The sequence below is a fragment of the Filicampus tigris genome, chromosome 12 (assembly GCF_054856515.1).
Source record: "Filicampus tigris isolate MCC_2025a chromosome 12, RoL_Ftig_1.0, whole genome shotgun sequence".
Lineage (NCBI taxonomy): Eukaryota > Metazoa > Chordata > Actinopteri > Syngnathiformes > Syngnathidae > Filicampus > Filicampus tigris.
The window spans coordinates 1352925-1425013 of NC_141228.1; the positions used below are offsets into that span (position 1 = coordinate 1352925).

The 72089-nt window shown below is 43.6% G+C and overlaps 1 protein-coding gene and 1 long non-coding RNA gene across 8 annotated transcripts in view; one reads left to right on the top strand and one right to left on the bottom strand.

Moving 5' to 3' along the window:
- Positions 1-26161: 26161 nt before the first annotated feature.
- On the bottom strand, positions 26162-44017 carry LOC147138022 (uncharacterized). 2 transcript variants are annotated; one of them, XR_015089019.1, is made up of 5 exons: positions 43901-44017; positions 35036-35164; positions 33508-33576; positions 32508-32632; positions 26162-28858 (listed from the first exon to the last, which is right to left on the bottom strand). It is a non-coding gene; the product is annotated as an uncharacterized LOC147138022 (long non-coding RNA). The 2 variants fall into 2 exon arrangements; XR_015089020.1 differs by having other exon boundaries at positions 32508-32650.
- A 24217-nt stretch (positions 44018-68234) lies between these two features.
- LOC147138023 (tetraspanin-1-like) overlaps positions 68235-72089 on the top strand; it is a 75628-nt gene continuing 71773 nt past the window's right edge. For 4 of the 6 annotated variants that reach the window (XR_015088997.1, XM_086047512.1, XM_086047509.1 and 1 more), the window contains exons 1-2: positions 68235-68484; positions 70475-70638. Coding sequence is in view for 1 of the 6 variants with exons in the window: in XM_086047513.1 (XP_085903639.1) it covers positions 71019-71039 (21 nt within the window). In the remaining 5 variants the exon portion in view is untranslated. Of the gene's footprint in view, positions 68485-70474; positions 70639-70679; positions 71040-72089 lie in introns of those variants that run through there. The other 2 variants (XR_015088998.1, XM_086047513.1) reach the window with 2 other exon arrangements.

A 72089-nucleotide genomic window follows, 5' to 3' on the forward strand; every position in this document is an offset into this window, starting at 1 on the left:
TCAGCAACTTGTTTGATTGAACCCACCCATTTTTTCATTTTAGCAAAAGTATTGGAACGCTGACAGGTTTTTACTATTATACTATTTTTTTTTTTACTATTATCCCGCTCCAGATCCAGCTCCTGCTCTTGGAACTGTGTCACGTGGTCAGGGGTCACGTCAGAGCTTGGACGTGGATGGTAACGATTGCACTTCTGCACTTTCTTCTTTGAGTCTACCTCACCTGCGCGTTGCGTTTTTCCTTTTTTTTTATTTTTGGAGACTATTTTTATCTTATTTTTAATTTTTTTTTTTTTTTTTTAAATTTTTGTGAATCTCTGGGTCGCTTGATCTCGCGGACTAGCATACAGCTAGCTTGCGACGGAAACAGGCTAGCTTGGGGCTGGCTTGGTGCTAGTGTATTAAAATGCCTTCAGACGACAGCGACGAACACAATGGCCTGCTGGAGAAGGCAAATAAAACAATCTCTGACCTAAGAAGGGATATTCGTCATCTCTCAGAGGAGCTCCATGAGAAGGAATCGGTCATCTCTTGCTTTGCGACCTGTTTCCCCTAACTCTCCGCGGTGGTCATGAGGAGGCACGCTCGTGAAATCCTGTCGGCGACAATGACGGCTGAGGCGGCTGGCCTCTCGGACACGGCGAGGTGGGATCCGATTGCCTGCCCGGGGCCATCCTGCTCGACACCGCTGCAGAGTGACACCTGGGTCGAGGTGGTGTCCCGTGGCCGGGGCCGGGGAGCCACCCCACCACCCCCAACTGGTCCTGGGGAATCGGTTCGCCACCCTGGCGAGTGAGTCTCCTGTTCCCATCACTGCACTAAAGCAGTCGGAGACACCGACTGCTGCGTCCGACGCTGGGACTGTGCTCCCAGGGGCTCCCTCGGATTCCCCGGCACCCACGGCGACGACCTCGGCCGGGAACCCCATGTTGGGCGGGTCCACCGGTGACCCGGCCGTCCACTCACGCGTCGGGCTGCTCCGGGACGCGGTGTCCCGGTACACGAGTGGTCGACATCACCAGCATCATCGGCGACACTCACCGGTGTCATCCTCCGTCATCACTCGGCCTCGGCGGAGCCATCCTGGACAGTGGGGTCGTGAATCTCCCGCCGGCGGTGAGTCCCTTGGCGTTCCCTCCTCACGTCACCCACCGACCACCGTTATAATCACGTCACTATCCCGGCTCCGTCACCCGCTGTTTTCATGGAGCAAAAGTCATGGACATAGTTAACATCCTGCCGGGTGTTCTTGACTCTCTGCCATCATCCATAACCCGGCTCATCGTTCACGTAGGGACAAACGAGACAATACGCCGACAGTCTGAGCAGACGAAGAGAGACTTTCACGCCCTCTTTGCCTTGTTAAGAACCTGCGGTCTGTCGGTCTGGGTGAGTGGCATTTTGCCGGCATTGTCTTGCGGAGGTCCGCTGATAGTGTAGTGGTACACACGCCTGAGTTGTGTGCGGGCAGCGTGGGATCGATTCCCCCTCAGTGACAGTGTCTATGTGTGCCCTGCGACTGGCTGGCGACCAGTTCGGGGTGTAGTCTGCCTTCGCCCATTGACGGCTGGGATAGGCTCCAGCAACTCCCCGCGACCCTATATAGGATAAGCGGTTGGGAAGATGACATGACATGACTTGTCTTGCGGAGTCGAGCGCTTCAGCCGCCTTTTAAGCTTGAACACGTGGCTCCTACGCACTTGTGGCCACCTTGACTTTGCTTTTATTGACAATTTTAACCTATTCTGGAATCGCCCGTCTTTTTACCAGCCGGATGGTGTTCATCCGAACTCTCTTGGTAGCAAGATTTTAGCCGCTAACATCCACCATGTCGTAACCAATTCCACTCCCAGCTGACTCTTGTTTACCAATCATATTTCTTCTTCTACTCATAAACGCTGCAATGACAATGTCACTACCATCACCTACAGGCCAATACCAGCTGCTCACAGTACCACCACCCTCACTAGCTCCCCCTGCAGGCCCTCATTATCATTACCACTATCGGACAACTTTCCCATTGAAACCATCCCCGGTAGACGCTTCCCTTGCACACACAAACAACGTGGTTTTAACAGTGGCAATCTAGTATATGTTAATACTGCTCATTCATACCACCATGAGCGCACGTCCAGCACAATAATTAACCTGGCTGTGCTGAACGTGCGCTCCCTTTTAAACAAAACTTTTATCATAAACGACCTGATTTTAGACAATAATTTACATGGTATACTTTTGTCTGAGACATGGCTTGGTACAGATGCTCCAGTTGCTCTCACCGAGGCTTGCCCACCGAATTTTAACTTTTTATTTTCTACAAGGGATGGCAAAAGAGGAGGCGGGACTGCATCAATTTTTATTAATACTCTTTTATCAAAGGAGATCATTTTTAGCAGCTATTTATCGTTTGACCATGCCTTTGTTTTTAGCAGTCCCCCTATTCTCTGCATTACCGTTTATAGACCTCCCCATCATTCCACTTCTTTTATTACAGAATTTTCAGAATTCTTATCCATTTTATATTCCAGTTATAACAGGATTTTAATAACTGGCGATTTTAATATACACATGGACAACATCTCGGACCCACTATCCAGAGATTTTTTAAACCTTTTAAACTGCTTGGATTTTAAACAGCACGTCTTGCAACCAACTCACAACAGAGGACACACCCTGGATTTGGTTATAACCTATGGCTTGTCTCCTGGTGTGTCCTCTGTTGTTGACTTGGCAGTGTCAGACCACCACTGTGTCTATTTTAACATCGCCAGTTTTAACCATCTAGCAGTCCCGGTGAGAACAGTGAAGAAACGCTACCTATCTTCTGAGGTGGCTGCAAATTTTATCGAGATCTTAAAAAGCACTCCTGCTGACATTTTACCTGCACCCTGTGATCTTATTGTTGACAATTTTAACCTACATCTTAAATCATCATTAGATTCAGTAGCTCCACTTTTAATTAAAACAACAAAAACAAAGACTGTAAACCCGTGGAGAAACAATGCTATCAAAACATCAAAGAGAAAATGCAGGAGTGCAGAGAGGAGGTGGAGAAAAAGTAAACTTACAGTACACTATGACATTTTATGTGAATAATTGAAATCCTACAATAAAACAGTCAAACTGGCAAGATCTTCCTATTTCTCAAACCTCATTACAGTCAATAAAAACAACCCCAGAGTTCTCTTCTCCACCTTTGAACTTTTAACTAGTTCTGATTTTAATAAGTCCCCACAGAGACCAACAGACGCTCTCTGTGAGGACTTTGCAGACCACTTCAGAAGTAAAATCGATGACATAAGATCCAGTCAGCATCTGAAGAAATATATTGCAGATAACATGTAACTAATGAAATGACAGTGGCTAGTGTTTTTGGTGTGTTTAATTTGCATATTGTTTTCTATAACTGTTCGGGGCAACTCGGGTGTGGTGTCGCTCTCTGATGGCCACAGGAGCGCACAGATCTGTATTGAGAGGGAACCGAGCCCCCGATACTGTATTAGCTTTTGCTGTTAGGAATAAAATCTTGGTGATTCGGCTGATTGGCTTTCTGGTCTTCTCTCTTACGGAACGAGCACGCATAATTGTTGGGTAAGGTGAAGCTAAGGTTAATGTCGGTTCAAATAATAAATATATGGTAAATAATTTGGAGTCAGATAATTAGGGTAAGTATCGTGATTTAGACCTTAAACCTAACAATACAAATAATATTTTGGAGAAATATCAATCTGGTTTTAGGATGAACCACAGTACGGAGACTGCTCTTTTAAGAATTTTAAATGATATTAGGTGCACTGCAGACGTGAGAAAACTCACAGTCTTGGTGCTACTGGATCTAAGCGCTGCTTTTGATACAGTAGATCACCAAATTTTATTAAATAGACTTAAAAATCTAGTGGGCATCTCCGGTACTGTTTTTAACTGGTTTTATTCCTATCTCACAGACCGATATTTCTTTGTAAGTATGGATACTTGTTCCTCCAAAACCCATGAAATTAAATGTGGGGTTCTACAAGGTTCGATTTTAGGCCCCCTACTTTTTAACCTTTATATGCTTCCCCTTGGGGATGTCATCAGGGGACACGGCATCAGCTTTCACAGCTATGCTGATGACACGCAGCTGTATATTGCCGTGTCTCCTGATGACACAGGACCCATTGATACCCTTTTAAATTGCATTTTAGATAACAAGTCATGGATGGCAGATAATTTCCTACAGCTCAATCAGGACAAAACTGAGGTTTTAGTTATCGGTCCCGAAGGTCAGAGAGAGAAGCTTGTACCAAAACTACACATTTTTAATCCCTCACATTGTGTGAAGAACCTTGGCGTCATTTTTTACTCTGAGCTCAGTTTTATTCCTCATATTAAAAATGTAACCAAGATTGTTTTTTATCACCTTAAGAATATCGCCAGAGTCCGCCCATTTCTCTCTCAGGCTAACACGGAAGTGCTGATGCATGCTTTTATTTCTTGTCGTTTAGATTACTGTAATGCCCTGCTCTCTGGCCTCCCGAAAAATAGTATTTCACCATTGCAACTACCGCAGAATTCAGCCACTTGGGTGCCGACGAGATCCAGAGGGCGGGAGTACATTACACCAGTTTTGAAATTGCTGCATTGGCTCCCTGTGTGTTTCAGGATCGATTTTAAGGTACTTTTATTAGTTTATAAATGTGTTAATAGTCTTGGGCCATCTTATTTATCTGATTTGCTTTTATCATACCAACCCTCGCGGATCCTGAGGTCCTCTGGCGCCGGCCTTTTATTTATTCCAAGGGTGAGGACCAAAATGCATGGCGAGGCTGCATTCAGCCGTTTTGGTCCTCACCTTTGGAATAGCCTGCCAGAAGATGTCAGGTCTGCAGAGACTGTTGATATTTTTAAGAGGAAGCTCAAGACACACCTTTTTAGTTTGGCTTTCAACAACTTTTAAATAATTTATCTTTTCTTTTGATTGAAGATAATTCTATGTTTTGCTTTGAATGTTTTAAAGTACTTTGAGTTGCATTTTTATGTATGAAAAGTGCTATATAAATAAAATGTGATTGATTGATTATGAGTAGGTGGGGATGAGTGAGTCCATTTAAGTAGAATGAGTTTCCTCGCAAGCAGAGTAGTGAAAGAAATAATAGTTTGTGTGTTTTGGACGGAAGGAGTGGCGGACGCATTCCGAAAAGGGCAGTAAATGGGTCAGGGTTCACTGTAGTACCCAGGAAAGATTTTTGCCAATCTTGCATTGGTGAGATGGCTTCTGTGTAAAATCTTTCATTGTAGAAGTTGGTGACTCGCACAAATTGATGAGGAATGTACAAGATTAAGCATCCGATCCCATTGTTTGTCAGTGATTGTGATATTAAGGTCCTGGCCCCATACATACCTCAACTGATTAAGGGAGGTTGGATTAATGCTAAAAATTGAATGATATAATGTTGCAATTAAAGATTTTTGCTTTGTTTTGTGTATTGGGAGAGAATCCATCGCAATCTCGGGGGGACGATCCCGGAAGTGAGGGAATTGGATTTGGACAAAATGCAGAATCTGGAAATAACAAAATAAATGAGAGCGAGGGAGCATACATTTTTTTAAAAGGTCAGAAAATGAAGGAAATACGCCGTCAATGTAAAGGCTGTCAAGGGTCTTCAGACCACAGTTTGACCAGGATTCAAAAGTTCGGTCAGAACAGGATGGGATAAACAAATGGTTCCGGTAAACAGGTGCGAGCCTAGACCCACTATGTAGACCAAAGTGTCTTCTGAATTGGCTCCAAATCTTCAATGTTTCAAGTTACGTGCTAGTCGTTAGAATGAAAGAGGCAACTGAGAGCAGACTATTAACCATAGTGAGAGTGATGAGGAGGACAGTTCCAATGAGGACCAATGATGGCAATCATCGGGAGTGACCTCAACATTCCAAAATAGTATTTTGTTGATATTACTAGCCCAGTAGTATCTACGAACGTCTGGTAAGGCTAGACCTCCGAGAACTTTAGGAAGCTGAAGAGTTGACCTCTTAATGCAGGCTTGTTTAGTACACCACAAAAACGATGTAATTTCCTGGTCAAGTGTGGGGAAAAAAGATTTACAAATGAATACAGGAATATGTTCAAACATGTAAAGGAAGCAAGGAATTACCATCATTTTAATAAGGTTAACCCAACCTAGTAGAGAAAGAGGGAAACTAGCCAAATCCAGTTTGCAACGGTCAAGTTAGGGTTGATAATTCATGGCGAATAATTCTGTGTGTGACTTTGTCATGGTAACACCAAGGTATTTCAATCGGGTCACCTTGTTAAAAAGCTAAATATGGAAAGAGGAAGGCTTTCAGCAGGTAAGTTAATTGGGAGATATTCACTTTTGTTCAAATTAATTTTATAACCAGGTAGTATTTTGAATTGTTCCAAAATATCAAGAATAGAGGGAAGGGATGTATCGGGACTTGTAACGAAAAGCAAGAGGTCATCAGCGTACAAAGATAATTTGTTGGAAAGGCCAAATCGAGAAATCCCTTCAAATTTCTGCTCACTACGAAGCCACATGGCTAAAGGTTCAACGGCAAGTGCAAACAAGGATGGAGAAAGAGGACATCCCTGACGGGTGCCGCGAGATAGCAGAAAGGGGTCAGATTTAATGCCATTAATGTTGATACTAGCTTTAGGAGACGTATAAAGAAGCTGGATCCAAGATATGAAATTTGTCCATCCATCCATCCATTATCTCCCGCTTATCCGAAGTCGGGTCGCGGAGGCAGCAGCTTCAGCATGGAAGCCCAGACTTCCCTCTCCCCAGCAACATCCTCCAGCTCTTCCGGAAGGATCCCAAGGCGTTCCCAGGCAAGCCGGGAGACATAGTCTCTCCAGCGTGTTCTGGGTCGTCCTCGGGGTCTCCTGCCGGTGGGACATGCCCGGAACACCTCACCAGGGAGGCGTCCAGGAGGCATCCTAATCAGATGCCCGAGCCACCTCAACTGGCTCCTCTCGACGCGGAGGAGCAGCGGCTCGACTCTGAGTCCCTCCCGGATGGCCGAACTTCTCACCCTATCTCTAAGGGAGAGCCCAGACACCCTGCGAAGGAAACCCATTTCGGCCGCTTGTATCCGAGATCTTGTTCTTTCGGTCATGACCCACAGCTCATGACCATAGGTGAGAGTAGGAACGTAGATCGACCGGTAAATTGAGAGCTTCGCCTTTCGGCTAAGCTCCTTCTTCACCACGACAGACCGATACAGGGTCCGCATCACAGCAGACGCTGCACCGATCCGCCTGTCGATCTCCCGTTCCATCTTACCCTCACTCGTGAACAAGACCCCAAGATACTTGAACTCCTCCACTTGGGGCAGAATCTCATCCCCGACCTGGAGAGGGCACGCCACCTTTTTCCGACTGAGGACCATGGTCTCAGATTTGGAGGTGCTGATCTTCATTCCGACCGTTTCACACTCGGCTGCGAACCGCTCCAGCGAGAGTTGGAGATCGCGGCTTGAAGAAGCCAACAGTACTACATCATCTGCAAAAAGCAGAGATGCAATACTGAGGCCACCAAACCGGACCCCCTCGACACCTCGGCTGCGCCTAGAAATTCTGTCCATAAAGGTTATGAACAGAATCGGTGACAAAGGGCAGCCTTGGCGGAGTACAACGCCCACAGGAAACGAATCCGACTTACTGCCGGCAATTCGGACCAAACTCTGGCATCGGTGGTACAGGGACCGGACAGCCCTTATCAGGGGGCTCGGTACCCCGTACTCCCGAAGCACCCCCCACAGAACTCCCCGAGGGACACGGTCGAACGCCTTCTCCAAGTCCACAAAACACATGTAGACCGGTTGGGCAAACTCCCATGCACCCTCGAGGACCCTGCTGAGGGTGTAGAGCTGGTCCACTGTTCCACGGCCCGGACGAAAACCACATTGCTCCTCCTGAATCCGGGATTCGACCTTCCGACGGACCCTCCTCTCCAGCACCCCTGAATAGACCTTGCCGGGGAGGCTGAGGAGTGTGATCCCTCTGTAATTGGAGCACACCCTCCGGTCCCCCTTCTTAAAAAGGGGGACCACCACCCCGGTCTGCCAATCCAGAGGCACTGTCCCCGATGTCCACGCGATGTTGAAGAGACGTGTCAACCATGACAGCCCCTCAACATCCAGAGCCTTTATGAACTCCGGGCGGATCTCATCCACCCCCGGGGCTTTGCCACCGAGGAGCTTTTTGACTACCTCGGTGACTTCAACCCCAGAGATAGGAGAGCCCACCTCAGAGTCTCCAGGCTCTGCTTCCTCAGTGGAAGGCGTGTCGGTGGAATTGAGGAGGTCTTCGAAGTACTCTCCCCACCGACCCACAACGTCCCGAGTTGAGGTCAGCAGCACCCCATCTCCACTATAAACAGTGTTAATGGTGCACTGCTTCCCCCTCCTGAGACGCCGGATGGTGGACCAGAATTTCCTCGAAGCCGTCCGGAAGTCATTTTCCATGGCCTCCCCGAACTCCTCCCACACCCGGGTTTTTGCCTCAGCAACCGCCAGAGCCGCATTCCGCTTGGCCTGCCGGTACCCGTCAGCTGCCTCCGGGGTCCCGCAGGCCAAAAAGGCCCGATAGGACTCCTTCTTCAGCTGGACAGCATCCCTTACCGCTGGTGTCCACCAGCGGGTTCGGGGATTGCCGCCACGACAGGCACCGACCACCTTGCGGCCGCAGCTCCGATCGGCCGCCTCAACAATGGAGGCACGAAACATGGTCCACTCGGACTCGATGTCCCCCGCCTCCCCCGGGACGTGGGAAAAGTTCTGCCGGAGGTGGGAGTTGAAACTCCTTCTGACAGGGGATTCTGCCAGACGTTCCCAGCAAACCCTCACAATACGTTTGGGTCTGCCAGGTCGGACCGGCATCTTCCCCCACCATCGGAGCCAACTCACCACCAGATGGTGATCAGTTGACAGCTCCGCCCCTCTCTTCACCCGAGTGTCCAAAACATGCGGCCGCAAGTCCGATGATACGACTACAAAGTCGATCATCGAACTGCGGCCTAGGGTATCCTGGTGCCAAGTGCACATATGGACACCCTTATGCTTGAACATGGTGTTCGTTATGGACAATCCGTGATGAGCACAGAAGTCCAGTAACCGAACACCGCTCGGGTTCAGATCGGGGGGGCCGTTCCTCCCAATCACACCTCTCCAGGTCTCACTGTCATTGCCCACGTGAGCATTGAAGTCCCCCAGCAGAACGATGGAGTCCCCAGGTGGAGCGCCCTCCAGCACACCCTCCAAGGACTCCAAAAAGGGTGGGTACTCTGCGCTGCCGTTTGGTGCATAAGCACAAACAACAGTCAGGACCCGTCCCCCCACCCTCAGGCGGAGGGAGGCTACCCTCTCGCCCACCGGGGTAAACCCCAATGTACAGGCGCCAAGCCGGGGGGCAATAAGTATGCCCACACCTGCTCGGCGCCTCTCACCCTGGGCAACTCCAGAGTGGAAGAGTGTCCAACCCCTCTCGAGAGGACTGGGACCAGAACCCAAGCTGTGCGTGGAGGTGAGCCCGACTATATCTAATCGGAACCTCTCAGCCTCACACACCAGCTCAGGCTCCTTCCCTGCCAGAGAGGTGACATTCCATGTCCCAAGAGCTAGTTTTTGCTGCCGGGGATCGGACCGCCAAGGTCCCCGTCTTCCGCCGCCGCCCAGCTCACACGGCACCCGACCCCTTTGGCCCCTCCCACCAGTGGTGAGCCCATGGGAAGGGGGACCCACGTATCCTTTTCGGGCTGAGCCCGGCCGGGCCCCATGGGTGCAGGCCCGGCCACCAGGCGCTCGCCGTCGAGCCCCACCTCCAGGCCTGGCTCCAGAAGGGGGCCCCGGTGACCCGCGTCCGGGCGAGGGAAAACGTGGTCCATTAATTTTTCTCATCATAAGGGGTCATTTTGAGCCGTGCTTAGTCTGGTCCCTCACCTAGGACCTGTTTGCCATGGGTGACCCTACCAGGGGCATAAAGCCCCAGACAACGTAGCTCCTAGGATCATTGGGGCGCGCAAACCCCTCCACCACGATAAGGTGACGGCTCACGGGGGGTATGAAATTTGTATCGAAGCCAAATTTTCCCAAAATAAAACACAGGTAGCTCCACTCCACTCGGTCACACGCCTTCTCCGCATCCAGAAAAATAATAATCTCGGCAGGATTAGAGTCCAAACCAATGTCAGAGGAATGAAAGAAAGGTTTCTACCAAACACAGAATGCCATAGCATTCATAGCAGAACATCTCCTTTGAACAAGAAATAGAGTAACACAAACATACGTCAAACAAGGAACTGCCAAATCTGATTAATAAAGAGAACAGTCTGAATTAAAAAAATAAAATAAATAAAAATGAATAGTCTTTAATCTTCTGTGATAATATTTAAAAGGTTATGTAAGATTTGGGAAAAAAAGATATACAGCGGAGCTTTACCCGCGAAAAAACGAACAAAAAATAAATAAAAATTGGATAGTAACACAAAGGCATACCGCTTATGTGAATTGCGTTACAATACACATAAATATGCACATATACGTACATACACACATATTAAAATATGAAAGGCAAACAATATTATTTGATGTTTAGCAGTTAGCTATAGTCAAGTAGAATGCGGTGCCAACGTTTATGAACTGTCATGTGAGAACCTGGAACACTGCGAATTCCGACGAGGCAAATAGTTCAGTAATCACTTGCAGAGTCACTGAGCATGTTTGGTAAAAAGGTAATCCTTAGCATCCTCCACGGATTGCAGCCGAATTCTCCATTCTCCGTTGTGATCAGCAGCCTAGCCGGGTAGAGACGCTTTTAGCCCGTTTGTACAGCTGCTGCATCACGTCCCGATAAGATATACGTTTCTCCATGACTTCGGGGGTGTAATCCTCATGAATGTAGATGGGTTTTCCGTGGTACTTCATGTCAGATCGTGTCTTTTGAGCTTCCCGAATAACCATGTCCTTCGTTTGAAAGTTATGAAACCTGACGATAACAGGCCTCGGTCTTTCGCCTTGTCTGGGTTTAGCTGTTATTGATCGATTAGCGTGGTCCAAAACAGGAGGAGTTGGCAAGATATCTTCGCCCATGAGCTCACACAGTAACGAGTCGAAAAAAGTAGTCGGTTGCAGGCCCTCGATCGATTCCGGGAGCCCGATGATGCGAATGTTGTTGCGGCGGCTTCGTGCTTCGAGGTCAGAGGTTTTAGCTTTCAACTTAGCATTGATAGCAGTTAGCTCCGCACAGGTCGCCGCCAAAGCATCAAGACGGTCACACACAATGTTCGCACCAGATTCCAGCGAAGAAATCCGCTGTCCATGAGCGGCCAAAGTGGCTTGCACGTCAAGCTTCAAGTCCAGTGCGGAGATTGAAGTTTTAAACTCCAAAAAAGAGCGGCTTTGTGGCTTTCCAGCAGCTTAGTTAGCGCGGCCATATCAATGCTAGCGCCAGAGCCGTCTTCCCTAGGTGCGAGTCCCTTTTAGATTGTTGTTTAGCTGTCCTGGAAGTTATTCCAGAGCAGATATGTGTATTACTTGTAACACAAACGGGTAATTTGAGTGATATTATGCAAGTAGGAGTAAACACGTCTACTCCTCACCCGCCATGACCGTAAGTCCCTACAAAAACATTTTGCAACCTGTAAAGAAATACCCTAAAACAATTGCAACAACCAAGGATAGGAGTGGAGACATCACCAGCTTTGGTTTGCAGAAGAATTCTTTGACAAAAGTAGAGGTTATAACAGAAAATGGGAGTTTTGGTGATAAAGGATTAAACTGTTTTTGAGGCATGGCTAAAACGGCACCCATTGGGGCAGAGTACGAGAAAGGGATTATTTATTATATCCTATATCAGGGGTGTCAAAGTCAAATGGACGGAGGGCAAAATAAAATATTTTGCGACAAGGTGAGGGCAGGACTGATAGAATGTTCATTGAAAATTTTTTAAATGTCAAGAATTGGTTCTAATCCTTCGCGCCCGCTGATGATGTCACGCTTTATATATCTGCAATATATTTATTTGTATCTATGTTTGTCACCCCCTTGGCTGTTGTGTTTTTATCTTCGGAGTTACTAAATAAAACATAAAATAAAGTACATTACTGCTACTTTTGCGAGGCAGCTCGTACGTCATTTCCATTTGCGTTTCTCCTGCCAAACTGGAAACAATTTTCTGGTTGACTCGGGCTGCAAGATTGTATGAACTGTACATATGTTAAGTAAAACAGAGAGGATCATATTGGTACGATGTCTCCAGCTGACCCTATTTTAGAGTGGCAAGGTATGGATGTGGGTGCTCCTGTCAGAGAACACAGGCCCGTATTCCACTTGACACATCTATTTATTGTGGTCTGCAACAACACAGACAAAGAATAACCTAGCAACATCATCCAATGCATATCCATTTGTTAACAATATGCCTAAACATTACAATTCACTGTATTAAGAAATTAATCAGCCAAACAATACATACAATACACATTCACACGTTTCATCACTAGAATAGTTAGCATATGAGCCAAAATAACTAACTAGTGTTCATCAACTCACTCACGAGAACATATCTAGGCTATTATGTACAGCAGTTACCTGACACGAACTTGAATGATTAAACTCACCTTTTAACATTTACACACAACAACAAACGTGGTGAAACACGGGCAATCTGCAACTACTGAGTTTGCTGGCACGAACAAACTACGAGCTGTGTCGAAGGAGGAAAGAGAAAAAAAAAAAAAGTCACTCACTATCAACACTTAGCGCTCGAATAGCATTCAATGCCTGCTCACAGTGTGGGACATCTCAGTACTACGTCGAAACTCAATGAATTTATCAAATGCCAACAATTACTAATAATAAAACAACGTGAGATTTCTATCATGAAGTATTTCTAAATAAGTGTGTTTTACTCCAAAAAACCACACCACAATCCGATTCTGAAAGCCACGAAAATGACGTGAAGTCTTCAGTCAGCATGTAGAACAGCCATGGGGTGGCAAACATTGATGCAAAGAAATATATTACAGAAATAGTGTAACGAATTGGGTTATCTGTGTTCCAGTCGAATTTGTGTCTTGCCAAGTTGTGTTGTTTCTGAGGTTAATGAATGCATCGTGCGGCTCGCTGGATGGGAGGGCATGCAAGCGAGAGTATCGGAGGTCGAACGGGAGAGCCGTTGATCTTTTTTGACTGAACGGTTGTCGTACTGTATTGGCGTCGGCTGCGGCCCTTAATAGCCGGTTGGAATAATAAAAACATGATAATTAAACTACGTCTGACGGCGTGTTCTTTGAAGTCGCTACAATATATTTTAAAGTGTGACATCTTCGGCAAGCGCGACGGACCCGATCAGATCTGCTACCCACACCGGCTTGCTGCAGGCTACGGGCCGGATCTAATAATAAAGCAATATCATCCCAGGGGCCGTAGAAAACCTTCTCGCGAGCCACATCCGGCCCGCGGGCCTTGACTTTGACATATGTGTCCTATATCATTAGTACTCACTTTTTGCACCAAGTATCAATTTAAAATTCTTAGCTCCCAAGTATCACCATCAAGACCAACATTAAAATATAGTAGCCTAGTGTAAGCCACGGCAATAGTATACACATTTTGATCATTTATACTGCTCCTGAATTTACGGGTAAAAAATATACTTAAACAATGATGAATTAAAACATAAAATGAATAAAAATTGTACCTAAATGTTTGACTTTAACCCATTAAGGCCTAAAGCGCCTGGCGGAACATCTCCCTAAAACCAAAGCGTGACTTTAGAATCACCCTCTAAAACCTTTTCCCAGAAATTCAACACTTACAAAATAATTGATATATCAGCCCCTGTAGCAGATAGAAACATCATTCCAAAAGAATTTGAGAGCTTTGACATGTGGCTTTCGCACAGGCCTGAGTTTATTCTTATTTACTGTTGCAATCAAAAATATCAAAATAAAGTGTTAGTGCAAGAGAAGCACTATTTTTTAATTGAAACAATTTTGAGTGGTTATTACCATCCTCTATTCTGTTACAAATCCGTCGATATCTTCATTGTCTACAAACATATATCTTAACCAAAAATCACGTTCGACTGGTTCAATGTCCACAAGCGCGTCGTCTATATCACTACTATCACTTATTTCAGAGCTCCCGCGAACGTCTGCGTCCGCCATTACTGCTCGAAAACATTTCGGGACATCCTCCAAGGGCTCACGACACCGTCACGTGTATATTCTGATGCATTTCATTGGCTAAGAGACCAAGAATTCTATTTATAAAAAAAAAATAAAATAAAACAAGGAAATGGATATGACATTCTCAGCTCTAAAGGTAGAAAGATGCAACAGCGCTTCTGGCCTTAGTGGTACAGCTGTACAAGATTAAATGCAACTGAATTGTATTTACAAGTGAAATACAACTGAACTGTACGTAAAGAATATATTGTTCAGGTCTAAAAAAAAATGTTTTGCTCACTAACATACAGTTTGAACATTTATTTTTTTGTCTACGACTAAAACTCATTTTTGGTGGATTAAATTGAAGTATTTTTGTTTTTTATTTCAGTTCTTATTGCTCCTATGTTTTAAACAGCACACTGATCTTGTGATACAGACGTTTGTGGTAGCGGTCTGGGGTTGGCTGTAGGTTTGTGGGACGTTTATTTGTGCTGCCGAATGTAACAGCTGTGAAACAATCATAAAATAACATGTTATTGATCTGATTCACCACTCCCTCTCTTCACTCGCTCCACAGCAGTAAACAAAGCAGCATTCTGTAGCTGCTAACCCCCTTAATGTCTGGACATTTTACACACCACATTGAGGTCAGAATAGTGGCACTCAAGCATTGAACAGACTCTGTATGAATGCAAAAGAGAGTGCATCGAGGGAAGTGGCAGCAAAAAGCCATAGCTGCTAATTTTACTTACTCCTTTCCACACAAACACCCTCTGCTGCCTCAAGACTTTGGCTGTCTTTTCCTTCTTGATTTATCCTGTCTTTCCTTTCTCTTCTGGAAGCCTAATTTTGTCTTTGCAAGGAAGATGACGCTCAGATTTGCTTGGTAAAGTGAGCAACCCTCAAAGAAAACTTCCTACAGGGGTATTGTGAAGTGATCCATCCATTGATTTTCTTCCATTTATTTGAGGTCAGGTCGTTGGGGAAGCAGTTTAAACAAGGAAGACCATACTTTACTCTCCCCATCCACTTTGTCCACCTCCTCCAAGATTATTCTGAGGTGTTCCCAGGCCAACCGGGTAACAGACTACGTTTGCCATCAATTTTCAGATTAAGGTCAAAATTCTGATTTTTGAGACATTACAAATAACCCGTTTACATGCGTGAGCAGAGTTACTCCCGTATACATGGTAATTGTAATGAATTGGATAATACCCATCTAAAACCGTGATGCACGGACAACTTCATAACACAAATATACGTCATTTCTGCTTCTTGCTAGCGTTTCATGTCTTTCCTCATACTAATGAAGTGGTCGGTTTCCTCCTTGCTCCAAAATTGTGCATCTGAGTTTCACCATGTTTGTTTACCTTTGCTTGTGTATTTCCGGTGGGTTGCACGCCAGACGCCACGCATACAAGTAGTTCCTTTACACAAAAGACCAAGATTCCTTGCAGATAGAGCATGTGCAGAAAACAAACGAATGTTCCGTTCAATGGAGGAATTCCGATACGTGTTTATATGACCAAATATACCAGTTAGAAAAGGAGTAATCCAGTGGTCTTATTCAGGTTTTCAACTAATTTGATGCCTACATAGTTTTAAATTGTTTTTTTATAATCTATTAGTACACCCCCAACATCGAGTTCCGCGCTTTTTGTGTGTATTTGATGCCCAAGGCTCTGATGCAATTAATCACAAAGTTTCAGGCTTGGGAAGCAATGTAATGATGTGCAATAGCCAGCAGATGTCACGAGTGTTCGTTTATCAGACCCATTGCCAGTATATAGCACATTCCTCATAGATGTTTTTGTTTTTTGGCATCATAGTTGCTTTTCTGGCGTGTCGTAAAAGCAAAAAATATTGAGGTCAAAGTTGAAATGCATACAAAACCCTTGATTTCTCTCTTTTTTTCTAGAAACAGGATTTTCAGTGAAACTTGCCTTTGTTCTACTGCAGATTACTCTAATACTAGAAATAAACTTTTTTTCTCATGAAAAAAGAGAGTCGAATATTTCTTTTGGTAGGTTTCATGTCTATATAGTCATAAAACATAATATTCTGTGGGCCTACAAAGATGGGTCAAAATCCTCGAAAATGGCTGGCACTGAGGATCTTAGCTGCGCTGTGAATGGCTATAATTGAAGTGGTTAAAACCTGAAATATGAGCATATTCATGTTTTTGCGGGTGTTCAGATGTCTTTGCGCAACCGGAATACTGCTAATATTCCAGTTTTGAAAGGTTTATTGACCGCATGTAAACATAATCATAGTTTCTCCAGCATTTCTGGGTCATTGCCGGGGCCTGTTCCTCATAAGACATGCCTAAGAACACCTCAGGGAGTAGTCTAGGAGGCTTCCTAACCAGATATCTGAGCCACCATATTTGGCTCCTCTTAATGCGGAAGAGGAGTGGCTCAACCCTGAGCTCCTCTCGATAGACGGTGCTTCTCACCCTGTCTTTTAGGGAGGGCCTGGACACCCAACAGAGGAAACTCATATTGGCCACTTGAACCCAGGATCCTGTTCTTTCAGTCACAATAGATAACTGGTGTCCATAGATGAGGGTAGGAACATACATCGATGGGTAAATTGAGAGCTTTGCCTTTCGGCTCAGCTTGTCCTTCACCATGACAGACCGATAGAGAGTCCATATCCCTGCAGATTCTGCACCAATGCACATGTTGATCTACTGCTCCATTCTCCCCTCAGTTCCAGACTCCAAGATACTTGACTCCCCCACTTGAGGCAAAATTTTTTCCTCGACCCTTCTGACAGAAGACCCTGGTCTCAGATTTTGAGGTGCTTCTCATTTTAAGTCAAGTAAAGTTTATTTGTATAACGCAATCACAAAGGGCTTCACAAGACCTCAGATGACAATAGTAGCAACATCCCAACCACTTTACTCTCAACTGAGAACTGCTCCAGCGAGAGTTGAATATCACAGTTTGATGAAACCAACAGGACATCATCACCTGCAAAAAGCAGAAATGTGATCCTCAGGACACCAAACTAGACACCCTCAATGCCTTAGAAATTCTGTATATCGTCGCTGTCCTGAGAAAACGTATGTCCAAATTTGGATTTTTTTTTTTTTAATTTTCATGATAATGTGAGTTTTGTGATGCGGAAACACCATTCACGTAAAAATAAGAAAAATGAAAAAAAAATTGACGTGTTTTGCACAGGTCACCGACGATAAAAGGGTTATGAAGAGAATCAGGGCAGCCTTGGGGGAGTCCTCTCTGGAAATGAATGTGACTTACTGCCGGTACTGCGAACTGTACAGGGACCGAACAGCCCGTATCAAGGGATCGGGTACTCCATACTCCCGGAGCAACCCCCCAAAAACTCCCTGAGGGACACGATTGAATGCCTTCTCCATGTCCACAAACCACATGTAGAAAGGTTGAGCAAACCCCTATGTACCCTTAAGGACCCTGATGAGGTGGTCCACTGCTTCACATCAAGGGCAAAAGCCACACTGCTTCTCCTGAATCTGAGATTTGTCTTCCCAGTGCACCCTCCTCTCTAGCACCAGTGAATAAACTTTACCAGGGAAGCTGAGGAGCGTGATCCTACTATAGTTGGAACTCACCCTCCGGTTCTCCTTCTTAAAAAGGGGGACCACCACCTTGGGTCTGCCAATCTAGAGGTCCCGATTTCCACACCATGTCAACCATGACAGCCATGAAACATCCAGAGCCTTTATGTACTCTGGTAGATCTCATCCACCCCCGGATCCCTAATAGTTTTTTAACCACCTCTGCGACTTCAACTCAAGAGATAGGAGAGCCCTCTAGGAATCCAGACTCTGCTTCAGAAGACTGTTCCAGAAGGAACATGCTTTGCCTGATCACTAGAAACTCTAGGACTGGTTTGCCATGGTTGACCTTACCAGGGCATTAACCCCCCAACATTGTAGCTCCTAGGAAAATTGGGACACACAAACTCCTCCACCACGATATGGTGATGGCCTAAAATGAAATGAAATTTAACTAACTTTACAAAAGCCCAAGGCCCCCTCCAAGGTCCTGGTATAAATAATGCTGTCTTCTAAATTGTCTGTGAGATCCAGAAATAAAAGATGAAATGCTGATATCTTGTCTCATTCATCTTTTGATATCAAATCAAACGTTTTCAGCGTAGATCAGAAATACAGGAATTAACAGTTCCAATTTTGGAAGGTAATCTATATGTAATGTTAACATTCAAATACTGTTTTCTTGGTTAATTTATTCCTTAAATAATCCATTAAGGAATTATTTATTCCTTAAATAATCCATTAGTGGATTATTGAAGCATATATGTTTTCTTGCATTTCTTATTTCTCTGCTAAACACCAACTTCTCTCATCTAACTGTTGCTGTCTCTCCGAACGAGAATGAACTCAGTATTTCATCTCTTCATCTTGCCTCCGTTTAAATCCTCTGAACTCTCTCCTCCCCTACCCTCCCCCTCACATTCCTGACCCAGTAAAGGTATGGTTGCCTTTGCTGTGTTTGACTGACATGTTTTTATAGCTAACTTGGCCATAGTGATTAAAATGTTTTTATATGTAGAGAATACTGCTGTATACTGTATTCTTAATGACGAAACACATTTTCAAAACAATGCGTGTGTGGGTTGTGCGCGAGTACAAAGGCAAACTGCGAGCAACACTGTTGCAGTGACGTGCTCGAGGATGCCGCCCACGGCAAAATAAAGATGCCTAAAATGGGCAAACGACAAGAATTGCCTCCAAAAGCTTCAAACACGCCACTAGTTACCCAACTGTGCGTACTTGTTTGTAACGCTCAAAAGTTGTTCTACCTTTTCCGGAGGCCGTGGTATGGCGGGTGGGTGACTATTCAAGGTCGAGTTCATGCACTTATTCTGGCGTCTTCCCTACTGAAACAACCGATATGACAGGGTAGTGTTTCGTTGTGTCTTTATTGAAGTTGAACAACCTCGCTCTAATTCACCTCTCCATCTCCAAATAACAAACAAATACTTAAGCAGGATAAAAATAAATATATACTCACAACCCAATATTGCAGCATGTCAGAAAAATAATAAATACAAAATTATTCATCCAATCCCAAAATTAATATACAAAAATTAAAATATCAATTGGCAACAAATCACATGTTGCACTTGCATTGGGAGGACCGGTGGGAACAATGTCCACTGAGTCTGCACGGAGGGAAGAAAAAAGGAAGGAGAAGAAGAATGAGACGAAGAAAGAGCGCTGGCGTTTGACCGCATTAAATTTGAAACCTGAATGCCACATCCGCTTAATTTGCGCACATCGGAGAGGGGGAGCTTTTGCTTGGTAGAAGACGACGACAATTTCGACATCGCAATCAAGTGGCCGACAGTCCCCTCCGTGCAGACCGAACGTGTGCAGTGCACAGCGGTCGTTCCCGCCGGGGCTCCCAATGGAAGTAAGTACGCGCAGTTTAGTAACTACTAGTGGTGCGTTTGAAGCGTGTCCACAGCGGGTTTGAGTAGTAAATTAGGCAGCTAATGAGCTTTAAATAAAGCTCTGCCATCATCCTGCAGTACTGCAATGCAGTATTGTTCAACTGCCTCACACGTCACTGCAAAATCTGGACTGAGACACCTGATTAAAATCTGTTTGAAGATTGTGGGCCAACCTCTGGACAAACTGTTTGAAGACACTTATCATAAAAAAAACATGGATTGGCTAAGAATGTCATCTCCAACCCCAGCCATGCTCGAGTCTGAACAACAAATATGTGTTGCTATTACCTCATGGCGCTGGTTCTGTGTGCAACAATATAACAGGGTGAGGCTCAAACAGTCCTTTGTACATCAGTCAGTCCTAAAACTAAATGAAAAGCTTTATAAAAATCACACAGAATCAATGAGGCCTTAATTAAAGTTGAGAGTCTTTGTTAAATGTTAATGTTTGTGTATTTTGTCTCTGTTATCCAATGAATTGCTTGTGTATGATGGTGCTGCTGTTTGAATACAAAGGCAAATTTAACAAATGTATTTAATCTATTTATCTACAATATGTTTCTTTCTAATCGGAAAAAATATAATAGAAATGAATGATCATTGCATGAGGTGATGGACATTTTTCAGTCAAACGTACGCTACTGGGAAGGAAAAATTAACCACTTATACCCAATTCAAGCAACTTTCACACAAACTGGTAAACTCTGCATCTGTTGAACTCACAGTTTATTGACCCCAAATGAAACGAGGTGTGGAAGTTTGCCGTGATTTGAGTCTCGCCATCAGCGGCTAGGACATTGGCTGAAAAAAAGGATGGCAGGAAATAAGTTGAAAACTAAAAAGGGGAAAAAAGAGCAAAATGTGGTCTCTAGGCACATGTGGGAGTTGAGGTGCATCTTGCAACTGTGGTCTGCAGCAACATTTGGAGGCGCGCTCTCAGCTACTTTGTTCATAGCAACAGAGCTAACCCAATGTAAACGACGCCATCTTATGCTGCGAGAGTGTACATTATTTAAACATCACGCCTGGGAGCCCTTCAAAGCCACTGACTTAGCGGCTTGTGCTCCTAAGCCAGTGACGCAATAACAGCGCGACCTCCAAGCCCAAGTAGATGGGGTTGGGACATCAGAGTCTCCGCCACCGTTACACAAGTAACGATCCCACACATCAAAATAAGATTGTAAAAACTATGGTGTTATATGGCACGATGGACATTTTGAAATAATACTACATATGTTGTAAAAAAACACACAGCACTACACTTGTCACGTTCCAGTGACGACTGGAACAGGGTGGATCCCACAAACGTAGACAGAGAGAAGTCAAAAATGGATTTAACAAAAAAGTATTTACACTTAGTATAACTACCGAAAAAGTACAACAGAAGTTGCTGGGGAAAAACTGCCAGAAAAAATGAAAAACAAAAGACGCTCACTAAAATGCGAGGAAATGCAAAATCACTTGTTAATAAACGAGGAACAAAGAAAAAAGCCAATTAGCAATGAACAAAAACCCGTTAACATAAATGAACCAAGGAAGCTATACATGAAAAAACACGCAAATCAAACTTACCAAAATACAAAGGCTAGGAGGTCTAGAAAATCATACCTCTTAGAAGCAATGAGTGCAAGCAAGGAAGAATAATCTGGTGGCAGTCCTTTTAAAGTCAATGTAGGACACGCATCCCAATTCCTCAGCCAATGGAGACAGAGCCAAAACATGACAACACTGGCAACAGAGCCACAGGTACCTCTCACGCATCTGCCTCGCCTCCGATTGTGATCATGCATCTTAGACTAACACATTAATTTTATTGTTAGTTAGAAATGCCATCAGAGGGTAGAAGGTGTAAAATAATGTTCATATAGCCTAAAATCAATCAAAAATTAATTTGAGTAATTTCTCAAAGACCGTTAACATTCCCGTTAAGGGTGGAGTTTATCGATACTGAAGTTTTTAAATATTCAGCCTCAGTGCCAGTTTAGTACCGGGGCTCGCTACCCATCTCTAAATCTATCAGTTTGCAAAGGGTTAACAAGTCATTCATACAGTTCTAGGACTCAAGCGAACACAGTGAGAGCCATTATCCACAAATTGAGAAATGATGGAACAGTCGTGAACCTTCCTAGGAGTGGCCAGCCTACAGAAATTACCCCAAGAGCACAGTAACGATCGTCCAGGAGGAACAGACTAGGATGTCAAAAGAACTGGCCTCCCTCGCCTCAATTAAGCCCATATCTCACTGAGCAGCAAATGTTTACAAATGTGCACCTAGCTCATGTTGTTTTTTCGTCAGGGTTCGTTCAAGGTCGCAAACGGTTGCAAAGTCGTTCGCCAACAATTTTAATGGTCTCAAATAGGGCTAAGTGATTTTATCGTTTTGGGACCGAAATCGCGATCTCAGACAATGCAATTTCAAGATGGTCAAATCTGCGTTTTTTTCCAAAGGGCTGTTATAGCCCACACTCACCAATCAGTGGCATGCTACTGTGGACGGGTCACACTAACCACCTCCAAAGTGGTTAAAAACAAAAAGCAAGCGTTGCATCCACGTCACGCTCCTGAAAGTCATTTGTTTCGCAGCTACTTGGCAGTGCTAGCCGCTAAGCTACCTTGCTGGCTCCGCGGCAGCGCAGACTCTATTTATATCCTATGTCAGTCCACGCGCAGCAGCAGCAAGGAGCTGTGTGATGCTGATACATTCCTCCTGACAAATAAACTACCCTACTTTTTTTTTTAATTGGATATTAAACAAATACATAATATACATAATGTACATAACATACAGACATAGTTAAAGACAAGTTTCAACTAGAACAGTGGCAATACACTATTCAAATTAAAACCTGTTCAGAAAGCTTAGCTGGCTTAAAATGCCTTTTCTTTTAGAGTTTTATCCATCCATCCATTATCTGTACCGCTTCTCCTCACAAGGGTCGCGGGGCGTGCTGGAGCCTATCCCAGCTGTCTTTGGGCAGTAGGCGGGGGACACCCTGAACTGGTTGCCAGCCAATCGCAGGGCACACAGAGACAAACATCCGCACTCACAATCACACCTAGGGGCAATTTAGAGTATCCAATCAACTTACCATGCATGTTTTTGGAATGTGGGAGGAAACCGGAGTGCCCGGAGAAAACCCACGCAGGCACGGGGAGAACATGCAAACTCCACACAGGGAGGCCGGAGCCGGGATCGAACCCACGACCTCTGAACTGTGAGGCGGACGTGCTAACCAGTCGACCACCGTGCCGCCCCTTAGAGTTTTATATACATTTTAAATATGTTTTATATGTTCAACATGAGAGGTCCATGGCACTGGGGAGACCTCGGGGCGAGTATCCCCAGTCTAGCTAATGTCCCTGACCAAGATGGCCGCCGCACTGGGGAGACCTCAGGGTGAGTATCCCCAGTCTAGCTTATGTCTATGCCCAAGATGGCCGCCGCACTGTGGAGACCTCGGGGTGAGTTTCCCCAGTCTAGCTAATGTCCCTACCCAAGATGGCCGCCGCACTGGGGAGACCTCGGGGTGAGTATCCCCAGTCTAGCTAATGTCCCTACCCAAGATGGCCGCCGCACTGGGGAGACCTCGGGGTGAGTATCCCCAGTCTAGCTAATGTCCCTACCCAAGATGGCCGCCGCACTGGGGAGACCTCGGGGTGAGTATCCCCAGTCTAGCTAATGTCCCTGTCCAAGATGGCCACTGCACTGGGTAGACCGAGGGGCAATAACACTGGTCCACTGGAAATGAATAGCTGAATTTTTGTGTTTTTTTTAAGTGTGAATGAGTTGAATGTGTGAGAAGTAGGAATTTGGGGGGTCTTGAAAAGCTGACTGTGAGATGAATGAGTTGAATGACTTGAATTTGGGGAAATTGGAATGGTGTAAATTTGAAAAGTTAAATCTGCCAATGGAAATGAATAGTGAATAGTTGCATTTTGTTTTGTTTTTTTTAAGTGTGAATGAGTTGAATGTGTGGGAAGTAGGAATTTTGGGGCTGTTGAAAAGCTAAATGTGAGTTGAATGAGTTGAATATGTGGAAATTGGGAAGGTGTAAATGTGCAAAGTTGAATGTTCCAATGCAAATGAATGGTGAATAGTGGCATTTTTGTGGGTTTTAAGGGGCAATAACACTGGTCCACTGGAAATGAATAGCTGAATTTTTGTGGGTTTTTTAAGTGTGAATGAGTTGACCCCCGGAAGCCGTGAATTTTTGGAATACATTGAAGTTGGAATGGCGAGAATCGGTTGTAAAGTGTAAAAATGGAAGAACGCCAAAAAAGTGCGAGGAATAAAATAGAAGAAGAATAAAGGTGAATCGCCTTCGCCTTCACATAATTAAATAAAATATTTAAATAATAAATAAATGTGAACAAAATAATGCACATTTGCACATTCCTAGTTTTTAATTAAAGTACTTAAGCAAATTTGAAAATAATCATCTAAATGTAAGAAAACTTTTTACAGATGAAGACCAGTATAAAAACATCACAATTTAAATATTCTCTTTTCAGTGGAAAAATAACATCATGCAAAATCCAAATAATTGTATATCATATTTTAGACACAAATTCCTTCAGTTTTGCTACCTACTTATCCACATAAGATCTTTTTTTGTTTGTTTAAGATGGCTTAATCAAGCTTTAAGACGCCTGAAAAGACATGCATATTTAACACATACTGTAAATTTTGCGTCAACTACTATTATCCTTTTTACCTGTGTGTGTGTTGTCAGATTCCACTTACCGGAGGACTAAACCGGTTCTAGTCCTCGCCAGCTCTCCATTTCAAGGGTTCGAACTCTTCCTGTCCCCCACCCGCAGTAACATGGCCTCATGGGGGGACGGAAGCTCTCTTGAGCCGGTGTCGAGGTGGACACGTCTAGGTTACTAACTGCCGTTTTATTACATCAACCAGTCTTCCTTCGTCCACTCGCTATTAATGAGTGACCACTTTTAGAATTAAGGCGAATGATCCGACTACTCACGTTTTTTAGGCAGCTCACCTCTAAGTATCGTTTGCACTTGTTACAAAAATTTAGCTATCCTTGTTAGGATCGCTCATGTTTGTTTATATTGAGCCGGAGTAGCTATTTAAATTAAAATATGGCATAGACTGTTGTTATCGGTGTAGTTATTCCTTCCTTGAAAAGGTAAAATTGTTGAAATAAAAGAAAATAATAAGGTGGCAAAGATCATTTTATAACTTTGAAGAGATTTTTGATGAAGGAATAATAAATCATACAATAATCAGTTGAACACGCCAGATGCGTACTACAATCAATAATCATGAACAATTGTGAAATAGGGCGGCACGGTGGTCGACTGGTTAGCTAGTCCCCCTCGCAGTTCAGGGGTTGTGAGTTCGATCCCGGCCCCAGCCTCCCTGTGTGGGGTTTGCATGTGCCTCCCCGTGCCTGCGTGGGTTTCCTCCGGATACTCCGGTTTCCTCCCACATTCCAAAAACATGCATGGTAAGTTGATTGGACACTCTAAATTGCCCCTAGGGGTGAATGTGAGTGTGATTGTTTGTCTGTGTGCCCTGCAATTGGCTGGCCAGTTCAGGGTTTCCCCAGCCTACTGCCCGAAGACAGCTGGGATAGGCTCCAGCACGCCCGCGACCCTTGTGAGGATGAGCGGTATGGATAATGAATGAATGAATTGTGAAATAATATGGTTGCAATATACAAATAATAATTGGGAATGATTAATACAATAGTGATAAACTATAGTAATCGAAATGGAAAGGGACATCCTTTTTTCATAATATGATGAAATTGATTGCACTGATTGGTCTAATGAGCAAAAAACATTTTTCTTTCCAAATCTGAACTCCCAATCATTGAGATAATTCAACAAAATCCAGTTGTTAATAATTATGGAAAGGATAAACCTTAATAATAAAAGGGCATGGATTCAAGAAAATGATTAAAATGAATAAATTGGATTAAATGCAATTAAAAATATGAATGTGATAAAAACGAAAAATGAAGCATTAGTCTGTTTTGGGAGTGATCAGTTCTTAATTAACATGATGCCTAATTCATCGACAGGGTATTTTGGAATTCAGAAAAGTAAGCTGTCTGTCGGTCTCTCTTAAGCGCAATAGAGTGTTTTTCCTATTCTTACCTCATCGCCGCTGTGATTCTGTTAAGTCCAAAAGAAGATAAATAAGTCCTTTTGTCGCAGCATCTGACACTAGAGAATCAAAATAAGAAATCTATCTTTATAACAGATAGACCGATATGCTTTTCTCAGGGCAGATACCGATACCGATTATTAGTGGTCAAGGAGGACGATAACCGATATTTGGAGCCGATATTCATTTTCAGTAAAAAGGAAAATATGGGCATCAAAATCTAAAGAAAAATGCACTCTTAACTTTGTTGCAACATCTTTAAGCATGTTTATTGAACAATGTTTCAGGTTTGCCTAGTGTTGATTTTTGTTTAAATTATTATTTCAAGAATTTTTTGACAATATACTGTACATCTGTTATAAAGTTCTAACAAAAAGTTCAGGGAGCACCCGGGGTTGACAGCATGTCTTAAAAAGTATTCATGAAAAATTAAACAATAGCTCCATGTAGTTTTCTACAGTAAATGAAAATTCCAAATGACAGAAATGTTAAACTTTCACGTATTTTTGTTTTGATTTTTACAATTATAAATGGATTTATCGGCCAGCAGAGTTTTAAAAAAGCCCCATGCCGATATTCGTCAAAAAGCCAAATATCGGTGTCAATAATCGGCCCGGCCGATAATCGGTCTATCCCTAACCTTTATCCGCGCAGCTTGTCTCTATGCACCCCCTCTTAGATGACAGCAAGTACACCAACAAACATGCAGAGCAACTAGTACATAATACATCAATATAAAATGATATTAAATATCATCATAGGGCTTTCTTTTAAGTCACATCAACCAATATTTGAAGCATGTTTAAAGAATGTTGCATTGAACCTGTCCCTCTGCATGAATTGTGGTCCTGTGCTAAAGCACTGCCAACCTCTGGTGTCTAAATTTGGAGCCGAGAATTTAGAATTAAGGTCAATTTCGCCAGTTCAAGCCAATGTTGCTCCTAGGAATGTAGTCCATTAAATATATTTACCAAATGATCCATAAGTTCACATGACAATGGCGCTTTTGGTACAGCTTTTATACTCCACGTAACACAACAGTGTGACATGTTAAAATTAGATTGTGGTCATTATATTTAAGGACTCAGGAACAGACACAATACAGGCATTGTCCATATCACTGCACTGGCAAAAGGTAAGGTAACAGTTTGTACCTGGATAGACTTTTTGCAAACTCTCAAACAGCGTCTTTTGACGGGAAGTGGATGGGACAGGAGACTGGTCTTTCTTTGCTGCAACCTATCTTTCTTCAAGCTCACTCTGGCTCTCAGGAAGTGCTCTTTTAAGATGTTTGTATAAATTACTTATGTTGCCGCATTATGCAACATCTTCATCACACAATTGGCACCTTGCACTAACTATCGACGGGTGAAAAATAACATCACACCACACTTCGCTTCCCCTTTGCCATGCCTTACACGTCTCTTTCCTGCAGATGAAACTGCGCGTTTGACTCTCACGTCAAGACTCGTTTCGTTTCCTGGTCGTGTGACACAGAGCAGTCTAATCTTACAAATGATACGGGGGTTTCTGTGCAATTGCGTTGCGAAGTAAACTACCCAAAACAGCTGAAAATGATGCGTGAGCTCCCATTTAAAACCAAAAAGTTGGTATCGGTACTTGTTTAAGCAAATCGATGCCAAATGAGTAGCATGTGAATATCGATATATCAATACCAAAGGATTGATGCGGCCATCCCTAGTTTATCGCCTTCTGCCTACAGCCGGGGTACCTTTCCGCCGTCCGTTTACCCGCCATTTTGTCCAGCCAGACCAAATAGTAATTGCCTATTGGTCGGTCCGTCTATCAATTTAAACACGCTTCCGTCAGCGCTTCTGTCGACCTTGACTTCAGGAAAGTAATAAAAAATATATCCTTCATATGTGGACGGTTGTAGTGTCTGGAGTTTATTCTGCAAGTTCCATCGCAGCAGTGTTCACTGTTTCTTTCTGAGATAACTGAGCAGAATACAAGCAGCACTAACAGGAGTCGTCTGCGAGCGCGCATCTACATTTACGGTCTATGGTGTGTTGTCACACGGCACGCAATTAGGACCTATTCGCTGACCAAAAACATGCCTGATGTAAAATACACGAATCAAGCAGCAAATTTACCTACATCAAACGAAACAATAATCATCAATGTCAGGTTATAGACGATTACATACAGTAGATGGGCAAAAATCCAGTTCTGCTCATGCTTAATCCGTCTTTTTTTAAATTTCCCATTTATCGTTTATCGCAAAATGGGCTTCCGTCATAGGCGAATAGACAGACCAGTCCGTCGGCTAGGCAAAATGCCCAGCTCTGCTCGTTTGCATGTTTTGAGAAACTCCCGTGTGACCAGTTAGGGGCGCTAGGAATACCGTGTACCCGTCCACCCCGACGAATGACACACGTCAATAGGATACAGAGGATCAGCATTTTTTAAAATTATTTTAGCTCAGTGTAAAGATGTTGTAATAAAACCCGTCTTTTAGAAAGGGGGCGCTGTTGGGGACCGTGGGAGTCTCTTGACCGGGCTCTTGGATGCCCCCTTCCTTCACACTCCCCCACTCAATGAGTACTGCTTCACTTTAGGGTTCTGACAGTCCAGCTGACAACCATGCCCAGCACCACCTTGTGTTCACAGCCTGGGGTTAGGGTTTCACAGCAAACGTGGGCATTAGAACGTGTCACACCACAACATGCACTTAAGAAAATGGGTTCAAGTGAGGAGCAATTAGAAATCTGAATCCACACAAAGACAGGCAATTACTTCAAGTGATGGTGGATGGGCAGTAATTCAAATGGGGGTTGAACAAGCAGGTTTCCAAGAACTCAGTTACTGAACTGGGCAAGACGCTTTAAAAAAAGATTTTTTTAAATCCCCTTTAAAATTCTATCAAGTCTGATACGATCATGTAGAAGAGGAGGAAGGAGTCCATTAACCAGTCCAGCTAGGGGGTTTCGACCCTTCAATCTTCACTCTTTGTCTACTTAGCTCATAAAGCATTTGGTTCTCGGTCCAAAATCAAGCTCTTCCGTTTGCAGCACAGCCCAGCAGTTGCTCCAGAGCTCTCCCACGACGTGTCACACCTGTGCTGAAAAAACCTCCTGTCAGACTGAGAGAGAGGGGTTTAAAACGGGGGTCTTCAATCCTGTTCCTCGAGGGCCATTGTCCTGCCTGTTTACCATCTCTCCCTTCTGCATCACACCTGATTCAAATGATCGGATAATCAACAAGGTTTGCAGAAGCTGGATAGCAATCCTAATCATTTGAATCAGGGTGTTGCAGCAGAGAGAGATGGAAAACAGGCAGGATAGCGGCCCTCGAGGAATACGATTGAAGACCCCTGGTTTAAAAGCACAACTCCTATCCTCCAATCACAGCCCTCAGCCCAGGCTGCACACCTGTATTTGGTTGGGGTTAATCATTGCCAGTGAATCTGTCAATTATGGCCTCAGGCTGGGACTCTAGGAGTGCATATGAACCAGTTAACCAGTTGAGGATTCAATCTGGTGTCAGGGTTAGGACAGAGTCACCTGGTAACACCCATTCATTGTTTACCTTATTAGCCCAGGAAATGTTCTAAGCAAGTTGATACGAGTGCTTCATAAATTTTGGAAACAACGATGTGTACTTTTCTGCCTGACCTGAACAATCTGTGTTTGAGAAGTTCATCCCTGGTTGAGGTTAGAATGGAGGGAACTCAAATGCCGCTGAAGATTTGAAGCCTTAAAAGCTTCTAATGATGCCCAGGCAGAATGGCTTGCCATTACCTATTTGGTAGGCCAACACTACTAAACTTTTTTTTCCCTCCAAGTCATTTGTGTCAAAGTGAATGTAGTCACTTGGTACCTTGATCGACGAATGTAATCCGTTACATCACGGCATTCAAACGAGCCCTCACCCACACACACACACACACACACACACACACACACTGTATTGCTCACTTTATGTAAAACAAAGGTCAACAGCTTAGTTTGGCGGCAGGCCAAGGTTCTCCTAACAATCTTATCACGGGCCGAAAATTATATTTTCATCAGACAAACCTGCTGTAACAATATCAAAAGCTGTGAGGCACTGTGAGCAGTGAGGCATATCACGGTATTGATGTCACGGTATAATATGTATTGCAATATTGCGTGAAAGCTCACAGCACCGCAGTAAGCCTCACTGTATTGCTGGAAAGTTCACAGTACACGATCTGCTCACCAATTTGACAGTATAATGTTTCTTATGATGCTGCCTAATGACAATGATTTGTTTGCTTATCAAGTCAGAAACACAGGAACACTCTGAATAAAGGCAACACAGGTAGTAAAAGCCAAGTAACAATAAATAAAATGATCACCTTGTTAGTTTCTTTTTCAAAGGTTAAGCTAAGGTAAGGCTAAGGTAAATGCTAACCACTCAAACTCTGCTGCCGAGCCGCTCTATCTCCGACGCCACACCCATAAGACACAAAACGGGTGATCTGGAGCGACAACTAGCGGGAACTCGCTATAGGGATTGTTGCATTTTATCAATCACAGAAACTTGGCTACACACTCTGATTCCCCACGCTTCAGTGCAACTGTATTTGAGGCTAACGCTAAGCGCAGCACAAAGTGAATTTTCAGCGGGAGATTATGATCAATAATGTGCAGACTACAAGTAACGACAACTTTATTGCACGCTTGCGACCCTAGCGGGGATAAGTGGTTCAGTAAATGGATGGAAAACGCTATCACATTGCACTGTTTTGTTACCCTTTATAATAGTCATCAACCCTTCTGCCTCAGTTTAATAAAAAAAAAAAAAAAAAAATGGACAACACTTTGAAGTGTGATAACTAAGTCATCACTCTTAGTCAGCACTAAGTCACGTATACTTTTATTTTGAAGGCAGGGAAGTGTGAAAAATAAGTAACTTGTTGCTTGCAGACTTGTCTGTTCGACCCAAATAATTATACAATACGACAACACCAACCCCATGGCTCGCAATGGAAGTAAGTACACGCAGCTGGGTTGTTGTGTCTTTCAAAACTTAATAACTTGGAGAAGTCTCGGAGCTCAGCTTCTTTTTATTGCGTGAACGGCATTCATTCACGAGTTGAATTACTGCGGAAATCACAGGGCGAATAACTACGGCTGGAAAAGTAGGTCCATACACTACATGGATAAGTACGTGAGTATTAAAGTGGCGCGTTTGAAGCGTATCCGCAGCGGGTTTGAATAGTGAGTTGCCCACCTAATTGCGGGGTCATCGCACATTTTTTTGGGGGCGTAGGTCGGAACGGGCCGGAGGCCGACAATGTTTATGAATATGGCCGGGGGGTCACGGCCAGAAGGGTACCCAGGTCAAGGGTGGAGGGTTGCGGCCAAAGGATCAAGTGCCCAGCTCTGGTAATAGCTTTTAATGTTTTTGATAGTATGATGGCATTTCGTTCGTGTTATATGTGTAAATGTTACTGTACATTATGACAATTGCACTGGAAGCTTGATTTTAAAAAAATCACGAATGAAATCCATCCATCCATCAATTATCTATATCGCTTATCCTCACAAGGGTCGCAGGCGTGCTGCAGCCTATCCCCGCTGTCATCAGGTAGGCGGGGTACACCCCGAACTGGTTGCCAGCCAATCGCAGGGCACAGAGAGAGAAACAAACACACACACTCACAATCACACCTAGGGGCAATTTAGAGTTTTGGGATGTGGGAGGAAACCGGAGCACCCGGAGAAAACCCAGGCAGGCACGGGGAGAACAAACTCCACACAGGAAGGCCGGGGCCAGAATCAAACCCACAACCTCCGATTTGTGAGCCAGACATGCTAACCAGTCGACCACCACGCCGCCCACAAATTAAATGGAAATCGCATTGTCAGTCAGAAAAAGTGCAATACGATTTTTTCCTAACTGACAAAATTAGATTACTAACACAACGACTTCACCTATCAAAACCGTCGACTGTAACTATCAATAGTGGAGCCGCCCTGTCTTTACCGGTATACATCTAATTATTTATATCCTCGTCCTTTTAAAGCAGTTCCTTCCCTACGGCCGCCTCCAAAAACCTCCATGCATGACGTTGTGGGAGAGATGCTAATGGCAGAGGTTTATTTAAAGCTCATTACCTGCCTAATTTACTATTCAAATCCTCTTACCTTATGGCCAGCCATTTCTGGATTAACGGTTTGACGAACCGCTTGCCACCACACATTGTATGTGTGTAAGGAGACGAAGTGAGCGAGTCGATAGTTGTAACTGCTTTATTTAACAGCGGTCATGGTTTATATGTCAACGCAGCAGACGAGAGATGTCATTCAATCTGAACTGATGGACGGAGATGCCAGGTCCAAGGGAGCGGTTCCATTGGTCAGCGTTGCTGATTGGCTCGCTGGTTTCCCCTTCGCTTTTGGAGCACCAACTGGGATATAATCAGTCCGTGTTTGGAGAAAGAAATCGCGCAGGAGCAGCTTCGGTGCTGCTATGTGCGAATGTTTAATTGAATTTGGCGGCGCGTTTCAATTGAAGTCAATGTAGTTAGTGCGAGTGGGTGCGGTTGCGTGCGGGGCAGTGCGGATGATGTGTTTGGAGCAGTGGGACGTGGCGCGAAGCACAGGAAATCCGCCCATTCGGCACGGCTAAAATAAATGAATCTTTTTCCCTCTAGTAAATAACTGCACTGTTTCAATTTAGTTTCAATGATCTTTTTTTTTTTATACAAATTAGAAAAATAAATGTTTCATTTAGGTACTCACTTATTTCTGTGGTGTGGAGCTCCAACCCATAAATTGAAGTGAAGGTTTTCTTAGATGAGACCTCCACCGCACCACCTTGATTTCTCTTCCATCATGTAATAAAAATGTCCAATAAGTATTGGAACCTGAAACGTAGATTCAGACTGCAATAGTTCAGGTTATTTTTCTTTGGATGAACGCTAGCACGTCCGCTTTACAGTTCAGAGGTCGTGGGTTCGATCCCGGCTCCAGCCTCCCTGTGTGGAGTTTGCATGTTCTCCCCGTGCCTGCGTGGGTTTCCTCCGGGTACACATTCCAAAAACATGCATGGTAGGTTTATTGGACCCTCTAAATTGCCCCTAGGTGTGATTGTGAGTGTGAATGTTTGTCTCTGTGTGCCCTGCGATTGGCTGGCAACCAAGTCAGGGTGTCCCCCGCCTACTGCCCGAAGACAGCTGGGAAAGGCTCCAGCACGCCCCGCGACCATTGTGAGGAGAAGCGGTATCGATAATGGATGGATGGAAGTACAATTAGCTAAAGTACAATGTTATCTCATAATTTTCAGTAAACAATACATAATAGGGCGGGCAAGGCCAAGTGGTTAAGATCGTCTCCTGCCACCAGGGGGACCCCAGCTCAAGGTTATCCTCCTGACACATGGCGGTGGTCTCCTTGAGTAAAACACCGACACCCCAAACTGCACTTAAACTGGTGTGCTTAAACTGCTCCAATGGGTTTCACTAAGGCCGTGATTCTCAACCAGTGCGCCGTGGAAAATTATCCAATGACAATTATTTTTGGGGATAATTTGTCTATGCCAACCACACGTATAGCAACAGGCAGAACAATGAAATGGTCTGCCACTTAATGACTCAAGTTGCATAATTAACCTTTTTAGATACATTTTGTGAATCCTTTTGCTAAGTTTTGTGCCGTGAATTTTTTTCCGATGTGAAAGATTGAAGAAACATTGCACTAAGGCACTTCACCAATGTGAAATGTATGTGTGAAATGTGCTTACTTTTTTGAAGAATATCATCCCCATGTGGACCGACAACCCGCGGCTTTACACCAGTCTGATGCACGGCATCTAAAGAAGGAAAACAGATTAAAAATCTATACTTTGAGAGAGAGGCAGAGAGCAAAGAGAGAGTCATGAAGTGAGAAAGGAAGAGAGCAAGATAGAAAAAAAGGAGACAATGAGAGAGAGAAAAGAGAGAGAGAAAGTTAGATTACATCAGAAACAACTCCCTCCGCCGTTATAAGGGCTCCGTCGCTAGCCGTGATGTCCCGGATGTGGACCAGGATGGAGGGGGTTAAGAGGAGGGTTTTACCCTCCTCCTCCAACTCTGGCCGCACATCTCGGTGGGCTGTTTTATAATTGCCATATTTGGCCGGGAGAGGAGGAGCCCACCCTCCTTTCCCAGGCCAAAACAAAGGAACCTATATGTTCCTCCGACGGAAATGTCTAAGGCCAGGGCCTCATATAAAATGATTTTATAGACCGTCGTGCCATCGCAGAACGCAGCAACTGCATTTGTATATGAGGCTCCGGCCTCAACACTCCCATCCTCCCGGAGCACCCACTGGCGGTGTTTTGTGGTGGCTCTCAAAGCGCTGTCACAATGTGCCATTCTGCAGAAACACAAAAATAGATCTAATCAAACATGATTGCTATACCACATATATGTGGTTTAGCTAGTTTACACGTTGACTAATTGGTATCACCAAATGTCATGTCATGTCATGTTATGTCATCTTCCAAACCGCTTATCCTATACAGGGTCGCGGAGAGTTGCTGGAGCCTATCCCAGCCGTCAACGGGCGAAGGCAGACTACACCCCGAACTGGCCGCCAGCCAGTCGCAGGGCAGGTATCACCAAATGCCACAAAGTTTTATTTTAAATGGAAGTTTATATGTACTGTGTGTATACTGTACTGTATGTACTGTTCAACCACACACCACCACCCCTCCACACATGGCTCTTGTGAAATATTTCATTTGTAGTTTAGAAATTCATTCAAATTTGGCATTTGCCTTCCATATTCCATGTGCTAGGTGGCCACATGGCTTTCCAATAATGTCAGCTGATGACAACATATACGAACAAATATTCAAATTCAACTTTTTTTTCATATTCAACAATTTTCCAAGTGTATTTGGATAATATTGTGTTTCTAGGGCATCTGATTATTTGTTTTCAATACAGCAGTGGGCATTGTGTTCTTTTTCCATTGTGCCCTGGAGGCCTTTCGCTGATCTCTCAATGGGAGGAAGGTAGTTCAAGAATGATGACATCAGAATGTCTACATCAACTGAGTCAATGGATGCAGGCTAACATGAAAGCCATTGACAGCCTCACTGGCATGACGCCATGGTCTAATAATCCTTTCACCCAGATCCGCTCAATAAATTGTTCCCAGAATGCAGTTTAACTCTCCCTTGACACACCAGCATCATCAATAGCTTTTTCATTGACAGACTTAATCTTCAAGTTGAATTGCATTATTCTGCTGTCCATAAACACAGACAAAAGGTCATCAACAACCTTTATCCTACGAATCGATGCACGCCGTGTGGTCCTTGGATCTCCTACGTTGTCAGGTGAGGTTGAAAGGGACAGCTGACTGCTTGAAATTGAGAGCAAATCTTGCAGTAAACCATTTAGTCCACTGTCCTGTAAGAATAAAACATTGACAAAACAAAAATAGTGTTTAGTCAACATAGTGACATGTGAAATGAATATCAACTCCTATAACTGCCTGGCCCCCATCTCCCAAGAAACAACAAACTACTGTAAATAGTCAAATGAAAATTGCAGTTTAAGATTAACAATGAAGTGAGTTGTTTTAGATTCTTTAATAAGTATTTCTAAAATGATGGTCTGGGTTATGTTTAAAAGAAATTGACCATTTAAGCATTCCTGCAATTCTCAGGAAGTTTGTTTTAGATATGTGAATGAATGAATGAAGGCTCCAACACCCCATCCCCCCTTCCACAGAGCCTGGGAATGTAAACTATTACCTGCACTATATGACAAAAGACTATTATATTCATACCTGTCAAATTGTACACTTCCGGTGTAATTTGCACTTTTTCAAACATGTAAGCCGTGTGCATCGCTGATTTGCGTTCAGATGGCCGTTGCCATTCGAAAATAATGTGTAACATTATATACAGATATGTAAGGGCAAATTACTAATTTTCATAGGATTCAGTACATCTTGGGGTTGACAGGTATGATTACTTAAAAGTTGTGTAAAATCATTCCGTAGTTTGGAGAGTGTGTTCGGGGTTACTTGCAGTGGAGCCTATCTGTGCAGTTTGCACTGCCTCCCCTTGTATGGACAGTACAACTTGTAAAGGCAGGTCATTAGCAGAAGGCAACGGAAGAAGTGAAGCCTGTTCGGTCCCACCATACATCGCAGTACTCTGAAGAATGAATTTAACAATGTATTAAATGAACAAAGACTGTTATTTACAGTATACTAAAAGTCTTTCGAAATGGGCATTTTCCATCTCTTTATCATCTTGTCTTTTTTCTCCTACAGAACAAAAAAAAAAAAAACTCATTATAAATTATAGTAATCCCACACTGATTTTGATAAATGTCAATAAGGAACATCAAAAATATTTCGGAAAAAGAAAAGTACGACTATGTACTGACAACAATTAGCAAAATATTTCATTCTTTCAAATAGATTAACACCTGCATAAGTATTCTACCTTACCCCAATGATTACTACTGCATCATCTCGATCTAGTCTACCAAGGCTGTCCTCTGGATCCCGTACAACTGTATCTGCTTCTTCAAAAGTGTCACGGCAGGTGTACTCCAGCTCTGTTTGCGAGGAGCCATTTGGAACTGCTCTGGTCATGTCAAAAATTTTAAAGCAAGCCTCAGGGAAATCTTTGGAATTGTGGAGATTAGTCCAAACTGCATCCTGTTCACTTATGTCTGTGTCCTGCCCCTGGCCAATGTCTGTTTTATTATTCGCTGTTGGGGTTGAGTGAGACGGTTGAGATTTTCCTGCCCCTTCTTTTGTCCCAGTCTCAGAAATTCCTCTTTGTTTTTTGAACCTTGTGTGCAAATGCAGACTCTGCAACAAATACAATGGACGTGCTCAAAATAATTGTCAGTAGCAATTTAAAGTCATGTAATGGTAAACATTTTTGTTCTAATTACATACAATAGAGATTAGGATAAAACACGAGTAATAGCATTAGGTTGTCGTGAATTTTTACTCAGTCTTTGTGATGCATTTTATAGCAAACATGTTCATTGTTGGCACACAATATTGTTGTTTTTTGAAAGAGCAAAATGACTTCACTTGTGTTTTACTCCAATCCAACATAAAAAAAATATTGTACCAGCTGTCACAAACCTGTTCGCCTATGTCACTGTCAGATGAGTGTCCACCATCCAGTACATTACTATACAGATCATCTGCCTCAAGGTGAGATCCATTTTCAATCAACTGTGAAAGTTCTCTCCTATGGGCTGATATTTGTGCCACTAGAATCTGAATCTGAATTGCTTAACTAGAATATTTGAATTGAAAACTGAATATTTGAATTGAAATGGGGTGGGTGGGGGGCTTATTTATCTATTTATTTTTTTTCGAGAGAATGGCTTATTGCAGACACTTTTGAGTTTGGGACGTTAGGATGCTGTCTGGTGATGAGAGTTTTCCCATGGAGTCATTCACGTTTTCTCTTGAAAGGACAACAGACTAATGAAGACGCATCTGAGTTTCTTCAAGTCTTCTTCTCGGAGGATAGCTGTTTGATGAGGATGCTATTGAGTCAGGACATTCGAACATGGGATTGTAGATTGGTCCGAGAAGATGCGATGGCCAAAACTGGAGGTTGAGCTTCGCATGAGAGCAGAGTTTGTGCAACGAGCCTTTGCTGTTGATATCTGACTTTTATAGAAAATATTCATGAATGACTTATTTATTGGTAAGGGATAGTGATGGTGCCTTTATATTTTTAAGCACCTCATATACACACTTTTTGTTTTTTTTTCTACTGTTCATAGTACTAGTTTGTAGTACTTTTTTCCATGTTGTCTTTCTCTATTTCTTCTCTTAACGCCAGGGGGTTGAGACAGAATCTTAAACGTAAAGCTTGATTTTTATTTGCCAAACAACAAAAATCTGACTTTTCTTTTTTTCAGGAGACTCACTCAATTAAGAATGATGCTCAACTATGGAAAGCGCAATGGGGCAATGATATTTGGCTGTCACATGGCTCAGAAAGAGCTGCAGGTACTGCCATTTTAAGGAATTCTTATAATGGTGACATTCTACACTCTGAAGGGGATACTAATGGGCATTATTATATTATGATTATCAATACTTACAATACTGTTATCCTTTTAATTAATCTGTATGGATACAACTTGAAAACTGAAAATGACATGCTACTTGACATCGTTTACAAAGGCTATCAAAATACCCCTACTCATTGATAGTAATGGGAGATCTAAATGTTGCTCTAGAAGGTCTCCATGACCGATGGCCTCCACGAGCCAACAATTAAATGGCTATCAATTTGATACAATTTATGCACAAGTTTAATTTGGTAGATATTTGGAGGGAAAAAAATCCAGACGTGATTTCATACACTTGGAGTAATAAAACACCTACCAGTTTATCTCGCATAGATTTTTGGTTGGTGTCCAATTGTTTTGATAGCAACGCTGTTAATGTGAATATTCTCACAACTCCATTGTCAGATCACAAGGCTATCTCAATACAAATACTTTTAAATCCCAATATTCCGCGTAGAAGCTCATACTGGAAATTGAACTGTTCTATCTTAAAACATGATGTGGTAATTAAAAGGGTCCAATCTTTAATTCATTGCTTTAGGCATAAATCTTTATTAGAAATGACATTTTGCTGTAGTTGGGAGCTCCTTAAATTTGACTTATCCATTTTTTTTTCGAAAGTATGGGAGTTCTCTAAGTAAAGCTAAAAAAGAAGAAAGAATAATTTCAGAAATAACCATGTTGTCACAAAAATCACCTAATAATCTGTCAGAAAATGACTTAGAACGTCTAATGACTCTACAAAATAAATTGGATGACATTTATAAATTGAAAGCTGGTCGGGCCTTTGTTAGAAGTTGGAGAAGATGGTTAGAGGAAGGAGAGCAGAACACTGGCTATTTCTTTAGATTAGAACAATTCTGTGCTAAATATAAGACGATTCAAAACTTGAATATAAATGGAGACATTACAGATGATTCTAATAAGATTGCAAAATATTGTTCCGAATTTTATTCCAAATTATATGAATCAAAGTACAATGAAGCTCTCACATGTCAATGTTTGAAATCTCTCACAGGAACCAAAATAATAGATTTTGATTCAAAAGATGTATGTGATAAACCGATAACATTACAAGAGCATGCCCAGGCAATAGACCACCTAAAACTTAATACATTTCCTCAGATTTTTTTGAGACTTTTTCAAAACAGCTTGCACCCGTCCTCTTTGATGTTTTTTTAGAATGTATATGCAAGAATCTCTTCCTCCCACTCTAACTCAAGGCCTAATAACTTTAATTCCGAAACCAAAGAAAGATTTTCTGTTAATTGATAACTGGCGTCCAATTTGCTTATTGAATAATGACTACAAAATTTTTGCACCAGTGTTTGCTCAAAGAATAAAAACTGTTCTAGATTCAATAATTGATGAGGTTCATCTGTGTTAATGACAAACAGACACATCTCCAATAATATCAGATTAGTACTAGATTTAATTGATTATTCAGATTTATGTCCTGATAATAGTTTCATCCTCTTCTTAGATTTCTATAAGGCTTTTGACACAATAGAACATAATTTTATCTCTCATGCCTTGGAGAAATTTGGCTTTGGGAGCTATTTTCGCAGCGCTATCAAAACAATATACACTAACGGTAATTGCTCAATCAAATTGCATACAGTTCTTTGCTTAAACGAGGTGTTCGGCAAGGATGTCCATTATCTCCTTATCTTTTTTTACTTTGTACTCAACTTCTTGCAGACTCTGAAAGGGATCGCAATTGTAGATAACCACATTATCATCAGCCAACTGTGGCAGATGATACAACCTTGTTTTTAAAAGATCTTTGTCAGATACCTTTGGCTATCGAGTTAATTAACATATTCTCTTCCGCCTCTGGGCGTTGTTTAAATATAAAGAAATGTGAACTTTTTGCGCTAAAAAAATGTGACATTCCTTCCTTCTGTAATATACCTATAAAAGATACTATCTCCAAAGATGAGGGGGATCAGGTGCAGCTTAAATTTTGATTTGATTATTGACAAAACCCGTAAAAAACTCAATCAATGGTTGCAGCGTGATTTGTCTTTAAGAGGAAGGATTTTGCTGACCAAAGCCGAGGGTTTGTCTCGACTTACATAATTCGTTGCTGTCCTGTGAAAAACACTTATCTCCAATTTTGGAAACTTTTTAAATTTTCACTTTAATGCGATTTCTGTAATGCGGAAACATGGTTCAGGTCAAAATAAGAAAATGACAAAAAAAATGGAGATAAGTGTTTTTCACATGACAGCGACGATGTGCTGCCTCTCGATATGAACAAAAAGATTTTGAACGATATAGACAAAATACTTTTTCATTTTGTCTGGAAGAACAAAACCCATTATATTAAAAAATCAGTTATAATGAACTCCTATGATGGTGGCCTTAACTTTTTGGACCTTAATACCCTAAACAATACCTTTAAGATAAATTGGATAAAACAATTCTTAAAAAAATCCACTTTCAATCTGGAATTTTATTCCAAATTTTGTTTTTTCCAAACTTGGAGGCCTCAAATTCCTTTTATTCTGTAATTATAATATCTCAAAACTCCGCATTAAACTTTCTAATTTTCATAAGCAGATGCTTCTTTCTTGGTCATTAATTTATAAACATAATTTCTCACCACATAGATATTATTTATGGAACAACAAAGATATTGCATACAGACGAAAATCCTTATTTTATCCCACTTGGTTTTCACATAACATTCTTCTGGTTGGTCAGTTATTTGGTTCGAATGGTTTACTTTTGACACACCAAGAGTTTGTTTTGAAATATGGTGTAATTATTTCTGTTTCTGAATTTAATACTGTTGTAAATGCTATTTCTGCTGGTGTCACTATGTTATTTATTTGGCTGATTACAACTTGACTTTATTACCCATTGACCCATCCAAAACTGAAATCGGGAGGATTTGTTTTTATTCTAAACGTAACAATTTTAATTTACGAAAACTCTTTCAAAAAGATGTTGCCTCTGTTCCATATGTTGTTTCTTATTGGAATAATCTTGTCAATAATCTTAATTGGCAAAAAATATGGAAACTACATGCTAAATATTTGATTAACAACAAGATAAAAGAAGTAACATTCAAAATAATCCACAGATGTTATCCATGCAAGGTTTTTTTTAACTGCGATTTAAAAAAGACATTGACACTCGTTGCTCTTTCTGTGAAGAATCTCCTGAAGATGTGTTTCATTTGTTTTAGGATTGTCCATTTTCTGTTAAATTTTGGAAAGATTTTTATAATTCTATTTTCGCTATTTTAGAAGCAAGTCTTTCTCTTTGTTTTGAAAATATATTGTTTGGCTTCAATAATTACTTGTCTAAGAAAAAAAGAAATATTTTACATTATTAATCTTAATACTGTTGGCTAAATGTCATATAGTGTACAAATGTCATATACATAAATGTAAATATAATAATCAGAAACCATATTATCATATGTTTATAAATGAAGTCAAACAATATATTAAATTGATTGAACAATCCACAAATATAAAAGACAGAAGACTCTGCATAAGTGTGCTCATTATAATGTTTACACAGTGTAGTTATCTTGGTTACCTTGTTCGTCTCCCCCTGGCTGTTGTTTTTTTGTATAAGTTGTATTTCAAAATAAAGTTATATTAAAAAAATAAATAAATAAAATAAAATAAAAATGTTCGACAAGTAAGAATTTAAACCTGAGTGACACATCCGCGTAACGTTAGGATGATCAATCGATTGGAGATACAGAGATCTTCTCTTCAGCAGCTCTTAACTCTCATAACACCTTTTTATTAACCTTTGTGGTACAATCCATCGGGTCACGGAGGGATGGAAAGGCGCTTCCTTTCAAATTCAGGAAAGGACAGTGTACTTTTAACAATGTACCAAAACAAAGCGCCGTAGTCAGTAAGTCTTAATTTTCGGGTTGTTGTTGTTTTTTTGTTTTTTTTTCAAACCATAACGCCAATTGAACTCTATGCCTTAGGCATTACTGAGACCTAGGGGTAGAATCAGCACACTGCATGTATACATAGTGGGGGCTTCATTATTACAATTATAGCAATCTGCCTGGTTGTTTTTGTCTTTTTCTTTCTTTCGTTGCTATTGTTACGCTTATTACGTTAGAGTGAATTGAGTGAATAGAGTAATATGCCCACCTTGTCGCTTTTCATGCACGTAATGTCAATGTGAGGGACATCTCTTAACCGCAAGAAGTGTTCCAAGTCCTCCTCCATGATTCTTGCCGTCTCCGACTTACTGTTGTCTCTCAAACAGACCGCTCATTAGAGGCTACAGTAGCCAAAGTGACCAGGAAGTACATAATCCCGCATAAAAAAAAAAGTGCTCCCTTGCAAATAATAAAAAAATAAAAAAATAATAAATTAATTCAAAAAAACTTTACAAGGGAACGCATAACTTTGAGGGAATGCAAAATTTTGTGAGGGAACGCAATTGGTTTAGTGAGTAGTTTGGATCAAGTGAAATCCTGAGCTCTCACTTGCCTGCAGTTGGACTGAATTGCATTTCTGTTTCCAGTAGCTGTGTTTAGGATGAATGGCGATGTCGTGAATCTAATTGTGTCTAAACCAGGGGTCACTGACTCCGGTCCTCGAGGGCACCTGTCCTGCAGGTTTTCAATCTCTCCCTGCTGTAACACACCTCTTAAAATGATCAGGATCGTTATCAGGCTTCTCAATAGCTTGCTGATGAGCTGATCATTTGAATCAGGTGTGTTATAGCAGGGAGAGATTGAAAACCTGCAGGACAGGTGCCCCTGACGACCGGAGTTGGTGACCCCTGGTCTAAACAGTATAATATAACAAATGTTTTGTCTTTGTAATAAATGGGAAAAGGGGGAAGTGACATGCCGTAAAGCAGTCAGCACATTTGTAGTTTTTTTTTTTGTGTGTGGCAGAGTTTGTGGTTTCCTCCTCAATGTTCCCTAGTGCCAGTAAAAGTGATACAGATCCCTCAGGCCATGACAAAGGTACCACTGAACCAGCTGTAAGTTGATGTTTCATCAGAAGAGTGATGAAAATATTTTATTAAGGTCAAATACACGGTGTTGCTTTAAAGCAACACTGACAGCCTCACCCAGATAGTAAAATACATTTGGCCGAGTGATGGGCCACACAACCCACATGCACTTGGCCCACATACCTCAATGAATGATGGTCCTTTAGTGGTCCACATCTGGTATCCACAATGTGGGCCACATGAGGCCAAAATCTCAGCCAAATTGGTTCCCGATATCAGTCTTAACTAAGCCACTTAATTCCTGAGACATATTTGACCCACATTTTCTAAAAGACCCACATTTTCTAAAAGCCTCAACATCTACAGATCTTTATTTTCAGAACCACCGCACATAAACTGCACATTTTCTTCAACAATGAACACGAGTCCAAACTGGGATGCTGAAAATAAAGATGCTCTTGAACAGAATTTATCCATTCATCAAATTGTTGTGCTCTCCATGCCCCCTCTCATCCTCTCCTTCCTGCCACCATCCCCATCAGGAGCCAGATGTAGCCATCTTTGGATTTGGCATTTCCTGGTCTTTGGCCCCAAATGTGTGGCCCAGCATGCAAACATGGTTTTAAATTAACTTTTTGGATCATAAGGTAATTTGACTCCTAAAAAGAATCATTCAACTAAAACTGATATTGTGGCGTCAGATCAAATGTTTCCCAAATGTTTACAGCTTCGTACACTGAAAAAAATGGTTGAATTTAATCATTTTTTTGTTAAGTGGTTGCACACAATAAAATCGTTTGTATCAAGATACATTTTTAAAGTATATAGTCTGCTTAAAAAAAAAATCTCTTGATTCAGGTGATTTTATTTCGTGCAACCACGTGACGAAATAAAATTGAGTAAATGATGCACAGCCTTTCAGTGTACAAAGAAATATTTTGTTTTGTTTTTAAATTAATGTAAGTAAACAAGGATGAACAGTGTGTTAAGAAAACAGATATTTGTCCATGTCATTACCAATTTATAGTAAAAAATAACCCTTGAAGATTGAAGAGAAACTAGGTGTGACAAAACACAAAAGGCAAACATTATCCTAAACATAAAATAAATGCATGTACTCACCACGTCTTTGTTGGATGTCTCACCGGCGTGTGCATGGCAAAGATAGGAAATTCAGGTCCAGAAAGTAAAAACCCTGCCAGTTTGTCTTGAGCCACAGGTGCTTCTAATCAACTGAGCTTGTTTACCTGTTGGTTGAGGAGAAGCACCTGTGGCTAATATCCACGGGCGGAATTGTGGAATCTTCTTGCTTGTTCTTCTTTCTTTTTTGGTGAGTGGCAGCTGACGTTTGAGGTGCATTACCGCCACCTACTGTGCTGGAGTGTGGGTCAGAGTAGTAGTAGTATGACTATTGCACAGTACTACTAGAAAAACATCCATCCATCCATCCATTTTCTGTACCGCTTCTCCTCACAAGGGTCGCGGGGCGTGCTGGAGCCTATCCTAGCTGTCTTTGGGCAGTAGGCGGGGGACACCCTGAACTGGTTGCCAGCCAATCGCAGGGCACACAGAGACAAACATCCGCACTCACAATCACACCTAGGGGCAATTTAGAGTATCCAATCAACTTACCATGTTTTTGGAATGTGGGAGGAAACCGGAGTGCCCGGAGAAAACCCACGCAGGCACGGGGAGAACATGCAAACTCCACACAGGGAGGCCGGGGCCGGGATCGAACCCACGACCTCTGAACTGTGAGGCGGACGTGCTAACCAGTCGACCACCGTGCCGCCACTAGAAAAACAAACAAATCTAAATTCTCTTTCTCAACCCTGTTTCTCTTAAAAACTGAAACAGAGCCTTAACCTTAATCCCTTTGTAGTGTATTTTCTTCCAAGGAGCAGGGTCAGTCTGTCCGGAGCAGATGCAAGGCCAGGCTGGTTGATGACGAAGAACCTCTCCGACAATTCAGTGAGTGGAAATAAGATTTTATTAAGACCAATACAGCTGATGCCAAAAGAAGTTGCGCTCTGAGTTGCCGCGCGCGCACATGCTCATCCTGTCTCATGTCTTCCTTCTTATGGGGAGCAGGATGAATATTCAAACTTGATGATTACATATGCATTGGGCACAATGACTGGCTTATTTCTTTGTCTGTTTCCCGCCTGAAAACCTTCAAGAAGAAAAATGTCCCTCCTTGTGAGTGGCGTCGGCAAGTCTACTCCAAATTACACCCCCCTAAGATTGATTACCTTAAGAATGGTCAGTTTACGACAGGCAAGTCCCAGGAATGTTTATCCAGATGTCCACTGCCTGAGGGCATCCTGCCTCCCCCCTAGAGAGCCAGTGACCTGCTGACCACTTGGCCCACATGAGCGGCCACTTCTCACTTAAAACAGGCGTAAATTAAGTCTACCTGCACTAGTCTATATTAAAATATACCTCACCTTCTGTCCTCAGCACATTTTTAAGACTAAACACGACCACCACACTTTTTTTTTCAGGGACAAACACAATCATTCACACTCACATTTGTGGTCTATCGAGTGGGAAGTGAACCTACCCCTAAGTCTGGGGACTGCACCACCACCACAACCGGAACCACAGAAGACCACATTTTATTCATGTTTGAAAATGGAGTATGACAATATATGAAAACGATTGTACACTCGACAAATAGAAAAGCACTCAAGACTTTGTATTTATGAGAGCGTTATAATATTTTTATGGAATAAATGTATTTTTTTTATGTGTTGATCAGTGTCCTTGAATAAAGTAGTTTAAATTAATAAATACATTTTTAAAATAAATGCTTGTACAGTTATCTAGGTAACATAGTTTGGCCAGCTATGGTTACATGAATTGGCTGAGATATGGGCTTTATGTGGCCAACATTATGGATACCATTATGGATGTGGACCACTAAAGGACCATAATTCATTGAGGTATGTGGGCCAAATGCAGGTGGGTTTTGCTATTTTGCTATCTGGGCTTCTTTCGTTGACGTCAGTCGAACTTTAAAGGTAACCACAACTTCGTACTGGTGTGCGTGTGAAGATGTAATACAATTCTTACATCTGTGATATAAGATAATACTGTGTAGAAACAATTTTTTGAAACTGCATTTAAGGGTGGGAGAAGACATATATGTATGGCCTAGAGTTCTAAATTGATTTCTGGTCCAGAGACTCCACTCAACAACTGGCCCACTTCAGCCAGAGTCAAGACAGTGCCTCCTTTGCCGGTCCTGGTCCATGTTTGGTTCACATGCCGAATGCCAGTGCCGACTGAATACCACCTGAACCACCTTCATTCCAGATCCGTCCCAAATGCCTTTGCTATGTGGGCATTTGTTCCATCCATCCATCCATTATCTGCCGCTTATCCGAGGTCGGGTCGCGGAGGCAGCAGCTTCAGCAGGGAAGCCCAGACTTCCCTCTCCCCAGCCACGTCTTGCAGCTCTTCCGGAGGGATCCCAAGGCGTTCCCAGGCAAGCCGGGAGACATAGTCTCTGGTCAGTCAGCTGGCTCCTCTCAACGTGGAGGAACAGCGGCTAGACTCTTGAGTCCCTCCCGGATGGCCAAACTTCTCACCATATCTCTAAGGGAAAGCCCGGACAACCTGCGGAGGAAACCCATTTCAGACGCTTGTCTTCGAGATCTTGTTCTTTCGGTCATGACCCACAGCTCAGGACCATAAATGATCAGTGATCAGACCGATACAGATGCTGCACCAATGTGCCTGTCGATCTCCCGTTCCATCCTACCCTCAGTCGCGAACAAGACCCCAAGATACTTGAACTCCTCCACTTGGGGCAGAATCTCATCCCCGACCTGGAGAGGGCACTCCACCCTTTTCTGACTGAGGACCATGGTCTCAGATTTTGGAGGTGCTGATCTTCATCCCAACCACTTCACACTCGGCTGCAAACCGCGAGTTGTAGGTTGCGGCTTGAAGAAGCCAACCAGCACCACATCATCTGCAAAAAGCAGAGATGCAATACTGAGGCCACCAAACCGGACCCCTCAACACCTCGGCTGTGCCTAGAAATTCTGTCCATAAAAGTTATGAACAGAATCGGTGATAAAAGGCAGCCTTGGCGGAGTCCAACCCTCACTGGAAATGAATCTGACTTAATGCCGTCAATGCGGACCATACTCTCAGATCGGTGGTACAGTGACCAAAAAGTCCTTATCAGGAGGCTTGGTACCCCATTCTCCCTGTCAGGGTTCCGGAAGGACCCGGGACCAAATCAGACTCTAAAAGCATGGACTCAGATGGTGTTTTGAGCAAAAAGGGTTTATTAGAAAAAATACGCAAGACCGACAAAGTGCAGCTAAAGGCGCTGGTATGACAAAACCAGGAAAACGAGAACAACCAAAAACACTTGCAAAAGGCAAGGAAAGAAATAACAAAAATTGCTTGTCGTAAAAGGACAAGGTCACACCAATTCCAAAAAGTTCAACGGAGGGTAGCTTTAATAACACAAGATACAATACTTACTATGGCAAAAAACTTGAGTCAACAAAAGGAGCAAAATACATGGCGAAAACATGAGAGGACATCTAGAAAATTCAATGCTTGGTGCTATGGTCATGAGCAAGCAGAGGAATAATCCGACAAGGAGTTGTCTTCTTGGCAGTCCTTAAATAGTCCATTGATTAAGATTACGAACAGGTGCACTGCAGGGGATCCACCTACTGCCCCAACTGGAGCAACTGGGAACAACAAAAACAAAACGTGACCACAAGAACAGACCATGACACTCCCGAAGCACCCCCCACAGAATTCCCTGAGGGACACGGTCGAACGCCTTCTCCAAGTCCACAAAACCCCCGGAGACTGGTTGGGCGAACTCCCATGCCCCCTCGAGGAGACTGCTGAGGGTGTAGAGTTGGTCCTCTTTTCCACGGCCGGGACAAAAACCACATTGCTTCTCCTGAATTTGAGATTCGACCTCGGCATTTGTTAAGGAGATAAATTAAACGAGTCGACTGGTTAGCACGTCCGCCTCACAGTTCAGAGGTCGTGGGTTCGATCCCGGCTCCGGCCTCCCTGTGTGGAGTTTGCATGTTCTCCCCGTGCCTGCGTGGGTTTCCTCTGGGTACTCCAGTTTCCTCCCACATTCCAAAAACATGCATGGTAAGTTGATTGGATACTCTAAATTACCCCTAGGTGTGATTGTGAGTGCGGATGTTTGTCTCTGTGTGCCCTGCGATTGGCTGGCAACCAGTTCAGGGTGTCCCCCGCCTACTGCCCAAAGACAGCTGGGATAGGCTCCAGCACGCCCCGCGACCCTTGTGAGGAGAAGCGGTACAGATAATGGATGGATGGATAAATTAAACGAGTAAATCTAAGGCTGTTGTAGGAATTTGAAATGTATCTACAAAGTATTAGGTTTCTGCTATTACTGTGTGTCTGACGTGCTCCTCTGCAGCACGGGGGCGCCGCAGGGAACTGTCTTGGCTCCCTTCCTGTTCACCCTCTACACCTCGGACTTCCATCTACAACACCCCTACCTGTGACCTACAGAAGTTCTCTGACGACTCTGCGATTGTCGGCCTCATCAAAGACGGAGACGATCGCGAGTACAGAGAACTTACTCAGGGTTTTGTGGACTGGTGCCAGCAGAACCGCCTCCTGATCAATGCGGGGAAATCCAAAGAGATGGTGGTGGATTTCTGTAGGCGCCAACACTCTGCACCTGCACCAGTGAATATCCGGGGAACTGATGTTGAAAGAGTCTCAACTTACAAGTACCTAGGTGTTCATCTGAACTATAAACTGGACTGGAGCGACAACACAGACGCTCTCTATAGGAAGGGTCAGAGCAGGCTCTTCCTACTCAGGAGACTGAGGTCTTTTGGGGTTCAGGGGACACTCCTCTGGAACTTTTATGACTCTGTGGTTGCATCGGTCATCTTCCAGGGGGTGGTCTCCTGGGCAGGCGGCGTCTTGGCCCGGAACAAGAAGAGGCTGGACAAACTGGTCAAGAGGGCTCTGTCCTGGGCTGCTCCCTGGACTCGGTGGACTCAGTGGGGGACAGGAGGATGATGGCTAAACTGTCATCAATGCTGGACAACCCGGCCCACCCCCTCCAGGGCACTCTAACAGCACTCCACAGCTCCTTCAGAGACAGACTGTTACTCTCGCTGTGCAAAGGAGAGATTCCGCCGTTCCTTCTTGTCTGCTGCAGTCAGACTGTTTAACAAGAACATTGGGTAATCGCTACAGACTCTCTCCTGCACTTGAGCTTATATTGTGCAATATTGTGCAACATTCCCCACTACTGTATTTTTATTTTTATCCAATGCTTTTCCTTATATTTCACTGCAGCACTGTCACTTACAGTATTTTTTCCTCTGTACTATGTACAGACTGAAATGAGTATTTCCTCACACTTTATATGTAGATGTATGTTGGTGTGTATGTACATGTGTATATACACATGGGTACTGCATATATTTACATAGGTTTGATTCAGAATGTTTGGTGTTAATGTTAGACATTAACGGCTACATTATGCCACTGTCTCTGTGTGACCTATATCTTTGCTGCTGTAACGCTGAAAATCTCCCCACTGTGGGATCAATAAAGGCCTTCTTATTGTGTGAAGGCTAAGGCCTTCACACATATGTTGTTATTCTACACCAATCACCTATATTATTGTGTGAAGGTGAAGGCCACAAAAATTCAGCTATTCATTTCCAGTGGATTGATGTTATTGCCCCTCGGTCTACCCAGTGCAGCGGCCATCTAAGACAGGGACATTAGCTGGACTGGGGATACTCACCACGAGATCTCCCCAGTGTGGCGGCCATCTTGGGCAGGGACATTAGCTAGACTGGGGATTCTCACCACGAGGTCTCTCCAGTGCGGCGGCCACCTTGGTCAGGCATGTTGGTCAAAAGTATTGGGACACCCAGAATTTTCATCCCCACGTGTCCCTAATGAAGCAGCCATGTTGTTCAAAAGTATTGGGACACCCAGAATTTTCATCCCCAGGTGTCCCTAATGAAGTGGCCATGTTGTTCAAAAGTATTGGGACACCCAGAATTTTCATTCCCAGGTGTCCCTAATGAAGCGGTCATGTTGTTCATAAGTATTGGGAAACCCCGATTTTTGTTGTTCAAAAGTATTGGGACCCCCAGAATTTTAATCCCCATGTGTCCCCAATGAAGCGGCCATGTTGTTCAAAAGCATTGGGACACACAGAATCTACATCCCCAGGTGTCCCTAATGAAGCGGCCATGTTGTTCAAAAGTATTGGGACACCCAGAATTTTCATCCCCAGGTGTCCCAAATGAAGCGGCCATCACCCCGAGGTGTCCCCAGTGCGGCGGCCATCTTGGGCAGGGACATTAGCTAGACTGGGGATACTCACCCCGAGGTGTCCCCAGTGCGGCGGACATCTTCGACAGGGACGTTAGCTAGACTGGGGATACTCACCCCGAGGTCTCCCCAGTGCGGCGCCATCTTGGACAGGTGGCCATCTTGAACAGTGACATTAGCTAGACTGGGGTTACTCACTCAGAGGTCTGCCCGGTGCGGCGGCCATCTTGGGCAGGGACATTAGATCGACTGGGGATACTCACCTCGAGGTCTCCCCAGTGCGGCGGCCATCTTAGACAGGGACATTAGCTAGATTGGGGATACTCACCCCGAGGTCTCCCCAACGCGGCGGCCATCTTGGACAGGCGGCCATCTTGGGCAGGGACATTAGCTAGACAGGGGATACTCACCCCGAGGTCTCCCCAGTGCGGCGGCCATCTTGGACAGGCGGCCATCTTGGGCAGGGACATTAGCTAGACTGGGGATATTCACCCCGTGGTCTTCCCATTGCGGCGGCCATTTTGTACAGGGACATTAGCTAGACAGGGGATACCCACCCCGAGGTCTCCCCAGTGCGGCCGCCATCTTGGACAGGCGGCCATCTTGGACCGGGACATTAGATAGACTGGGGAAACTCACCCTGAGATCTCCCCAGCACGGCGGCCATTTTGTACAGGGACATTAGCTAGACAGGGGATACCCACCCCGAGGTCTCCCCAGTGCGGCCGCCATCTTGGACAGGGACATTAGCAAGACTGGGGATACCCACCCCGAGGTCTACCCAGTGCAGCGGCCATCTTGGTCAGGGACATTAGCTATACGGGGGATACTCACCCTGAGGTTTTCTCAATGCGGCAGCCATCTTAGGGGAGGACCCAAAATCAACAGGAAGTGACCCAAAAGACCCGGAAATGGACCGGAAGTGACCCAAATAACCCGGAAATGAACCAGAAGTGAACCAAATAACCCAAAAATGGACCGGAAGTGACCCAAATTACCCGGAAATTGACCAGAAGTGACCCAAATGACCCGCAAATGAACCGGAAGTTTCATTCTCTAGTTCTTATTCTTATTCTTACTTAAACTTAATTACAATAACATTTTCCCAAGTTCTTTTTGCTGATTTTTCAAAGTCCTAATGCTAATTCAAATACCTATTCATTGAATGCACCTCATTGCCGTGACTAATGTAAGGAATGAAACTCCTTGAGAAACTGTCAAACTAGTGAATGTTAAAAGGAACTGACTAGAATGATGTTTGCTCAATATGATTTATTTGTTTGTTAGTAACATAGGTAACATTTAAGAACATTTTCAAAAATGTCACTGATGGTGTAGTGGTACACACGCCTGAGTTGTGTGCAGGCAGCGTGGGATCGGTTCCTGCTCAGTGACGGTGTCTGTGTGTCCCCTGCGACTGGCTGGCGATCAGTTCAGGGTGTAGTCTGCCTTTCGCCCATTGTCAGCTGGGATAGGCTCCAGCACCTCCCCGTGACCCTGTACAGGATAAGCGGTTTGGAAGGTGACACATGACACATGACACATTTTCAAAAATAATTTCCAGTTGAATACATTTAGTCGAAACTTTATTTGCATGTACGCCGCCATTGCCGCCGCCACAATGCATTCCGGTAAGTGACGTAGAATGGTTGCTGCCTATATAGGATTGGGCACCGGGAATTGGGAACCAAGTGGAACCGGGACTGGCACTTTGGTTCTCCTGGAATCGTTCAGGTTTTAAAAAATTGGTGCCACATTTTGATTCCTAATCCAAGATGGATTAGGAGGAAGCCGCCCAAAACAAACAAAGTACCAATAGCGTGCACCTGGCGCGGATCATTCAACAGACACGAGCATAGTACAACCAATAGCGAGCAGCAAGTGCCGAGTCTGCGGACATCACACAGACAGCCACGAGGACTACAGAATAATGCTTGCGGGGTGTGATAATTATGGATGTTCTACACAGGTCAAAAGTGTGGCTGCGCTTCATAAAAAAAAAAGACCAAGTTGCTGAGTGCTACATGCAAGAAAAATAACCTTGTGCAAAGTGTCGTATTCTGTAAATATGTGAGTTCAACAGACGGCAATAATTAAGTAGCATGCTATACGATGCATTATTGTATTGTATTTTCTTGAGGTGCTCCAAAATGTTCTCTTGTGGATAATTCAAGATCATAGGTTTGATATAAATTTATTTGTCAAAATATCCATTGAGAAAATAAAAATAAAATTCTTAAACAGTAGAAATAAATATTTGAAACTCTGACGGAATGCCCTCCTTTGGCGTCTAGGTCTGCATCATGGACTTAAAGGGACGGTGGGGCCGGGATGGCCATGTTTTCACTAACAAGTTCATTTTATATATTTTTTGATCAGGAAAATGAAAAGAGTTACCATTTTCCATTTTATCCATTCATTTTGGATAAATTAGGAAATAAGTGACTCCATGAATAACGCCTCTCGTTAATTAGGCCCCCTACCGTACTATCCTTGTTCAGCCGGAGTCATGGGAGTAACTAATTCCAAACTGTCCATTGGAAATCATTGTACTTTCATTGCTTATAACTAGTGTTGTTCCGATACCGATACTGGTATCGAGAAGTATCCCGATACCACATTAAAACACTGGTATCGGTATCTGCTAGTTCTTACAAATAACGTGCCGATGCCATTTCCCGATGTTGTACTAGTAAAGAACGTTGAATGCAGCGCTTTGTATCTTACGCCCTGCTGCTTTTTCATGGGTGTGTGTGTGTGTGTGTGTGTAGTAGGGCAGTGGGGTACAGGAGATATAATGTCGGCGATATGGAACTACTTCAACATCCAACAAACTCCAGCTAGAGCGAATGTTGCAAGTGGCCAGGTTCAATACGTTAAACCTGATAAAACATTTGAGGATGAAACATGTGAACAAGCACCAAGAGCTTGCGGCGGCGGCAGTGAGCATGAACAAGGGCAACAGACCGCAACAAACCCTGCTCAATTTTGTATTTTGGAGTTGAACTTGTTGGATTTTTCTATTGCTTATTTTTGATTTTGAAAGTGGATTTGGGAGTGGAAGTTGTTGCGAGGGTCACTAATAATCAAAACAAACTTTTATAATACTGTCCTATAGCCTTTGTAATTAATCCGACACAATCTCTCTCAAAGATACCTCGTGTATATTATTTCTTATTTTTTCCTGTTTCACAAAGGTTTTTAATTCTGACAAAGCCATGATAGCAATGGATTTCCATCAAGTGAGTATGCAGATCTTTTTTTTTTTTTTTTTTTTTTCAAAAGTCTGGTATCGGTACAGTATCGGCATCGGCCGATACCGCACAGCTGGGTATTGGAATCGGTATCGGGGATAAAAAAATGGCATGGAACAACACTAAACGTCCAAAAACGGCGATCAATTGGCACCAAAATCGATGTGGACATCTCTACTAATGCCCACTTCAACATATCAAAAGGATTAACCTCTCCGTGGTTAAACTGCTTCTTTGCTGATCACGGTTAGGACGGGCGAGGCATTAAACACCAGTGAGGATATTTACACAGGCTGCATTGGAAATGAGTAGATGTGCACATTTATTTGGATGAGGAATGGCCCCAGTTTTTGGACCAACAACATGCCGTCCAATTTGGAACGTAAACAGCCGAAAAGGTACGTCTCAATGCGGCCACACTCGGTTGTGGAGTCAGCCTCGCTGGAACTTTTTGTTCGCTGTACATTGACGCTTGCTCGATGAGGGCTTACCTCACTCTCTGGCGGCTGCAAGCGGTGTCGGACAAAGCATGCGACTGCTTGGGAGGCAACCCCGCGACACGAAGATCGACGCAGGCTGGGCGCAGACTAAGGAGCTAATGTTGTTGTGCTAACACCTTTTGTTTTAATGACCTGAAACTAGTTGTTGCTATTAGCCGTCCTATTATTGTAGCTTTAGCCGGGGAAGTAGAGGGGGGCTCAAAGCTCCAATCTGCCTGCTGCTTGCTACAAGCCGCCGTCTCCCTCCTGAGAGTTGACACGAGTTAAGTGTCGCTAAATTTCCGAAATATAACCAGTCGGGGTTCGTGTGCGCATTCATGCTCTTGTCCGCTTCAGCTTATGCAAGTGGAGGAGCAATCGCCACAGTATTATTGATTTTGTGGAGGTGATCATGATGAGATCACGTTTTATGTCAATAAATCCAAATTATATCCAAATATATAATAATGTATCCAGATATAAATTAAATTATTATAATTATCGTGCAGAACACTTTTATACTTTCACAGGTTGACGTGGACAAGAGTAGTGATGTGTATTTGCAGTTTGGTGGCGATCGGTTGCCGTGTTAGACAACACTGACAAAGCGAGCAACATAACCACCTTGCCTCCCTCCCGTGACGTAGACCACCGAGACCGAAAACATAACATTAGCCACGCCCCAAAAGGGCAATTTGTCGTTAATCTAATCACAAAAAAAGCCCTTAAATCACTACAGAGTCTTTTGGGGAGGGCACTTTAGTACTGATGTCATTTTTACATGCAAACCTATTATACAAGCGCCAATGTTAAGCTCACCCAAGTGTCCCTTTAAATGTGAATAGACTAACAATGCCGCTTACTCACCGTAGCGAGAAGTCGAGCAGCCGGTGGCCATCTTACGTTGCCACTAAGTGCGCCTAACGACGTTACGTGTGTTTTATAAGTCTGAAAGCACGGGATACACCTTTTCATGTGAACCAGATGAGAATGAATATCAACAAACTTCATTAGTGACCACGGAACAACACAAGACCCAAACCGTGTATAAAAGCCCGTGGCACTCGAGAAAGAGTTTCTCAGAACCTTCTCTCATGAACACGAGTAACCAGACACCCTGGTAGCAGTCATTCTCATAGAACCGTAGTTACATACGTAGCTGACGTTCTATGACGCCCCTCCAGACCGCCAGGGGCAGTGTTGAAAGCACTGAATGACTAATACCAGCAAAGTCACAAGGAATCTCAGACACAAACCTCAGTGAGAAGCCTCCGAAGAGCCAAAAAACACACCAAGAGGAAGGGGAGTGGCAACACACTGTAAAATCTGGAGAAAGCGTGAGGCAACGACCATGAGTCAGCAGCACACATGTTCCACAAGAGCATTCCCTTTAGAGCCTCCCAAGACATTGCAACACCTCTGGTAGAATGCCAGTGCACCCCCAATGACAAAGGGTGGCTAGACATCTGAAAAGACTGATGGTGTCCACGATCTAGCAGGAGCTCCTTTAAAAGAGCCCCCATAAGAGACAAAAAGCTGTGCCGATGAATGAAAGGTCACAGTAACATCAATATAAATATGCAGAGCCCTCACAGGGCACAAGAGCTCCGGACTGACACCTTTGACATCAGACCGACTCACAAAACATGCAAGCCGGATTGGCTGGTTAAAATGAGACACGGACCGGACCTTGGGAGGAAACCAGCGTTTGGCCAAAGAGTGACACCAGCACCATCTGGGTGCCACCTCAGACAGGATGGACTGACAGACTGCATGTAACTCAACGGCACGCTTAGCCGAGGCAATAGCGAGCAAGAACGCAGCCTACAAGACATCCACTGAAGGGACACATCAGCCAGGAGGTCGAAGGGGGGCCAGCACAGCGTGTCAAGGACTGAATAGAGGTCCCATTTTGAGAGACAAGGCGCATTGCGAGGACGAAGCCGCAGAGCCCCCCAAAGTAATAATGAGACAAGGGTGTGGCACCCCACAGAGCCTGTGTCGACCGTGGCATACCAGGCAGAAATAGCTGCAACATAAATCTTCAGAGTGGAATAAGAGTGACCCTTATCCGAGAGATACTGCAGGAAATACAAAACAGTGGTAATTGAGCAAGCCACAGGGTCCACTCCACGGTTGACACACCACTCTACAAACATCTTCCACCTGTTAGCACCCATAAGGTGAGTCGACAGTGTCGTGGCATTAGTAATGGTTTGCCTGGGGTCAGGCACCTCAATAGCCAAACACAAACGCAGGCGACAAGGTTCAGGATGCCAATTTCGCTCCCCAATACGACCCCACAACCCCCTCCAGATCTTGTCCTGGCCTGGTGGTTTATGTGGAAAACCGTCAAGGTGTTGTTGGGCCACACAAGCACATGCCATCACCACAGGCACGGAAGAAAATGGAGCCATATGCTCTGCATGCATTTCCAGTACATTGATGTGGTCGGTCTTGCCCCCCACAGACCTCTGAGATGCCAGACAGGACCCCACCACATGAGGCTGGCATCCCTTTGCAACTACCTCTTGACGAGCCGGCACCACATCCAGCGGTATGGCCGTTGACAGAAACCTACCGACGACCCCACAGCAACAGCGCAAGGAGGCATCGATGGGACACCCAGAGTCTCCGGTGACGGTGTAAGCATAAGCCATTGAGCCACATCTGTAGGAGCCACATAGACAGCAGACCCAGTGGGACAACAGCAGTTATGGATGTCAGTTTATCCAAAAGCTGCAAAAAGATGACAAAAGGGAGCAACTTGTTCAGACCACATCCACCGGTACGGCCGTTGACAGAAACCTACCGGCGACCCCACAGCGCCAGCGCAAGCAGGCATCGATGGGACACCCAGAGTTTCCGGTGACGGTGTAAGCGTAAGCCGTTGAGCCACATCTGTAGGAGCCACAAAGACAGCAGACCCAGTGGTACAAAAGCAGTTACGGATGTCAGTTTATCCAAAAGCTGCAAAAAGATGACGAAAGGGAGCAACTTGTTCAGACATCAAAGAGATAAGTATGTCATCCAGGGTAAGGACGGACTGAATGTCATCATTGTGTCCAAAGCCACCCCAACGAAGGTCGTCCATTGAGTGAGAACTAGAGTCAACTTCGCCAAGGTGACTCTAAAGCCCTACCGGGCGACATGACGAGACAGAAAGGTGGTATCCTGGATCGGCTGAGCATGAGACAGTGTACAGATCAGCCAGTTGTCTGGGTATCAAGGCACCTTCATGCCCCTTGATTGCAGGGGAGCAAGAGCGTCCTTCAGGAACCGGTGAGAGCGAAAGGCCGAAAGGAAGCACCTAGAATTGCGGCCAGAGAAAATGGATCAACATCCAGAGGAATCACCGGTACGGCCAGGCAAGACACGTCCAATACTACAGCAGAGGCCGGGAAGAGATGGTCCCCCAAGATGGACCTCACCTCCTCTAACTTAGAATGCAAATGATTCACCTCCGAAGCAAACTGCTGTCTGGCAGAGAACCTCCTCTTGGAGGAAGCAAGAGCACGCTGGCGTTTCAAACGTCCATGCTGGCCAAGAGAGGAGGGGCCTACCACCCCAACAGGCAACGACAGCCTGCAACATGCAACCTCCTGAGCGTGAGGCACATTGTGGACAACACAGGGACAGACAGGGAAGCCTCAACGTGAGAAGAGCCGCAGCGCCTACAACAGCAGTCAACCTGCTGCACCAATGAGGGAACCACAGTCATCACAAGGAGCGTAATCCTCTTTACTCAAGATGCTCCGCAGGACACGCATGCTCTAAAATGGAATTACACCAGATGGAATTACAGTTCATACGACCCACAAGGTTTGTCTCTGTGTGCCCTGCGATTGGCTGGCAACCAATTCAGGGTGTCCCCCGCCTACTGCCCAAAGACAGCTGGGATAGGCTCCAGCACGCCCCGCGACCCTTGTGAGGAGAAGCGGTACAGATAATGGATGGATGGATGGACGACCCACAAGTTGGTGTTTTAATTGTCCGGAGGAAGATGTGCATAATGAGTGGATGTGGGGGAGTGTGCGAATGAATATGGGGCGGTAGACTGGAGTGCGGGTGAAAAGAGTGTGAGAGCCTCTTACCAGCCCGGACAGAGCAGGTTGTGGGGTTCCTGGCAGGAATCTCCAACAGCTTGAATTGAGTTCAATCTTCGTGGGCTAGAAAACCTTTCCTTTCTTTAGCTCACCATCAAATAATTGCCTGGCCAATTCCGTTTTTCTAATAAACATGAAAGTCAATTGACTGGCAGTAGGCTCTCGAGCAGCAAACAACCATTTCCTCAACCAAACTTTTCGTCCTTTCATGTACCTGCCCATATGCGGAGTTTATTGGAGCTCAGCGGTCACATGACCAAGATATGTCAAAGATTATTAAAGAGGCAAGAGCCATTCATCTGTATTTCTTTCCAACAACTTGGATTTCCTCTGCCTGACAGAGACTTAGACTGGCGCCGGTGACTGCAGTGCGATGCTTGAACTATTACCGCCTGCATGCTCTTACTTGGATGCGCCAAAAACTTCAGGCCGAGGTGGAGGAACGGCGACTGTTTTTAAAAACAAATTTAAATGTAAACATTGTATAATTGCCACAGCGTTCAGCAGCTTTGAGGGCACTTTCTTTGAAGTTGCCAGTGCGTCCCTGTGCTCTGCGCTGTCATATACCGTCCTCCCAAATACAACAAGGAGTTTCTGGATGACTTTTCACATTTTTTTGCCGAAATCATGCTGCGATATGATCGCATCCTGTTCATGGGGGACTTTAATATTCACGTGTGCTGTCCTGAAAACCCATTGACTCTTTCAATTTGGTGCAGTGCGTGGCTGGCTCCACTCACAAACAAGGACATACTTTAGACCTTGTCCTTTCTTATGGGGTATCGCGGTCTCAAATTTGAAAGTTTTGGACAATGTGCTTTCTGATCATATGACTGTGCTTTTGATGTAATGTTTTCCAGTGCTGTCAGAGCTAATGCTAGCGAGTGCAAGGCCCGGGTTTTCAACCACCTCACTGCTAGTCAGTTCTCTGATGCCTTTGATAAGCTTTGTGTTCCCTCTTCAAACACAGAGGAGCTCAGCACTTGGTTCCATTCATCTTGCCTTAATATTTTGGACTCCGTGGCTCCTTTAAAAATTATGCGGCAAAAAATTAGACCTGAGCCATGGTTTAATGAGTGCGGCAATCGTACGGCAAGGAAGAGGAGCACCGGAGAACGAAGAAGAGCGCGAGCAGTTGTACTTGGATTAATAAAAACTTGATAATTAAATTACGTCTGACGGCGTGTTCCTGGAAGACGTTACAAAATGATAAATCTCGCTATTTTAGTTTGACGTTTTTGGCTAAAACGCTTGCTTCCTTGTCTAAGAAACATTTACTGTCGGATGATGCCATGCATGTTAGACGTGCTACCTGCAACAGAGCCGCCGATGTCATGTAGCAATGTCGGCACACAACTTTCAGACTTATTACATCTGCTTCAAAATATTGACGATGAGGATAAATTGTGTCCGCTGATAGTGTAGTGGTACACACGCCTGAGTTGTGTGCGGGCAGCGTGGGATCGATTCCCGCTCAGTGACAGTGTCTATGTGTGCCCTGCGACTGGCTGGCGACCAGTTCGGGGTGTAGTCTGCCTTCGCCCATTGACGGCTGGGATAGGCTCCGGCAACTCCCCGCGACCCTATATAGGATAAGCGGTTTGGAAGATGACATGACATGACAGGATAAATTGTTCGGCAGACATGCACGGCTGTCACTTGCTTAGTGTTGGGCACCGAAACCCCGGATTCGAGTGGAATGAGTTCCCTCATTCCGGTTCACCAGGAACCATTCAGATTTTAGAATGTCGGTTCTAAGTTTCGATTCCTAGTTAGCCGCGCGGAAGAGCTACGAACAAAGTACAACCGATTAAAAAAAAAATGTGTGCGCGCATCTGCGCAGCCTCAGGCTCCTGCCGCTGAAGCTATGTAGCAATAGCACGTTAGCTCGTCCCCCACTCGCGCTCAGCTCCTCGGCTCGCTTCGTCCCGGCCGGCAAGCATGGGCAGCGGCGGCGGCAACGGCGACTCTGGGCGGGCCAATTCCCACACATCTCCACAGCTGCGCAGCTGTTCGCATGAGTTGAATCCAATGCTTGTTTTTTCAATTGTAGGGGAAGTAAACCCAAACTTTTTTTTTCATTAATATGTTCGATGCAGGCCCCCTAGTTCAAACAAGGCATTCTGATTAATATTGTGTTTGTGGAATATGAGTTAAGATGAGTTAAAATCCATCCATTTTTTACCATCTCAGGTATTATTACTTCTGTCGACTGAAAATGACATCACAGAGGGCTCAAATATCATGGCTCAGTTTCGGAAAACAGGTGAGCTGTGATTGATCGTTACGTGAGCCCTGAGCAACTATGATATCATTTTCAGTTGAAAGACGTGACAAAATGGCCGCCCCCAGTGATGACTAAAAACAGGTGGATTAACTCTTATTCCACAAACGCAATATTTATCAGAATGCCTCGTTTCAACTAGTGGGCTTGCATGGAGCATATTCTTAAAAACGAATATGTTTGGGTTGACTTCGCTTTAATAAAGTATTTGCATAAGAAAATCAATCCTCTTATTCATGTTAAGGGTATTAAAATTCAAGAAAATAATGGGACAGAAAAATCAAGGGATTTTTTTTACAACAAATAAAATATGCGATTAACTATGGGTTAACTATGAAAAAATGCGATTAACTACAATTAAAAATTGACAGCACTAATATATATATATATATATATATATATATATATATATATATATATATATATATATATATATATATATATATATAATTTCTAATTTCAAACGGGCGTCCATCAGCGAGTGCGACTAAACTTTCACTAGGACATGGGCATTGCATTGCAGGGACAGAACTGTCCATCCATCAATCCTGGACGGACGACTATTTTGGTGACGAAGGATGGAAGCGCATGAAAAGGGCGAGGCGCGACGGGTTGGAGGACGATTATTTTTAGGAATAAGGATGGAGGGATGATGATGGATGGGTGCCCAGGTCGTGGATGGAGGACGGGCCGGCAAAATATGGTTAAGTAAGTGCCTATCTCTATTAATCATGTGACAATAGTGTTACACCCTACACTAACCTACTGCTCCGAAGGTTACTCTAAAGCAGTGCTTCTCAAATAGTGGGGTGGGACCTCCTGGGGGTGGGGGGTATGGGGCGCGGTGTGATGCTGAGGAGGGCGCGTGACCCTGGGGTACATGCTTTTTTTCCGTCGTACTACAATAAATCTAAATTCTAAATTCTTATTAAGGATATATATATATTTTTTTTAAGTTGAACTATATCTCTTTCTTTTTGTTTTTCTTTAATGTTAACAAGGATATGATGTTATGCAGAGGTGTACCTATAACTATTTTAACAAATGCTATTATTTATAGTTGGGGCGGAGAGTGGGTGGTGGGGTGGGGGGCGCAAATTGTTTTCTTCTTGCTAGAGGGGGGCGTAACAGAAAATAATTGAGAGGCACTGCTCTAAAGAAAGTGTCCTGAGATGTAGAACTGTAATTGGACAATGCAAACGCAAGTTTGAAAAAATGTACCTTATTCAACTGTACTGCTTGTTGGAAATGGTGGTTAAAATGTCAATACACCAACGCCCCAATGTCGGAGCAATGAAAATAAAACTGACTTCATTTAATTACTACAAAGTTACTATAGATCAAATCCCTACACAGGCTATCCAGCACTTTAAATCTATGTTAGTGTGTTCCTGCAGTGGTCAGAGCTGCAACTCGAACCACTTCAACTAAAGGTGAAGCTATCATCACCTGCATCCATTTAACCACTCCCAAGCGCTAATATCGTCTATAGTCAACTACAGGAAAAGCACTGATCTTCACCAAAGACCATAGCGGGTTCTACAATATACGGAAGGTATATTGTATATGAACAAAAACATCAGCACCTAAACATAAGATATAATGTACATTTGATACATTTAGGCAATTTTCATTCATCTTAACTTGAAACCTATTCTACTTTGGCTAGAAAAAACGTCTCTCACACGCTGAAAAGTAAATCTTCATACGTGTGTTGGCGTGCGTGGGTGCGTGCGTGTGTGCATGTGTGTGTGTGTGTGTGTGTGTGCTGTGCCTCTGTGTTCATGTCATTTGTTTTGCACTTCAAGGTCCTCAGTGATTTTACACTCTCACTGTGCCCAGCCTGTGTGTGCCTGTGTGGACATACTGTATGTTAATGTTGACTAGAGAGTCTCAGCCAGCTTAATATTGTATTTTCCTTCTAATAATAGATAAGATGGGCTGCTTTACATTTGCCAAAGCGATGATGGTCCTCTTCAACTTGCTCCTCTTGGTGAGTGCCATTTTCATTAGAAGCATATGATCAAGCTGTTAAGGTAAATGAGTGTTCTTGAAGTACAGTGTCCACTGTATGTGTCATTTGCAAATTCACCTATTTTCTGAAAACTCACCTATTTGCTGTTTTTATGTTCAGGTCAAAGAAAGGTCTAATAAAATAAAATTAAGATATTACTTTTTCTCCATCCTGCAGTGATTTTGTGACAAGCCTTTTTTGAGGGGGATCAATTTCTTGTGGATTTTTCGCTGTTCACGGCAGGGCTCAGTATGTATCTCGTGCAAATAGTGGAGTAACACTGTATTCTTTACATGAAGTTTTATGTTCGAAGAAATTGGAGGGGAAAACTTTATACAGAAAGTAACAATATCCCTCATACCTTTTCCATGTCATGTTATACAGTAGCCTATGTTGCGCAAACAATGTGTCACTGCAAAGAAGACAAAATACAGTGAAACCTTTTTTCAAGAAATCAGTTGCCATTGACTTTTATTCCTTATTCCTTACACAATGACTAATATAATGCAGGAAAATGAATTGTAACCCGTCTGTTACTTTAACCATTGCCTCTTCCTTTTTTCTGTCTGAAGGCTTCAGGTAGAATATTTTGCTTAAGTTTATCTGCACAGTCAGTACTGTTGTAGATGAGGTTGTGTTTGACTGTGTGTTGCACTTCAGCTGCATAACCTAGAGGGGAGAATAAGAGCCTACGTGCCTCTCTTATGACAAAAAAGTCAAGAATTTATGTGATGATCACTGACAAATAAACTTTTTGGCATTGAATACATATACATGGCCATACGTAAAATGTATCTTTGCTAATACCACTGTATATTACAGTAGATGATCATTCATTCCATTTGAAAACCTCATTCTAAACAAACAAACAACAATACTCTACTAAAATAAGCAGTGTCCACACCCTGATATGTTATTGTGGCAAAAGCACAACCAGATAGGAAAAACATTTTGCAGACACGGTGGAATATTGAGTGCACTGGCCATAAGAAAGAAAAAAAAAGCAGGTGTAAGCAGCGTAAGTGCCTCCACTTCAGGCAACCGTGACAGTAGCAGCCAGGTACACACAAAACCCGATCGGGGCTCCTGCGCATCCTGCCATAACAGTTTTGCCGGCTTGAACATTTCCTGTGTTTTATTTAGTTCTTTAGTGTCAGATTTAGTGTATGATGGATATTTGTATTGGTCATGCGCGGAAATCAGGAACAAATTGTGTTCCGTTTTGAACCAATACTGTATCACTCCAATTGTTTTTCAGTCACTCTCAGTTATTTCCAATGACATAATTGTAGTCGAATTCAATAAAACCATCTGACTGATCTCTGTGATGATCTCAGTGAAGGGGGTTGACTCTAAATGTTCTACTGTAAATTATGTGATTATCAGAGCTTGGCGTTCCGTCTATCTGACGTCTGTTTATCCGTCACTGACGGACGCCCGTTTAGCTGATTGTTGACGAACGACAGGATTTTTTTTTAAATAGACGGATTAAGCATAGTGTCCCCTGCCTACTGCCCAAAGACAGCTGGGATAGGCTCCAGCACGCCCCGTGACCCTTGTGAGGAGAAGCGGTACAGATAATGGATGGATGGATGGATTAAGCATAGACGGAAACCTATTTATTTAGTCCGCCATCCGTCTGCAGTCGTCATTAGTCTATTTTTCGTGGTGAGGCTTCGATTGCCGCGGCGAGCATGGGGAAGAAAATAGTGAGTTGCTGTTGCTTGGGGTATAGATTTCAGTGAGGGACCAGGCTCTGAAAAGGCTTCCAAAGCGCAGCGAGTTACTATTTCACTTCAAACATCATCCAACGAGGTGCTGGGGGGTGGGGGCAAAGGTTATTGCAAGGTGCCATATTCCGAAGAGGTAATAGTAATCTATTGGAGGTTTACCCATCTTAATGAATTTTAGACACACAATACATCAACATTTTACTCAGGTGGTACATTGTCAAGTTGCAGGTGCTACATAGAATTAAAAAATTAATAAATAAATGAAAGCCTCAATTTCATTAATGGCAGGTTCTGCATATTGTCAATGATGAATGGAAACCTATGTCAAAATGCCTGTGGAAAATTGCTTTCTCTTTTTGATGATGCAATGTTTATTGCTCGACAAACACGCCATTTTTCAGTTTCCTCAAGTGAAAGTTTGGGAGATATGAGGATTCTACCCGACGGCAACGATATGCACATGTATGGGTCTCAGGAGGTAGAGCGGGTCATTTAGTAACCCGAGGGTCAGCTGTTCGAATCCCGCCCTGTCAGACTGTTTGAGTCATGTGTCGTGTCTTTGGGCAAGACACTTCACCTTGCCTCCAGTGCCAACTCACACTGGTGTACAGCTGGGTGTGAATGTTTGGTGGTGGTCGGGGCGGCCGTAGGCACACGCTGGCAGCCACACCTCTGTCAGCCTGCCCCAGGGCAGCTGTGGCTACATACGTAGTTTACCACCACCAGAGTGTGAATTTTAGACTGCGTGAATAATGTATTCACTTTGAGTGTCCGGTTGTCCAGGAAAGCGCTATATAAATCTGATGCTCAAATCTTTTTGCCCTCATATTTGACGTATTTTTTTACAGGTGGGTGGCTTGACCCTTCTGGCGATGGGAATCTGGGCAAGTGTAGATGAGGCCTCCTATCTTCAGATCCTGGGACCTTTCTCCAGCGAAGGCATGCGTCATGTCAATGTGGGATATCTCTGCATTGCCATTGGCACCTTACTGGTGCTGCTGGGACTCTTGGGCTGCAGTGGAGCTCGTAAGGAGAGTAAATGTCTTTTGCTCACAGTAAGTGGACCATCACCTGATTGTCAATGTCAATCAAAAATGTACCTCACTTAATGTACATATTCATGTTTATTGATTGTTGTTTTGTCTGTTTGTTTTTTGAGAAGTTAATTGATAAATCATGATTCTAAAATTATTTGGAAGGTTGAATTAACTGGAGTTGAATGAATCTCACCAAAGTAAAGTTCATAAATCCCCTAACTGCATCTATCCATACACTCACTGTCTTATTGGCAGCTACATTATAATTAACATTTGCACCTCCTTCCTCATCTACACAAGCAACAGCAGTATTAACAATGCGATTAATTATGGGAACACAAGGTATTTGCAGACAGAACATAATTAGAAAAAAAATGGGATGGAAAGAATTTATGTATATTTTATAAATACATGTACTTAATTGCAACAACAAGATTTTTGAAGAAAGCTTTTTGGTTGGATGTAGTTATTTTCAGAGAATGGCACTTTACCCTCACACTAATCACAATTAATCACATGATTAATTGAGATAGGCACTTACTTAACCATATTTTTCTGGTCCGTCCTCCATCCGCGACCTGGGCATCCATCCGTCATCGTCCCTCCGTCCTTGTTCATAAGAATAATCGTACTCTGAAACCGACCGTCCTCATCCTTTTAAAGCGCTTCCGTCCTTACATTCCGTCAGTCGCTTTGAGGGATACGGTATGTACTAAATGTTGATATTATCCTGGATTACACACAAGACAGGCTGGGCATGTTTCTGTCAGTCGTCTGTGAATGAAATTGCATCCTATGGCATCCATGGGCACTGGTTGGCATGTCCGCCTCACAGTTCAGAGGTCATGGGTTCTCCCCGTGCCTGTGTGGGTTTTCTCCGGGTACTCCGGTTTCCTCCCACATTCCAAAAACATGCATTGCAGGTTGATTGGACACTCTAAATTGCCCCTAGATGTAATTGTGAGTGTGTATGTTTGTTTGTCGCTGTGTGCCCTGCGATTGGCTGGCAACCAGTTCAGGGTGTACCCCACCTACTGCCCGATGACAGCTGAGATAGGCTCCGGCACTCCCCGCGACCCTTGTGAGGATAAGCGATATACTGTAGATAATGGATGGATGGATGGATGGCGTAATCCATGGTATTACATGTGTTGAACCACTAAAGGGCAGACTATGCCTGTGCAATGTTACTGCAGGGAACACACATGAAAAGTATTGTGCAGGCAGTTAATAAAGTTGGTATTGTGGTATTGCAGAAGAGAACATTGGTCTTGCTTTTTAAAAGAACCCAACACAACACTGCCCTGTGATTGGCTGGCAACCAATTCAGGGTGTCCCCCGCCTACTGCCCGAAGACAGCTGGGATAGGTTCCAGCACGCCCGCGACCCTTGTGAGGATAAGCGGTATAGATAATAGATGGATGGAACACAACACGTACGTTGGTACTTGACCCAGTTAGGGACCATTACAGGGACATACGAAAACCCACTTCCATCTGTGCTTAGTCCTCCTAAAAAAAACTTCTCGTCCTCTGTCTGTTCATCCACAAAATTTGCATCAGTGTGGGATGGACAGAAGGACCGTTCCATCCCTTGGACAGAATGCCCATCTCTGGTTATTTTACATGCAAAACCTGTCATATGTGTGAGTAAGACAAGGCAAGGAAGCTTTATTTATATAGCGCATTTCACATACAAAGTAACTCAATGTGCTTCACATAATCAAAAATACAAAATTTAAAACCATTTACAAAGAATTCAAAACATTTAAAAGCAAGTTAAAGAAATAAAATGTAGTTCATCACGGGGGGGAAAACGTGCAGCACAAGAACCAAGATTGTGGGGAGAAAAATGTAAATGCTTTGAAAGACCATAGGTATGGGAAAAAGCATCTATTTTAACCTGGATTTAAAAGCATTTACACTTGGGGTTGACTTCATTTGGCAGTTTATCCCATTTGCATGCAGCATAACAGTTAAATGCTGATTCGTCATATTTGCTCTGAACTCTGGGCTTCACTAATTGAGCGCAAGTCTGCAGACCTCAGAGCCCTATATTCAATTATCATTTATTTAACTTATTCAGGACCTAAACCACTCAGTGATTTATAGATCAGAAGTATAATTTTAAAATAAATTCTCCAGCTGACTGGGAGCCAGTCTAAAGCCTTTTTTGTCAAATATGTTTTTGTTAAAGGGATTCGAACCAAATGAAACAGTAGAACGACACATTTTCATTTTCAGTGAAGAAAGAAAATATACTGTAGAAGGAAAAAAACTAAACTTAAAAAAAAAAAAACATTTTTAGCCTCCTCGACCCCACCCATCTGCTCAAGGTACTCATATTGTTTTCAAATTTGTCATGGAACCAAGGAATAAAGGTATTTAATCATGAATGGAACCATCATTTCGTAGGTGGCGGACAAGGGGTGACCAGATCTTGTTAAATTGTGAGTCACAGTTTTTCAAGGCAAACCTTATCTTTTCAAGTTGAGAGTGTTAAATATTTCACTGAGCCACAACCAATAAGTAGGGGCCTCCTTCTTCCAGAATAGAAGAATAGGTTTCTTCGCTGTCACCATACCATAGGAAATAAGTTGCCTCTGTGCCTTCTTTAAATTGGATATAGAGCAGGGGTGGGTAATTACGGCCCTTGAGGGCCGGTGTGCTGCCTGTTTTCCAGAGCTGGGCACTTGACCATTTTTTGCCCGTCCGGCTGTGACCCTCCACCCTTGACTTGGGTACCCTTCCGGCCGCTACTCCCCATATTCATAAACATTGTCGGCCCCCGCCCCATTCCGCCCTCCGACCAAAAAAAAAAAAAAAACATCCACGATTGACGTCGCCACGGGAGAAATGCTTTAACGGCAGAAGCTTTTTAAAGATCATTAACTGGCTAATTTACCATTTGAACCCGCTGTGGACACGCTTCAAATGCGCCAGTAGTGCTTAGCCAACGTGTGTGTGCTTACTTGCATTGCGAGCCCCGGGCTGGATTTGTCGTATTGTATAATTATTTGGGTCCAATAGCCAGCCAGAAGTCGTAGTCAAGTTACTTATTTATTTTCCACACTTCCCCTCCTTCCCGGCCTTCAAAATAAAAAGCATACCAGCAAACCACTATACACAGCTGGTTGGCCATGGCGTATTGCCGGAAATAGGGAAGACGCCAGAGAAGTGCATGAACTCCACCTTGATGTGGCTGCATCATCCTTGAGTCAGTGCTGCGCGCAGCTTGAATATACTCCAAAAGAAATAAAAAACAAAACAGAACAAAAAATAATAATAATATATATTCTCGTGGACACAAGTTGTTTTCAAACAAGTGAGGGGGCGTCGCTTCAAAAAGACAGCGACCACAATGGATATCGTGCCTGTTACAACCATAAAGGGACCGAGATGACTAGACGATGCATTTGATTTTAATGCAAAAACGATCTGGAAGGTGGCGGCTAAGGGGGAACGTGGGTGAGTAAATTCTCTCCACACACAACGCTGCTAGACTAGTTGCTTTGCAGCAGCAAGGAGCTGCATGGGGCATCCTCTACGTGTGGGAAACTGTGTGTCATCGCAAAACGTGATATAATGTACTGATCAGAGCAGCAACAAATCCTTATGTGTGCATGGCATGTGTTGCAGACCTGTCCCCAACAGCACAATGCGTCAGTCATGTGAATCAATGTGGCAGTTGTTTGTGTAAGAAGAGACGTGCGACAACAACGTGCGTTCAAGCGTGTTTCTATTTCCTTATTTTCACATCATGTAACCCGCGCCTCCCACCTACAACTGGGGCATACCATTACAGGAGGGGGCGGGGGATGCTGGGGGGTCAATACCACAATCCCTATAACATCAGTTGTCGCTCGCGCCGACGCGGGAGTAGAAAGAAGCCTAAAAAGAAGCCTTTCATCGAGTAGGCTGAGATGAAATTTTGCCGCCTCGCGAGCACGTCACACGCATGAGGGCCGATTAGTGGGCCGGACTAAAATCGACTTCCGGCCATGCTTAGTCCAGACATTTTTTAAAATTTGTCAGACAACTCCCCCCCGCCCCAAAAATGGGCATCCGGCCGGGCCGGAGGGTCCGACCGGTCCGGCCCAGGGACGGACTGCCCAGCTCTGCTGTTTTCCATCAGTCCCTGCTGAAACACACCTGATTCAAATGATCATCAGCAAGGTCTGCAGAAGCTGGATAACGATCCTGATCATTTGAATAAGGTGGGTTGCACCAGGGTGACATTTCAGGAAAAATTCAGGATACCGGCCCTTGAGGGCCGGAATTGCCCATCCTTGATATAGAGTTTGAATAGTTGAATATAATTACGATAGGGTCTGGTTCTAGATTAACATTCAGTGCATCAGAAAAGGTCCAGAAGATGCGCATCCAAAATCACTCCATCTTGGGGCAAAGAGCGAAACTGTGGAGGAGGGTTGCCTCCTCTAAGTTGCACTTGTCACATTGTTGCGAAATATCTGCCCCCATATGGATTTTCGATTTTGAGTAGTGGAGCCTATGAATGACTCAAAATTTAATGAGGCATTGTCTCATGTTAACGGCGCAGTCATTAACTTCGTTAAGGCTTTTGTCCCAGATCATATCAGGAATCTGTATACCCATCTCATTCTCCCACGTGGTTTTGATAACGGTCATAGAAGTTGGGTTGATAGACATCAGGAAGTCATAATAATGTGGCAGTTTTCTATCAGAGTCCATTAGTTGCAGAAGGCACCAGTCTAAGACAGTTGGGGGTGGTCTTTCAAAAAAGGGCATATGGGTGCGCATGTAATTTCTGATTTGTAAAAACTTGAAGAAGTTATTCTTGGGGAGATTGTAAGTATCTTGCAGTTGTGCAAAAGAAGCAAAACTGTTGCCCAAAAAAAGATCAGCTATCCTGCAAATGCCAAGCCCTCTCCATTTAAGGAAACCCTTATTGAGTTGTGACGGTCAAAAGGAGGGATTTCCAGCCACTTGAAGTAGAAAGGACAGCGAGTCAATCTCCAAGTGTGTCTTGTTTCCAAATCTTGACCATAGAATGTATCATTACGCTGCCGCCTGGACAGATCTATCCAAAGGAGTTGGCAACCAGACCACTGCATCCAAACCAAGAGAGCTGCACTGCTCCCTCTCCAACGACAACCAGCTAGGGGTTACTGTGAAGTCGGTCATCAACATTGAAATTACTTTACGATTAACCGCCCAATAATAGAGAGGGTTTCGATTTACACAAATGGGCTTTCCTGACTGGCATGTTTATATTCCACCAGAGATGAAAATATTTGCAATAAAAGGCTGTTACACCTTCCACATCAAATATCTGCTTAAATGTGTTTTCGGAGTTTCGACTGCGGAGCTCTATAAGTCGCATCTTCACCCATTCATAGCCAAACCGCGCTGTTCGTCTAAAGCCTTTAGGGCTGTAATAACATTTCTGATCTCTTTCTTCTGGTCATAACCCAAGCTGCAGTGTTCTGAATGAGCTGGAGCTGCATGATCTTCTTTTGATGGAGTCCAGTCAGAAGACTTTGAATCATCAAGTTTACTGGAGATAAAAGCGTGGATAAACTTCTGCTGATTTGTTGGAGTAGAACCTTAACACAGTACACCAGACCACAGTAATACTTGGTAAGGACTTTAAATATCTGAGGTGACAGGTCCAGAAATAAATCAATACCAAGTTCAGATCAAAGTGTCTATAGACTTGGGAAGGGTTCGGGGGCCAGCACATATAATGCTCAGCGATCCACTGGTACACTGCAAATCGGCCAGTGTTCAAAGGTCAGGAACAGTGTTAAAAACAGTTGCTTTAACACCACCAGTAATAAATAGCCTGTGTAGTCTAGGATGTAACACTGATACATTGTTAATATGGGGTGTTACCTGGATTTGACCCTGATTGGTGTCCATTTGAAATTGAAACCACGCCTTTACATATTGATTAAAGTTGACTGGTTAGAGTCGAGAAAATTTTCTTCAGCATCATTTTCCTCCTCGCTTGATGGAAGATGGAATCAAACTTCCCTAAGGTAGGCAAAACCTTTACATGATAGTATTTGGTGGAAAAAAATGTACCTCATAACTTGGTGTCCACTTGAGTTTTCTATTTCATATTGTTTAAAACAGATTGGCCAATAGCTGTATATCATGTGAGGTCACGTGGTCACATGGTCGACGCGGCCACTCGGGTTGATTAACACGGGTATTTAACATGTTTTGGTAGAAACAGGTGTAGAGTGTAGAGTGATGAGCTGCACGTGACTTTTTTTGGATTGTGAGTCCCCAGCAGACTACATTCAGTCTAATGGGCGTCATTTGTCAGTTGCTTGACAAACAATACGCCTATTCTCTAAAGTGTAATATGTAAGTAAGATACGAAAATCCCATTGTCCTTGAAGGAATTTTATTCCTTTGAAATGTTCATGCGAAAAGTTAATGTCCGCATTATCTATGTCCACAAAATTGTCACACTCTTTTCCCAATCTGGAAGACAAGGCCTCACCAACTTATGTGAATATTGAGTTGCAAAAAACCCTCGTGGGTTTTCTCATTTGGCCATTTAGACCTATAGGAAATTGACTTAAGTATGTAATGTGAATTGTTTTGTGACCATGTTCTTTCATCTGTTTTGCTGCCATGTAATTTTGAAGGCGGCCCAAAGACTCTGCATGACCACTCAACATCTGAACAGCCATCAGCTAATTAAAGCTTGTCCATGATGAAACATTGGGCAAACCAACCGGTTGTCCAAGTGTCAAAATGAAAATAACATTCACAAAACGAGAGATACTACACCTTCCAAACCAGGGGTGGTTCTGAGAAAATATGGCCCAATTGTATGGTAAATGCCGCCAGATTTCACTGCATACAATATTGCATACATACTGTAGAGATAATATAAACAGATTTTTGCTGTCTTGTGTGTGTGATATATTTTGAGTGGTTAAAAATAGCCCTCGCGGCCACTTCCTGTACCTGAAATAACAACACACCCATTCAATTAAGACCTCTTTCTACCCTTAAAATACTTGTTACCAATACTTGTTACCAATAAACTAGTAGAATGTCAATGTAACAAA